This window comes from Lactuca virosa, chromosome 9 (genome assembly GCF_052849685.1).
Source record: "Lactuca virosa cultivar CGN04683 chromosome 9, Lactuca_virosa_CGN04683_v6, whole genome shotgun sequence".
NCBI classification, from domain to species: Eukaryota; Viridiplantae; Streptophyta; class Magnoliopsida; order Asterales; family Asteraceae; genus Lactuca; species Lactuca virosa.
Genome location: NC_136434.1, coordinates 180,920,988 through 180,993,076, shown reverse-complemented (window position 1 = coordinate 180,993,076; position 72,089 = coordinate 180,920,988). Strand labels below are relative to the sequence as shown.

Here is a 72,089-nt window from a genome sequence, read left to right as displayed (position 1 = left end):
ATCCCATCAAAGAACCGGAATAACAAACAACAATTTGAAACTCGCTCAACAAGATACAACTCACTAATGATTCATTAAAGACTCTCGACATATTGAATGGCATATACTAATCCTTGATAATATAGCCCAGACAATCGCATAGAACCAACCTGAGATGTTGCTTGCCCAAACCCCAGCAAAATTTCAAAACAATATAAATTTCCGATAATAACCCAGAAGAAAGCAGAATATAACATACCCGCGATAGCACCTGAAATGATTCTAACCTCCTCCGGCTAACACTGCCATCATCGGCCCTTCCCAGTTAGGGATCTTGCCCCATCCTTACGACCATCAGAGATCCTCAAAGAAACAGGAGCATATGCACTCACTACTCCACCCCTCAACATCTTACAGTCGGCCTTCTTGTGGCCCACTTGATTTCAGCAAAAACATAACGGACTTGCCCCGCTACAAGCTCAGCCCGAAGGCCCCGGGATGACCATCCAAGAAGTCTAAAATCCATTCCTGGGTGCTCAACACCATGCCGAAACAACATGCAAAAGATCAGAACATACCCAAGAGTCACCATCTCACAGACTTCCTAGATTCTCCAAGACTCTCCCCAATTCGAGTATGGATCATGTGCTTTCAGTAGTACGGGACCAATACTACCTTCCACACCTATCCATACTTTCCTCAAGAGTCATACCGAATCCTCCAAGTCACCTTCTCAAACTAATACTCCCAACACTCGCCAACCAGCACAACAAAACCCATTGAAGCATTTCTTAGGCTTTCCTAGGTTCCTGATCTCACCCTGCCATCAGCTGCTGAAGAACTCTTCATAAATCCAGTTACCTACCTTATGAATACAATCACATGCAACAAAGCTTAGTTAATCCTTCGAGTAGCAGACTCATCCCTACAACAGTTGGACTCATACAAGAGTTGCGCAATAGGGTCAAATCCATCACTCTGAGATTATTCTACACTTGTCACATATGACTTAACATATCCACCTAGTGGCTAACTCCCCTCACTTAAGAGTTCCACAAAGTAAAAAGCAAGCATCATTCGTGCAATGACACTCTAATCCATAGAATAACCATGAACATCCAATCCCACATACCCCATACGAGGAACCCCACTCCAACTGTTGACTGCCTTACACATACAACTCATAACTAATCTAGCATCCCATGCTTCCTAGGCTACAAGGCATCACATATCAGTCCAATCTATCACTGACTAATCAGAACTAGCATGTATGTCTACAAGCTCATACAATAGGCATACAAGGCATCTCTCCTAGCATCCTATCATGCAAGAACTAAGCAGATCCTTAGCCCTAACTAGCATGCGATCCACAGATTCACAGATCAAATCATATCAGATAACATGTATGGTTATTTTGTAAAAAACTTACTTGAGCTCGGTCAATTGCATGCACCACACCCTTTTTTATTTTAGAAAACTCTTTTCAAAGGAAATACTTTTCTTTTTGAAATCCTTACCAAATCCTCAGTTTGAGTTTAGACACACCCAAGGGTATGTCTGAATCCTTCCAACCAAGGCTCTGATACCAACTTGTAACGTCCCAAAAACTTTTCATTTTTAAATTACTAAAATAGTACATCATCTTATTTTCATAAACCAAGGTAATCAAAGCTTTATTAGTACATCATTGTTATCAGAGTAAATCACAAAATGCGGAAACATGTGGTGTGTGCTCTACAATCATCCCGAGCTCTTCCATTTAAAAACTGAAGTACCTAAAACATAAATTGAAAATCGTAAGCACAAAGCTTAGCGAGTTCCCCAAGATACCATTTACCATACATAATAAATCACATACTGGGCCCCCGCCCTACATCGGGCCCCGCCCGGTATCGAGTCCCACCCGACATCGACCCCTGCTTGGTATACAAATATGCTATTTCCAGGCCCTGTCTGACATCGGCCCAGCCCACTATACTCATAAACATATGTCACATAACCATACTAACACATACAAAGATCATAAACAATAACATACGATGCAGCCATCGGGCCTTGCCCGATGTCGGGCCCAACCCGGTAATCACAAAACACATATGACTAACTAAGCATACAATATACTCTTTAGGCCCCGCCTAGTATCGGGTCCCGCCCGGCATCGAGCTCTGCTCGGTAAACATAGAACACATAACAAATGCAAGTGTCACGCAGACAACAAGCATACCATACATAATAACCATGGGTCGGCATAGGTGCCTTCTACCCGCTAAACATAGTGAGGAACCTCACCTCGCACTGCCGAATCTCACAGAAAAAATCTACGACTGCTGGCCCGCAAGAACCCCCGCGCTATCAATCACAAGTTAATCATCCATCAATAATCAGATCCGACCCACACTAGGTTTCCAAACTAGGGAAAAAGACCTTTTTACCCTTTTCATAATTTGGCCCAAAGCCAAGGCCCAATTCAATAATCCAAAAGCCCAAATTCAAATTAAACAACTAAGGCCAAAATATGGAAAATTGGGCCCAAATCCCATAGTGGGACTTTCAAAATAATTATCAATCCAAAACCTGATGGCCCAACAGGACCCAAAACATCAAAGCCCAAAGGATATCGCAAAACGAAGCCCAAGCATCGAAATCCATTCCCGCTGAGTACACGGGGCGTACTCAACTTGTACGCTAAGTGTACTTGTTTAAGGGCTTGTATGTTGCGTGGATAGGCTTGTACGCCCAGCGTAATCCTTGTGACATCCCCAAAAATTCACGATAATTTTAAAAATTTTCTTTATGCTTATTTTAAAATCAGAGTATCCTTTTTGAAGAATAATATTGCATAATTTGTTCCCAGAAAACATGATAATGATATTACCAAGGCATTTCCGAAGAAATGTATTTTATTTAAATTAAAACATTGGGATGTCATTGTCAATACAGAAACATAAGCATAAACAGACCTTACATTAATTTAAACTAATGATCTACATCTCCTTGAATCCCTCAGCATAATGTATCTTTAATATCGCTACTTGTGATACAATAAACTGAGTGGGTCAGGTTGGGAAACCTGGTGAGTACATAGGGTTTTCAACCCACAATAATCTAGTTAATTTTTTTCTTCACATATTTCATGGCAAAGAATTATCCTAATTACCCAACCCCATTTTATTTATTTATTCTTCCCTAAAGATTTATCTAAAGAGTCATATCCTACATCATATTTACCTCTCATCGCCTTACATCATATTTCCTTATATGTTTGTTCCTAAGGGCTTTTCCTAAGGAACATCGCCTACATCGCATAGACGGTATTGATTCGGGGATTACTCCCCCAATATGTGTCCAGTAAGGGTTAGAGTATCATCGCATGAATACGTAGTTACTACATCGCTTGAACTCGTAATTCATCGTCTACAGGTTATGAGCCTGTCAGTGTTTCCACATAACTTGTTTAGATTAGTCAGTGGTCGCCATCTATACTTTGGTAGACGACTATATCACAACATCGCAGGTCAAGGTAATGACATCTCTTAATCATCTCTCATCTCGCATCACCTATTTATCATCGCATATCTATCATCACCTAGTTATCATCACCTTTCTATCATCTCCTATCTCTCATCACCCGTCGCTACCCAATAAATATTTATAAGTATATAATACTTATATGATTAAATCAGTTAAACACCATCTCATAATATCGTATCTAACACATAATATTCTTAGAACAAATAATAAGCACATAAGCATGTATTAATATTAAATACTTCATATCTATGTGTAAGATTAAAGTAAATATGCACTCACTTGTTAAAGTAACGACTCGTAATTCGGTCATCGCTTCGCTTCTAGCAACTGTCTTTTCCTTTGACGAAACCTAATATTATTATCGCTAAGTTTTAGTCTAATATTTATTGCGACTAATTATTAGTCTAGATTCACCATTAACTCAAAGACAACTTCAAGATCTATCCAGTAAGGAACAACCAGGTAGGATCATATCGAAGGTAGGTTCCGTTTGGTATGCGAAGTATACTGTTTGGAAATCCCACTTTAAACACCTCACTAAATCACAACCTAGACATCATCCCTGCAAGTAGATCAATCAGTATAACGACTTGGAATCACTAATAAATCTTTTTTATAGGTTCATAATAACAATAATGAATTTAAACATAAGTTATACGAAAATCGTAATAGGTGTAGCTCAACTTACAGGGTTTCTAGTGAAAAATTACAACTTCGTGGTCAGAATTTCATCGTTGGATCTTTTTTCTAAAAATATTCTTTTAGCGGTTCAACGCTCACCTTACTATACTAAAACTACAGAAAGAGAAGTCGAATCACGAGGGACCGAAATTCTCGAGGATAAAAAGAGAAAGACTCTTGAATCAAGAGAATGGTGCAAGAAAACTCAAGAGAATGGTGCAAGAAATATGAGAGCCTAAAGCCTCTTATTTATAGTAATTGAATTTTCAAAAACCACCATCTATAATTACTTAAATGACCTTATAGTTATTTAAACGACTAAACACCCCTTTATACTACTATTTTAAATAGATTTAATGATATTTGTTCTAAACTAATGTCGAAAATACCCAACATTAGTCTTATAACGACCGCATCGTCGATACCTTTTTAATGATATATACATGTGTGTGTGTGTGTATATATATATATACATGTATGTATACGTATATATCATTTATACTTTATTTTAATACGTAAATATGCTATTATAAATTATAATTCGTTTATACGAACTCCGTTTTTGACGTTCTTTATATCCACACATAGCTATCGACGAGATCTACAACTTTCGTTTGGACTCGGTCGGCTAATTTTTGACTTTTTTCCGTCCATATTTTTATAAAATTAAATGATTTTGCTAAAATCATAACTCTCTTGTATGGACTCCGTTTTTGACATTCTTTTTCTCAAAATTATTATTTTAAAGAGTACTACGATTTTCTTTTTGGTGGCTTTAGCTAAAAGTCAACCATTCTCTTCTTAGCTTTTTACGTCATGCATTCCTTGTGCGCAACTGACTTTTATATCTTATGAAAAATCATTTCTAATTCATACGGAGTCGGATTTCTACGAAATTTATATTTTCGAAATCGAGAAGACGTGTAATATATATATATATATATATATATATATATATATATATATATATATATATATATATATATATATATATATATATATATATGTTTTGGCGCACTTATTTTTATGATTTACAGACGATTCGGCTAATTTTTCCTATTTTATTATATTATAATAATCATGAAACACATAATATTCATATAATTCTTCTTTATTACGTCAAATAGGATACAATTGTTGACCCTGACTATTACTTTGGTTAAGATTATTTATTCTAGATAATCTTCTGTCAAAAAAATCATTTTTAACGCTTATTATATCTTAATTGACTAGCCCGAATATGCGGGTGTTAAAATTATCTCCCCCTTAGGATGATTACGTCCCCGAATCATCAACAAAACAGGGCTTGTATAATGACTCCGTACGTTTGCTTTCCATCCTATGTGGTAATTGTAACTCTTATGTCCTTTCAAATGAGTATCTAACTCTAGGACTCCTTGACTGCTGGTGGTGCGCAATCTTGCACCCGCTCTTTATCCTATGTTGGACTTTCAATTGTAGACTTCGAGTTACAAACTCGGTCCTTATTGGAGACTCCTGCTCCTTCTTAAACAGACTTAACTTAAGATAAGTTGTTTACTTTTATTATCATATTAGACTGATGGGTCTTGTCCTAATGACCTCTCATCGTATGATGCAATGCTTAGACTCGGATATTTTAGAGCCAAATTCCAGAATGGAAGATACCTTCCTTCATGTTCTAATGTGATATAATCACCTTCTAGCATGTATCACTTCTAGCTACAAGCTTCTTACTTTAACGGCGATTGTGATACTTCTATTGATCGCTTCGATTATCTTTTACCCCAATCTTCTGGCTTAAGTCGGATGCTACATCGAACTTGGTTCTTTGAACCACGTAGAATACATATCTTATCCGAACTTGATTTCATATGACCACTAGGGTCAGAATAACAATCATCTTCTTAGTCATTACCGAAACTGAACAAAACGGAATCAATTACTAGTGCCTTGTTAACCTCATGACTTTCCATGATCCAAGTGTGAGTCATGTGCTTCAGGTAGTATAGGCCTCTATTACCTTTCACACCTACTCATACTCGTCTCAAGTATTGCCTCTCAGTTCTCCAAGTCACCATACAAGAATTTCACATAGTAATATCGGATAACATAACTAAGGTTTATATTATTTCTTGAAAAGATTACATAGATATTCAAGTTCACCATTGTTAGGGTCAGGATCCTCACAATGTTCAGGATCCTCAAATATCTAGGATTCTCAGTTACTTCAGGATCCCGACTAATACCGTTATTATTTTTACTAACTTTTATAACGGTCATATTTTGTTCATAACTAATGCATGTGCAGAAATAGTCAAGGGAAGACCAATTCTCAACGAAGAATCAATCCAACCAGGCTTAAGACCCGGAAATACCAAGTCAAAGCACGTTTTAAATACCAGTTCAGCAGATCCCAGAAATATCGGACATTTAGTTATTTAATCTAGACTATAAATACACCTGTAAAACACACACAACGGGGACAATTCTCTGACACCTTACTCATCTAGACTATCTTTATCATTTGTAATCGTATTATCAAGCTCATCTCTGTAATTTATGTTCAAATCAATAAGATCATACAAGGCAGGTGATCATTATCACCTCCCAAGATTTTATGTCGGATATCCTAGCAAGGATCAAGGGCTTTCCTTGTAAATCACTCGTGCAATATTGTTCTAATTTTGTTAATCACTTCACCTACAACACCACAGCCTCTCATGCAATTTGGTTAACATCCACTTTGTCGATTTTTGACCAAAACAATTCGGCGCCCACCGTGGGGCCGTGGTGTTCATAATTCTCGAAAAATCATATCTATGCAATCAACCTCATCTTCTTCCTTTATTCTTCCCATTTATTCTAAAAATATTCCACCACCTCCAAGTGGACCTCCTGGTCAGAAGAAAACTCTAGATACCTCTAAAAAGTATGCCTCTCCGATCATCATCCATGTGAATCCGAGATCCCTGAGATTCCAGGATCCTCATGTTCCGTAACAGCAAACTCTTCTTTGTGGCGAAGATGGTAAAGCAACAATTAAACCAACAACGGGAGGAAAACAAGACTATACTCAAGGAGATAGAAAGAATGAGAGCAGAGATTCATAAACCCCAAGGACCAGCACCCTCGATCTCGTAACCCAAGATCATGAACTTTGACAATGCAGGATCCTCAGGAAACCGATGGGAGATAGGATCCTCAGGAAACCGACGGGAGATAGGATACTCAGGAAACCACTAGGAGATATGATCCTCAACACAAACACCTACTCCCACTTGGGGTGTAACTCCAAACGAGCATCCCATATGATCCAGGATCCCGAAGAAATCTTCATCACTCCCAATAAAAAGGATGTTGGTAACTTTGCGAATAATAATGCTTTTAATACTAACTCTATGGACCTTGATGCAGGAAAGAGCCCTATCATGGCCAAGGAAATTCATCAGTTAAGGCAGATGATCTTAAGTGTGTCTGGAATGGTCCAACCTATACAAGAGCATGAAACCTCACGATAGAGTTATGGATCCTGAGGAACATGTGGCACAGTACATGGAAAGAATGGAGATCATCCCCATTCCCTCACACCTGAAGGAAGCTTGTCTGTCCAAGGGTTTTGGTTCGACCCTCACAGAATCAGACTTAAAATAGCTTCTTAATGTTCCTCCTTACTCTATTGCTTACTTTACTCACTTAGCTAATTTGTTTAACAATCATTTTTCTTGTAGCAGAACATTTGAAAAGATCACTAGTGATCTTTATCGAGTGCTCTAGGATCCTAAGAAATCCCTTAGGGATTTTGTATGCAGATTTGAAGCGCCAAATATTCCTAATATCGACATGGACACTACCTCGGAAGCCTTCAAGATGGGTTTAATGAAGGATCCTCCCTTTTATAAGGATCTCGTAATGATCCATGTAGGAAAGAAGACGAAGTCAGAAGTAGAACATCGAGGTTCACCAGACTGGAAGAATATAAGAAGATCCAGAGGAGGACCAGCTCCCTGAGTTCATATGACAATCCTAATAGGAAGGCCGATTCTTCGGCGCAAAGATCCTATAAGTCGGAACCATAATCCAAACATGGTCATCATAGGATTAATACCCATGAGGATGATGGGGAGGAAGATAAATTCTCGAGATCACTGACTATTGTTTTACTGTGGATGTTTTTGGTCTAATCTTTACCATGAAGGATCTTGGTGAAAAAGCAAGGTGGCCAAGGAAAGAAGAAAAATCAAGTGGCTGGAAAGACAAGTCTAAATGGTGTGCTTACCATGAAGATTTCGGCCACATCACTGAGGATTGCATAGCCCTCAGAAATGAGATTAGCTATCTCCTAAGAAAATGAAACCTTAAAGAGATCCTAGGAAGACAAAAAGAGAGATTGAAGGAAAGGAGCAGGATCCTGCAAGGATCCCGGAAAAACCAGGCTCCCCTCCTCATGACGTCGAGGTAATCAATTTTATTTCTGGAGGATCTGATATCTGTGGAACTTCTTATTATGCATCTATAACGCACGCCAAAGCGTTGAAGGTAGAAAGGGAAGAAAGACCCCGAAAGAACATGTCGATAACAAACAACAAGGATATTGTCTTTGACGAACTGGATAGAAAAAACACTCAGGATCCGCATAATCATGGATTGGACGAACAAGAGATCCTCTGTACTAATAGGATTCAGCGATGAAACAAAGCATACTATTGGAGAGATCAAGCTACATGTATACATTGAAGGGGTAAATTCTATGCAACGCTTTTTTATTATTAATGATTTGTCTTCCTACAATGTTATATTAGGTAGGCCCTGGATCCATGACAAGAAAGTGTTTCCATCGATGTACCACCAATGTGTCAAGATGCCTATCCCTTGGGGTACAATGAAGATCATTGGTGATCAACAATAATCCAAAGAATGAAACAAGATTTCAATGAAGCTTTCCTCAGTACCAAGGCAAGCATAATAATTAAAGAAGGGGGCACGAGACATACCAAAAGTTCCCCAAAACCTTGAGGATCCTCACACCAAAGTACTCATAGGATCCTCAATACCAGAAGACATCGAAAAGGACCTAATTACATTCCAGAAAGAAATAAGGAAAACATTCGCATGGAAACACGAAGACATGACAGGTATATATATATAAGAATATTATAACTCATAAACTTAACATTGATCTTTCTTTCAGATCCATACATCAAAATAGAAGGAAGTTGGCACCTGAAAGGTACCTGGTCATTCAAGAGCAAGTGGAAAAACTTCTCAAATAGAGATGATCAAGGAAGTCAAGATGGCTAGCCAACATGGTCATAGCACAAAAGAAGAATGACTCCATGATAGACGCGACAACGACTCATGAATTATTAATATTCATGGATGCATCAGCGGGATTCCAACAGATCCAGATGGAACCATCCGACCAAGAGGATATGGCATTCATAACTCTAACATGTATCTATTGTTATATTACCATGCCATTTGGTCTTAAAAATGCAAGTGCAACATACCAAAGGCTAGTTAACAAGATGTTAAAAGAGAAAGTGGGGGACACCATGGAAGTATACATCGATGACATGGTGGTTAAAAAAGCTGGAAATCACCTCAGGGATCTTGAAGAAGCCTTCGATATATTAGATAAATACAATATGAAGTTGAGCTCGTCTAAATGTCACTTCGGAATAAAGGCGGGCAAGTTCCTTGGTTACATGATGAAGCGAGTCCTGACCAAGGATCTTCGAATGGGGAACCACTCCTCTTATACCTTTCGGTATCTTCAGATGTTGTAAGTGTAATTCTGGAATAGGATATTTACGGCAAACAACATCCTATTTACTATGTAAGTAAAAGTCTATTCGATCATGAAACCAGGTACTCTCACTTTGAAAAACTAATACTCGAACTAGTTACAACTTCTACCTAATTAAGACATTATCTTGAAATTCATACTATACATGTAAAAACTAATTATCCTATTAAGAATGTCATGAGAAAACCAGAAATTTCAGGAAGGATGGCAAAATGGTCGGTGAAGTTAAGTACGTTCGACATCAAATATGAACCAAGATCCACCATAAAGTCACAAGCATTAGCAGAATTTGTGGCTGACTTTAGTGATAATCTACAAAACGAAGTAAACATGGAAGCCAAGCAACTCCTAGAAGATGAACACCTGGGAAAATGGACATTGTTCACAGATGGAGCTTCAAATCAAAAAGGAACAGGGCTAGGGATCATACTAAAGTCGCCACAGGGGGACATCCTACCCCAGGCAGTCAGTTGTGAATTCAACACTACCAACAACGAAGCAGAATACGAAGTACTCATCATGGGACTACAATTGGATAAGGATCTTCAAATCAGGGATCTTCATGTATTTGTTGATTATTTATTACTAACCAATCACTTCAATGGATCTTATGCAGTGAAAGGTGAAAGATTATCACTATATCTAGAGATCCTCAAAAAATTAGCTGAAGAATTTAAAAACTTTAGACTAACCCAAATTCCCAGAGAAGAAAACACAGAAGCAGACACATTAGCCAACTTAGGATCCTCCCTTAGGATCCCACTAGAGACAAAGATTCATATAACCCATATAATAACCCTAGCCATAGAAACCCTTTCCAACAAATCTGATGATCCTGGGCAACCAACAAGCATAGCAACGATTCAAGATCTTGACTCTTAGATCCCTCCTCAAAGGGAACTCGACGAACAAGATCTTCAGAGAGATCCATGATCATGGACCCAACCCATTATGGAGTATCTCCAAAATGGAACAATTCTAAAAGAAGAGAAAAGAGACAAAGCATTCAAGATGAGGGTATCACACTTTATGATGATCCAAGGGATATTATACAGGAAAACGATGGCAGGTCCATATCTTAGATGTTTGGAAGATCACGAAGCTACAGAAGATCTAAAAGACATACATAAAGTACATTGTGGCAACCACACTGGGAGCAGATCCTTATGTCCTAAAGTGTTAATAACATGATACTATTGACCAACCATAAGAAAGATGCCTTCCTACATGATCAGAAGCATGATGCATATCTCACTAATTCGATAGCGGGAAAGGGGGCATATTGGCTAGCATCTTGCCAAGATCCTGGAATTCTATACAACTCAAAGTGCACTTTATGTAAGTCTATTTAGTTACATTTCATCACAACCAAGGTGAGAAACTCAAGGATCCTAGCCACTATGAATAGATACTGATCGTCTCTCCTCCGATTAAGGGTACTTAATCCCCTCTAAGGTTTAAAGAGTTAATAACCTCTTTCATCCGTATTTGGGTTTCTACACCACACTTGGACGCACGATATATTACTATGGGATGTGAGTAAGGAGATCATTTCACGCTTTAATGACTTGACAACCCTCGTATTTCTAAACATATGTTAAGATCCTAAGGTTTAAAGAGTTAATGACCTCTTTCTAACGAGTTTAGGTTTCTACACCTCGCCTGGGCATGCGATATCTAATTATGGGATACGAATAAGGGGATCATTTCACGATTTAGTGGCTTGGCAACCCTCTTATCTTTGAACATAAGTTGAGATCCTTAAGGTTTATAACATTCTCATGTTATCCAAAAACTGGGATCCTACCCCAGTGATTACTTAAGGTTTATAACATTCTCATGTTATCCCAAAATCGGGATCCTACCCCAGTGATTACTTAAGGTTTATGACATTCTCATGTTATCCAAAAATCGGGATCCTACACCAGTGATTACTTAAGGTTTATAACATTCTCGTGTTATCCAAAAATCAGGATCCTACCCCAGTGATTACTTAAGGTTTATAACATCTTCATGTTATCACATGTTGGGAATTTACCCCAGAAACCACATAAGGTCTATAACATCTTCATGTTATCACATGTTGGGACTTTTCCCCAGAAAATACACATGAATCATAACGTTTTCATGTTAACATAAGTAGGGATCTTTCCCATGAAATATGTCGCAAGTTGGGATCCTCCCCAGTATATAACATTAACATGTTATCAATTGAACTTATGGTGTTACCCAAGAATTTATCAAGGTTTATAACCTAAACAGGTTATCCTAAGAAGGGAATTCCCCCGTATGATCTTATGATTAAGGATCCTCATCCTTAAGGATCCTTATCATTAAGGATCCTCATCGGTAAGGATCCTCATCAGTAAGAATCTTATCATCAGAAGTCAACAACGATCCTAAGTTCTTTCCTAAGTTGATATTTATCCTCAGCAGGGCCGGTCCATTGTTTTTACTACCCTGGACAAGATAAAAAATTTATGCTCTTAAATATGTATCTTACAATAAAAAATATGTATATATATACATATATATATATATATATATATATATATACATATATATATATATATATATATATATATATATATATATATATATATATATATATATATATATAAATTTGTAAAATAAAAAATGCAATAAATTTTATACTCAAACTAATAATACAAACAAAAACCTTCAAAAATCATCTAAAACAATGTCTTCATGCATTTTTAAACAAAAACATCTATTTCTAAAAATATCACATTCAATACTTAAAATTGCTAAGTCATTCAATTTTTCTTGAATCATGGTACTTCGGAAATACGATTTCAAAAGCTTCAATTTTAAAAAACTTATTTCCACAGAAACAACTATAACCAACACCATCAACAATATCCTACACGCAACCATCACTTTAGGGAACATATTCATTCTTCTTGCATTTTCCATTAATTGAATAGATTTACAAGGAGTTTCATCTTTATGTACTTCATCTGGAAACATTTTCTGCAAAATTTAAAACTCAATAAACAAGTCAAATGCAACTATTCTTCAAATAGAACTCAGGAACCATTAAACAAAAAACCAAATATAGATTCAAAATATTACATTTGTTCAAATCTACTTTTCAACCGAACAAAATCCATATCTACAAACATAATGGAATAATCTTTTATAAAAGTTAAGCAAAGAAGGGTAGGTTAAAAAGGATTCAACCTGAACAAAATTTATATTTTTGTTTCTACTATGAGATGTCAAAAAAACTAGAAAAATAAATGAAAAAAATCAGAATTAGGAATTCGTTTTAAAAAAAACTATTGTCTAATAGCAACAATGAAATAAATGTATACCTTTTAGGACAGAAATAGAATTCAAAAATCAAACTCGCCAACCCAAAATTAGAAATCGAAAATCTCAAATTTCTTTTGGTTTTCAGTCACCTGTGAATCAGATGTCGGATCAAAAAAACGAACTCAATAATCAGAATACAGAAAGCTTATCAGTCAGAACTCAATTATCGGAACGACAAGAGGAAAAAAAACATAACACAGAACAGGTAATATCAGAAATTAGAAATCAATCTCACCAAACCCTGATTTAGAAATCGAAAACCTGAAACTTCTTCTGTTTTTCAGTACCTGTGATTCAGAAATCGAATAAAAAACGACTGATAAATCATAACACATGAACCAGAACTCAGAAAATAGAACGGGAAGTACATAATACGAGAAAAAGACATCAAAAATTAGGAATCAGAAATTAGGAAGCTTGGAAATCGAACTCACCCAAAATCTTCAGATAATCGGTAACTAATGTTTCAGAATTCACAATACCATATTAGAAAGATTATAATCAAAGTAGAGAAATCTTAGATTATAAGGAGAAGTAAAGAAATTCGCCAATATGCAAGTAGAGAAATCTCAGATTAGCAAGATTAGAATCGAAAATACTCTCTGTCATAGATCAGTTGATTAAAGGCTCTGTTGCTTCTCGATCTCAACAATGCGATTTTGTAAAGGTCGATTGGTTTCTCATACTTCGCACCCACGCTCTCAAGATGACGATCTATTTCTATTTCTCCTTAGAAGCCTCACGCATGTAATCGCTATTGGACCATATTGGACTAAACTTTGGGCCAAAGTTAGATATATAGTATTAATTATTGGACTAAATTTATGCCTTTATTTTTTTGCTGCCCTGGGCCACAGCCCAACTGGCCCGTGTATTGGGTCGGGCCTGATCCTCAGTAAATTCTAAGATTGAAGAACTTATGAAGCTTAAGGAAAAACTCGAAGACAATCAAGTTCCATCTTTCCTTTATCTTAACTTTGAAATTTTTTCAGTAAAATTAAGGATCTTAAACTTCTCAGGATCATAAACCAATTGCTGATTTATAAACTTTCATCACTTCAGAGTTATTTACTATTTTAAATTGATATCTTTAAAAAGGTTTTAAAGCACTTAGATTTACCAAAATTAGTTCTTAAAAAATTCTTTATACTTGTTTTATTATAAAAAACATATGTTCAGAGCCTAAAGTAAATTTCTAAAGTTTATAGCATTATCATGTTATCTTACGAAATGGGTTTATCCCCAGTTATTATCTGAAGTTAGGTTTATCCCCAGTTATTATCTAAAGTTGGGTTTATCCCCAGTTACTATCTGAAGTTGGGTTTATCCATAATTATTATCTGAAGTTGGGTTTATCCCCAGTTATTATCTGAAGTTGGGTTTATCCCCAGTATTAACTGAAGTTGGGTTTATCCCAAGTTATTATCCGAAGTTGGGATTTCCCCAGTTATTACCTATGTGGGATATTTCCCGATATTACCTAAGTTAGGATCTTCCCCATTATTTCTTAAGTTGGGATTTTCCCCAGCAAAAGCTATGTATGGATTTTACCCAGTAATTTTCTAAAGTTTATGAAACTAATGTGTTATCTTATGTTGGGATTTTCGCCTAAAAATACTTAAGGTTCATAACATTTTCGTGTTATCATACGGTTTGGGATTTTTCCCAAGAATTTACTAAGATTGGGACACTCCCCCGAAAATGTGAAAGACTTGTAGCATTACCATGTTACAAACAAAAGTTTTCTCAGTTATTTACCAAGCTGGAGTTATCTCCAATTGATTTCTAAGACGGATTCCTCCCCAATTCACTAAGTAAAAGCCGAACAAGGATCTTCCATGATGAAATCCTAAAGCAAGAATCCTCCTGATACAAGCTTCAAAATCATAGGGAGCTAAAAGACTTACAATGCAAAACTTATCCTAAGTCGGAAGTCTTTAGAAGATCAAAACTAAACCTAAATCTCTCTCCAGGTTTTATCTATCTTTATCTTCTATGATTACTACAACCGAAGTTATTCCTAAGACAATATATATATATATATATATATATATATATATATATATATATATATATATACTTTTCTTCTAATGGTTTTCCTACTTTTCGAACCAAAACATACCTCTTCTAAAACCTCAGGATCCTAACTATTACAAGATCATGATCAAGTAACTTTTTATATCAGATCTTTAGGATCCTAAAAAGTTTTTGTAAATTCTAAACTCATTAGGATCCTGATCATTTGAGAACCCTTAGAAAAATCTATTTTAACCCTATTTTTACAACCAAATCAACCACGCAAGAAAAGAGATAAACCAAAGCATCAGTATTAAAAGGGATTACCCTCCTATCCTACAAAAAAGAAAATATTGCTTTACAAAACAAAAAATTAAAATTGATTTTAAAATTTATCAAACTTAATTCAATGTTTGATCACCCCCCCCCCCCGTTGGGATATACTCTGTCTCTTTCTTCTTTTATTCTCTGCAGGATCATGACTAGCATTTACAAGCTTTTCAGTCAACGTAGCCAAGGTTTCATGCCAAAAGGCCAAATTCCAGGATCCTGCATTCTCTATAATCACCTCCTTGATCTCTGGCTCATGTTCCTCCTCTTTCGCAACTCCCTCCTTACTCAGAAGCTCCTAGTTGATCCCTTTTTACTCCTTCAAGGCATGCTCCATCTGGTCAAGCTTAACCTTTAGATCTTCGGTGGATCAGGAAACATGATCATCGACCTATAAAGGACCACGGTAAGAGAATTGAAATCAAATAGAAAAAGCACAAAGATCCTTATCGCTTGTGAGAAAGAGATCAGCTTCCTCAACGCCTCGTCCACCCCAAGGCTCTCTAAATCCAAGGTCTCAACCGACTTCCTTTTTCGGGATCTTGGAGTCTTGATGGTCAGATCTATCGAGTTTCTCTTTGAAGGAAGAGAAGATGAGGTATTCTCCTTCTTGACCACAAGTTGGCCACCAGGAATTGTGGAGTTGATATCAATAAGGGTGAACCAGGCACTAGAGTGTGTAGCCTTAGATCCTAAATATAACAATAGAACTCAATAAGTTTAGGATCCTCCATAAAAAAAGTCCAACAAAGAATCTTTACCTGTCGACATTGGGGCAGTAACAGATGTACTCTCTTGAAAGCTAAGTTCTTCAAACCTAAAGGATCTTCCAGTCCCAGGAAAACCAAGGAAACTCCCAATCTTCTCCTTGGTATCTTCAGCAGCAGGGACGGGATCCTCGAACTTGAAAGCTGCATCAAAACAAATAAAACAAGAAAGTGTGAATTTCATATCCTCAACAAAATAAAATAAAATCCTACCATTTTCTAACCCGGTTTCTTGGCAGGAGATCACCGACAGGATGGATTCACGTTTCATAAAGAAATATTTCTCTTTCCAAGAACCTTCGTTTCGTTCTTATTTCAAAATAAGATGTGATTTACTTATTTTGGCTCTGAGCTAGAAACGACAAGACCCAAAAGTTTCAATATCACAAACATGGGCCAACTTAGCTAAATCCCATGTCTAGATCCTTAGATTGATTCAATCGATCAACCTAAAGCAGGATCCTCCAGATCACGAGCCTAGAATGAATGGGTATTTAGGAAAATAAACCCACGTCGGAGAGACAAATTCAGGTTGAGTCTTAGTATAAAAAGGCTTGAAAATAACATCGGAAGGAAAAGCCCCGATTGACTTCAAAGACTCAATATCGTAATCACAAAAAGAACAGGTATCTTCATAAGATAGGATCCTCTGATCGGTGAAGTCCTCGTCGGAAAATCCAGTATGCTCGAGAGAGAATGGAGTGCCTCTTTACCTATAATCAACAAACAGGAAAAATAAGAAGAAAGGAGAAAGAAATTTACCTTCAAACCAAGGAGAGAAAAGTGATTTGACAACATAATCATATCTTTTGAACGGATACAACTCTATCCGTTAGAGTTTGAATTTTGAATCCTTTATTTCCAATTAACTAAATTATACACTTTAAATACTTGAAATCAATTCAAATATTTTGCAAGTATAATTTGGGGGCAATTGTTAGGGTCAGGATCCTCAGATATCCAGGATTCTCAGCTACTTTAGGATCCCGGCTAATACCGTTATTATTTTTACTAACTTTTATAACGATCATATTTTGTTCATAACTAATGCATGTGCAGAAATAGTCAAGGGAAGATCAATTCTCAACGAAGAATTGGTCCAACCAGGCTTAAGACCCGGAAATACCAAGTCAAAGCACGTTTTAAATACCAGTTCAGCAGGATACCGGAAATATTAGACATTTAGTCATTTAATCTAGACTATAAATACACCTGTAAAAAACACACACAACGGGGACAATTCTCTGACACCTTACTCATATAGACTCTCTTTATCATTTGTAATCGTATTATCAAGCTCATCTCTGTAATTTATGTTCAAAAAAATAAGATCATACAAGGCAGGTGATCATTATCACTTCCCAAGGTTTTATGTTGGAGATCCTAGCAAGGATCAAGGGCTTTCCATATAAATCACTCATGCAATCTTGTTCTAATTCTGTTAATCACTTCACCTACAACACCACAACCTCTCGTGCAATTTGGTTAATATCCACTTTGTCGATTTTTGACCAAAACAACCATATGCCTCTTATATTAGGCTACACCACATAATACTATCTACATGGCTACTTTATAGATCCTTACTCCTAATCCCTTGCATCATCACCTGCTTCATCAAGGATCATCTGGAATGCTCTTGCCTTTGGCTTCGGCGACGTATTTTGCCTTGCAGGTTTGTTTTTCTTTGGGCAGTCTTCGAAATATGCCCACTATCTTCACATTTGTAACACTTCTTGTTGTCGAATTTACAATCTCTGGAATAGTGAGGGATCCTACCACACTTATAGCAAGTCACTTCTCGATCGCATCTTCCGAAGTGCTTCTTCTTGCACTTCTCACACCACTTGGTTCCATCACTACCTCCAACCTTTTGGTCGTCCAGGTTGGACTTCGAGAATCTTCCTTTCTTATCGTATCTTGAGAATCCTTCAGGCTTCCACTTTTCTCCCACCTTATCTTTTTCTAGACCCTTTTCTCTTATATGGATCTCTACATTCTTGGTTGCTCTAATGGTTGTCTTCAAAGTAGTTTCAATTTTTACCGTTACACCAAAGTCTGCTGGCAATCCATTAGAAAACCTATAGATCTTGGAGAGTTCAATAGGCACCAAGGAGGGGAATAACTTCCTCTTCTCGATGAATGTGGTGGCCTAGTCATCAACACTCATCTTCCCTTTCTTCAGGTTCTAAAACTCGTTGTTAAGGTCTATCAGATCTACCTCCGAGCAATATTGCATTTTCAACTGCTCCAGGAATGCTTCCCAAGAAATCCACATGGCTTCTCCTCGTGGCATTGTATCTGCCAACAACTTCCACCAACTTAAAACTCTGGTCTTTAGTTGTCTGACTGCAAACACAGTTTTTTGCTTGTTGCTGCAATTGCAACTTTCAAATACTATCTCCATCTCGAAGATCCAGTCCATGATCTCTACTGGATTTAGGCTTCCAGAAAGGCTTGGTGGCTTGGCACCCAAAAAGTTCTTATACATACGCCTATCCTTGTCAATCCATATATCCGGGTCGTTCCTCCTGACCACTCGGGGTTCAACATAACTCACAGTACGACTGTAATTTCCCTCCTCTGACATCTCTTCATTCACTCCAGGCTTCACAATAGGCATAGTAGGTTCATCCCTATTTTTTAAAGTAGAAGCCTCGTTTCTTCCATCTGCCGATCCAACATCATTTATATCATTGCTTGTACTCCTGCCATTATGATTGGCTTGGGTGCAGCTGCTACTTCTGATTGTAACAACCTGATATTTATGAATATAGTGGTAATGGTCGTGACAAGGATTTCGGAGATATAAAGAACGCCGAAATCCGAGTTATAACGAAGAAGTTATGACATATCGAAGTTTCGCGACAGAACCGACACAACGCTGTGTGACGTAAAAAGTGAGTTTACAATAAAATGCTTTTTAGCCTTAGGTGTCTAAATGAAAGTTGTAACATACGTTAAACCGAGAGCGTTCATAAAAAGATCGTCCAAATCTGACTTCGTATGAGGAAGTTATGATTTTTCTAAGATTCGGCACAACAGTGTACAACCCGCAATTCGGATTATAGATTGAGCGATTTTTAGCCGACACAACCTAAACGAGAGTCGAAGATCTCATCAATAGTAGCTCAACGGTAAAAAGACAGATGAGAACGGATGTCGGATGAAGAAGTTATGAATTTTTAACGGACTTTTCCTGTCCCGGTCTGTTAAAAATATAACATTAAAAATAAAGTCAAAATTAGCCGACGGAGTCTAAACGAAATTCGTAGAGTACGGTCTCACATACGCGTGGATATAAAGAATATCAAAAACGGAGCTCGTATGCGAAAGATATGATTTTTTGAAGTTTGAGGCACAAAATACGAGGCATGTCCAAAGGAGTACGCCCCGCGTATGCAGTGGCTAAGTCCGGAGTCAGCCACGTTGCCCTTCCTTCGCATAGTTAGACACGTATCTTGCATGGTTGACACGTCCGAAGCCCGAAGTCCGATGATACGCCACGTAGCTCCATACGTTGCACGTACGAGGGTACGCCCTGCGTACCGTAACGCCCAACGTCCCTCGCATGTACGCCCAACGTACCGAAGATCAGCAGCCTACTACAAATAGCAAGCGAGACTTTCCGGTTTTGGTTGCCAACTTACTCGCTTTTACACTCTAAACTCTCTCTCAAGCCATCTTAAAACCCCTGAAGCCTCGGGAATCTCCCTAACACCCGAAGAAAGCCTGGAGCACCCGAAGTCCCCGAGAAAATATTCTTTTCGGTTTGAAACTCGGCCCGCACAAAGCCCGATTTTCAATAAAAACTCACGGTTTCGTCAAGGAAAATCATTTGTAGAAGCGAAGTGTTGTCCGAATCACCACCTTTATCAAGTGAGTTCATACCCCTACCTTTTTCATAATTTTTCACTATTTTAAGGGGGGAATACAAGTAATATACTTTATCTTAGATAGTCTCAAGGGATATTAACTATGTGATTACCCAATATATACAATAGGGTTATATAAAGTTGAAGTCAGGTAGATAGTGGAATATGTGATTTTTCCTTACTTCTTGTTCCTTGTTTGGTTTTGGTCTTAGGGCAGATTCACCCATTCAACTGTCTGTTCGATCTCGGTTATATACAACTCGTATGTACTAAGTGATCATAGGAGGGTAGTATCATCGCATCGAGTTTACAGGGCAAACACATCTTCAGCTAGTTTCACTTATAAATAAAACTAGGTATCATTAAACTAAGTATGGAAATTATACTTGTGCTTTTCGGTCTTGGAACGATTAAGACTACAAATCGGTTTTATAGAAAATATAGGATTTTCTATGATAAACATCATTATTTTAAAGGCAAACAGTTTTCGACTTAACTTCCTGAAAACAAATACAATTATTACTGAAAACCATGTTTTACAATAGAGTAAGTGGAACTAGGAACATATTTACAAAAGGTTCAACACTTATTCACAAAACTAGTATAACATAAAGGACCTTTAATGGTTAATTCTATAATTCCTTAGTTTATACATCAGAGTTATATATAAATAATATCCGATAGACAATGGAATGTGTGATTTCCGCCTTACTTCATGTTCCTTGTTTGGTTGTGGGCTTAGGGAAGATTCACACATTCAACTGTCCGTTCGATATTAGATTATATATAGCTAGTATAAACTAAGTGATTGTAGAAGGAACTATTGTGGTCACCATTTTACTAAGAAAATATAGGATTTTCTGAAGGAAACACATCCATCATATCTAAAAGGATCATTAATGTTAATTATGTGATTACTTGGTGAATACGTTGGAATTATATATAATGAAGATCCGATGGGCAGTGGAATGTGTGACTTCCGCCTTACTTCCTGTTCCTTGTTTGGTTGTGGGCTTAGGGAAGATCCACACATTCAACTGTCTATTCGATCTATATTATATATAATTTGTATTCACTAAATGATCACAGAAGGAACGGGTACGGTCATATTACTCATTAAGAAAATATAGGATTTTCTGGAGGAACATGCGAACTTTTCCAAAGAACAAAGAGTATACTTTTTATAACAAAAATACTTACGAGCTCACCAACTTTAATGTTGACACTTTTTCAAACCACTTGTATTCTCAGGAACGTTAGTAGACAGGTACATTCTCAGGTGTTGCGAAGACGGAGCTTTAAGTCTTAACTTTTGTTATAGTTTTAATGTAAATAAAGTAATGTTTTGAACACAATGTAAATACTATGTTATTAATACAATGGTTGTTGTTGCTTTGATTACTATTATTCAATTGTTGTGATATTATACATGATGTCCTCCACTCCTGAACGTTTTCGTCGTTCCGGTTTGGGGGTGTGACACTGCTGCACGCTCAATCTTTCGTGGCTCAGGCTGCAAGTTTCCATAACCGTTTCCTAATCTATTGTGAGTTCTCACCATGTCGATCTATACACCAAATCAGACGTTCGGTGTGAAGTGAAGAGAATTAAGATAGGAAAGCTTTATTTACGATAGACGTATAAATCTCCTTATCACTCTGAAAAGTTATATCCTAGTTCTAATACCGTAATTAAACGTTTAGAATTCTGTACACATAAAATTTCCAAATCCGGTCGGAAATAGACCATAGATCTGATAGCATCATAAAGCATATAAGACATATTATAGCGTAAATCATTTAGCACATAAAAGCAATTTAGGCATCTCCCCTAAATAAGCTAGTGCTCGTGTCTATTCAGGCATACATCCTAAATATAGCAGACACTCATCTCACAATCATCACTTAACATTCTAAGTTTAAGTCTAGAAATTTCCTAAAATATCTAGTTCGCTTAAACTAATGCTCTGATACCAACTGTGACATCCCCAAATTCACGGTCATTTTAAAAATTTTCTTTATGCTTATTTTAAAATCAGAGCATTTATGAAGAAATGTATTTTATCTAAATTAAAACATTGGGATGTCATTGTCAATACAGAAACATAAGCATAAACAGACCTTACATTAATTTACACTAATGATCTACATCTCATTGAATCCCTCAGCAGAATTTATGTCTGTGATACAATAAACTAAGTCGGTCAGGTTGGGAAACCTGGTGAGTACATAGGGTTTTCAACCCACAATAATATAGTTAATTTGTTTCTTCACATATTTCATGGCAAAGAATTATCCTGATTGCCCATCCCCATTTTATTTATTTATTCTTCCCTAAAGATTTATCTAAAGAGTCATATCCTACATCATATTTACCTCTCATCGCCTTACATCACATTTCCTTATATGTTTGTTCCTAAGGGCTTTTCCTAAGGATCATCGCCTACATCGCATAGATGGTATTGATTCGGGGATTACTCCCTCAATACGTGTCCAGTAAAGGTTAGAGTATCATCGCATGAATACGTAGTTACTACATTGCCTGAACTCGTAACTCATCGCCTACAGGTTACGAGCATGCCGGTGTTTCCACATAACTTGTTTAGAATAGCCTGTGGTCGCCATCTATACTCTGGTAGATGACTACATCGTAACATCGTTGGTCAAGGTTATAACATCTCCTAGTCATCTCTCATCTCACATCACCTATTTATCATTGCATATCTATCATCACGTAGTTATCATCACCTTTCTATCACCACCTATCTCTCATCACCCGTCGCTACCCAATACATATTTATAAGTATATAATACTTATATGATTAAATCAGTTAAACACCATCTCATAATATCTTATCTAACACATAATAGTCTTAGCACAAATAATAAGCACATAAGTATGTATTAATATTAAATACTTCATATCTATGTGTAAGATGAAAATAACTATGCACTCACTTGTTAAAGTACGACTCGTAATTCAGGCAACGCTTCACTTCTAGCAATTGTTTTTTCCTTTGACGAAACCTAATATTATTATCGCTAAATTTTACTCTAATATTTATTGCGACTAATTATTAGTCTAGATTCATCATTAACTCAAAGTCTACTTCAAGATCAATCAAGTAAGGAACAACCAGGTAGGATGATATCGGAGGTAGGGTCCATTTGGTATACGAAGTATACTGTTTGGAAATCCCACTTTAAACACCTCACTAAATCACAACCTAGGCATCATCCCCGTAAGTAGTTCAATCAGTATAACGACTTAGAATCACTAATAAATCTTGTTTATAGGTTCATATTTACGATAATGAATTTAAACATAAGTTATACTTAAGCGTAATAAGTGTAGCTCAACTTACAGGGTTTCAAGCGAAAACTTGGAACTCCATGGTCAGAAATTCGTCGCTGAATCTTTTTTCTAAAAAGATTCTTGTATCGCTTCAGCGCTCACCTCACTATACTACAACTACAGAAAGAGAAGTCGAATCACAAGGGACCGAAATTCTCGGGGATAAGAAGAGAAAGACTCTTGAATCAAGAGAATGGTGCAAGAAATATTGTAACGCCCGTAGATCCGGGCTAGTCAATTTAGAGATAATAAGGGTCGAAAACGACTTTTCAACAAAAGATTATTTAGAATAAATAATCTTACCCAAGTTGTAGAATATGTCTCAAGGGTTCCGTACATATAAAGAACGCCGAAATCCGAGTTATAACGAAGAAGTTATGACCCGTCGAAGTTTTACGGCAAAACCGGCACGCCACCGGGAAGCGTAAATAGTGAATTTACGATACAGCGAGTTTTAGCCTTAGCGATCTAAATAAAAGTCGTAGAATACGTTAAACCGAGAGCGTCCATAAAAAGAACACCCAAATCTGACTTCGTATGAGGAAGTTATGATTTTTCGAAGTTTCGGCTTAGCAGTGTACAGCCCGAAGTTCGAATATTAGATCGAGCGGTTTTTAGCCAACACAACCTAAACGAGAATCGAAGATCTCGTTAATAGTAGCATAACGATAAAAAGACAGACGAAAACAGACGTCGGATGAAGAAGTTATGAATTTTTAACGGACCAATCCTGTCCCGGCCTGTTAAAAATATAACTTTTAAAATAAAGTCAAAATTAGCCGACGGAGTCTAAACGAAAGTTGTAGAGTACGTTCCCGCCTACGCGTGGATATAAAGAACGTCGAAAACGGAGATCGTATGCGAAAGTTATGATTTTTAGAAGTTGGGAAAGAAAAATGTGAAACTGCGAGGGGGGTGATGACGTGGCTCAATCAGGGCCGTCGCTTGCTGATCACGGTCTGGTCTTCAGATTCGGACACGTCGCCTCACCATTAAGCCCCGCGTCCGAAGTTGGGTACGCCCCGCGTACTCCGGCTCTTAACCGTTCCGAGTGCAAGACAGCTGGAGGCTCGCTGGCAGCCTCATCCGAAGATACGCGCCGCGTAGCCAAGGATTACGCCCAGCGTAGTCCGAGGCCTCGCAGGCTATAAAAAGGGGCGAGGGTTTCCGGATTTTTCACACCAATTCTCATTCTCTCTCTAGTTTCTTTCTCTCTCTAGCTCCCCAAACCACCCTTAAGCCCTAGGAAAAAATCCCTAGCCCCTAAAGGAAGCCCCGAGGCTCCCGGAGTCCCGAGAAAAAGGGTCTTTCGGTTCGGAAACGCTGCTCCGAGCAAAGCCCGGTTTTATTTAAAATTCGTTGTAAGTGAGCTACGCCTACGCAATTTTTAATATAACTTTCAAATAATTATAGTAATGTTATTGGGTCCTTAAAATAATTATTTGGGCTATTATTATGAGTTATATTGACTGTTATTTAACGCTTATATAATAATAATAATAGCTAGACTATTAATTAGTCGCGGTTAACGTTAAAACTAAACCCTAGTGGTATTTATACTAGGTTTTGGTCGAGGAAAAATTGTTTTGAGATAACGAAGTGCTGTTCAAGTGCTAAGTCACCACCTAATCAGGTGAGTGCATAGTTACTTTCATCTTACACATAGATATGAAGTATTTTATATAAACTACGTGCTATGTGTGCATATTATCTGTATACTTGCTATCTATGCTGGATGAACGATTTTATACAAGTTTTATATGATTTAAACTGTATATGTATTTTATATCTACAAATATGTTGGGTGAAACATGGGTAGATGAATGATGAGGGATGAAAGATGATGTGAGTGAACATTGGAAGCTATAGACTTAGTGCCTAAATAATATCGGCAGTTATGAACTTAGTACCTGATGGATAAACGTTGGTAGCTATGGACTTAGTACCTGATAAACGTTGGTAGCTATGGACTTAGTACCTATTAGATGAACACTGGTAGCTATGGATTTAGTGCCCGATGAATGAACTTTAGCAGCTATGGATTTAGTGCTTTACGAACGAGCATTGGCAGCTATGGACCTAGTGCCTGTCTTATAACCCTGGAGGCAAGGGACTTCGGAATGAACGAATAAATGACTCTTAGGGTAGACCCTTGAGAGTAAGGAAGATAATGGGGATGGGTAATTGGGTTGATTGTTTGATGTTTAAACATAATAATTATATTATTGTGGGTTGAAAACCCTATGTACTCACCAGGTTTCCCAACCTGACCCACTCAAGCTTATTTGTATCACAGGTGTCAATACGAAGCTACTTTACACTGAGAGATTTAAAAGAGATGTAGTGCACTAGTGTAAATAATGTAAGCTCTGTTTATGCTTATGTTTCTGTATTGACAATGACATCCCAATGTTTTGAAAATGAAGAATAATACATTTCCTCGGAAATGCTTTGATAACCTATTTATCATGTTTTCTGGGAACAAATTCCGCAACATTTTTGTTAAAAGAAGTACTCTGATTTTTATAAAGCACAAACAAAATCGGTCTTTTCTGGCCGTGAAAATGGGGATGTCACAAATATGAGAGCCTAAAGCCTCTTATTTATAGTAATTATATTTTCAAAAACCACCATCTAGTTACTTAAATGACCTCATAGTTATTTAAACGACTAAACACCCCTTTATACTACTATTTTAAATAGATTTAATGATATTTGTTCTAAACTAATGTCGAAACTACTCAGCACTACTCTTATAACGATCGCATCGTCGATACCTTTCTAATGATATATATATATATATATATATATATATATATATATATATATATATATATATATATATATATATATATATATATATATATATATATATATATATATATATGCGTATATATGATTTATACTTTGTTTTAATACGTAAATATGATATTATACATTATAACTCGTTTATACAAACTCCGTTTTTGACGTTCTTTTTATCCACACGTAGCTATCGATGAGATCTACAACTTTCGTTTAGACTGCTTCGGCAAATTTTGACTTTATTTTTTCGTCCATATTTTTATAAAATTAAATGATTTTGCTAAAATCATAACTCTCTCGTACGGACTCCGTTTTTGACATTCTTTTTTTCAAAATTCTTATTTTAAAGAGTACTACGATTTTCTTTTTGGTGGCTTTAGCTAAAAGTCAACCATTCTCTTCGTAGCTTTTTACGTCACACATTCCTTGTGCGCGACTGACTTTTATATCTTTTAAAAATCTTATCTAATTCATACGGAGTCGGATTTCTATGAAATTTATATTTCCGGGATGGGGAAGACATGTACTTTCTAAAACAAGCTCATATTTAAAATAATAAGTCCTTTGAACGATCCCACTCCTCAAACCAATCCAAAAAGGGACCAAAAGCATATAAACAAGGAAATGAAGAGATCTAATCATGGATAAGACAAGGTTTGAACTTGATACCTCAATAAGCTTGCAACAAGGGTGATGATTCTGGATCTACAACCTTCGCACCAAGCAAAGCACCTTCCAACTTCTATACTTCCTTCGCAAGGAGCAATACAACCACCAAAATCTTCTTAGGAACTCAAATGCACAACAATGGAGGCTAAGAGACGATTTCTAGGGTTTTGGGGGCATGGAGGCTGGCGAAGAGGCCATCCCTACAGACTTAAGATTCTTATATAGGGTACAACACCCTAAAATAGGGTTTCCACTAACTCCACGTATGCCCCGTGTAATCCTCGTACGCCCAGCGTATGAGGCCTCACACTCCCGATCCACCCTTCACAATATGCTAAGTGTACACCAAATTACGCCTCGCGTACTACCCTTCGCACCAGTACGCCCCACGTATTTCCTATGTATGCCCAGCGTACACAAGTTTCCTCTTAAACCCCAAAATACTCTAAAGGCCATAACTACTTAGTTATAAATCCGATTCTAACGGTCCTTATATCCATGAAAAGGTAACGATAAGCTCTATGCTTTCATCAAATCATAACTGCCATAAAATTTCCCGAATAAGAATCCAATTTGCATAAAAGCCCGCACTGATACTTTACTAAAATACCCCTTGGCTCCAAAAACAAATTCAAACACCCGAATCATCTAAATTACGTCACCCACACCCAAATGGGTAACGATTCGGGGCAGGGCGTTACAGAAGCAGCTGTAACATTTAGCTTTGAGGTACATGATTTCAAGGGTTTCTTTAGCATTTGGATGTATTCATGACGTGAGCAATCCCTCTCACGTCGTGAGCCAGTGTTGACTTGTTGACTCACATTCCTTAAGTCTCACGACGTGAGCCCTTGTTGCTCACGAATTGAGAGCAGTCTAGTGATTAGAACCCTAATTTTTCGGTATTTAATGGAATGAGAGGGCTAGGGTCATTCACCCTCAGCCTCCCTCACACTCCAAGCCTCCATAAACCTTTATCTCAATCAATCTTGAAGCCCTTAGTCCTTTTTGGTGCATTTTCTAGCTTGAAGAATGAGAGAAGAAGAGGAAAGAAGTGCTCTAGTGGTGGAGTAGGCAAAGCATCATCATCATCATCATCTTTTCTTTTTGTTGGACCATTGTAAGTGTCAAAGGTTTAAACTTTATTTCATATTATGGATTGATCTAGGATTTTATCCATATTTCTTCATGTTAAGCATACTTGAGTGAAGTAAATTCATAAAGTTAGCAACTTTATGGATTCTAAGGGTTCCTTGATCATCATATTGTCTACATCTAGAAGTTGGTGGAGTATAAGAGCCATGCATGAGACTTGATGCATATTTTTCCACTTTTTGACCTAGAATGGGTTGGGTCATGCATGGTGCAAGCATGAGCATAAAGCAAACATTTTTATGCACCTTAAGGGTCCCCTTTAGCTTCTGGATGATTTGGACTCAATGGCTTAACAAAATAAGAACTTAAAATCTTGACTTTTGGCTTTAGACCGTAGTCACGACGCGACCAAATATTAACCTCGTATATCGTTGAGTTCATGGAACTCACGACGTGACTCTGTGTTTCCCACATCGTGAGGTCAATGTAGTAAGAATTTATGTTCGAGTTATTTGAGTTGGGAGCGAGTTTCTGGGATCGAACCTAGTCGACTCTCACGACGTGACCAAGGACTGGTCACAACGTGAGACCCTATGTTAGAGTTTTGTCTAATGGATTTGACTCGGTTGACTTTTGACCTTGAGTAGGATTTTGACCAAGTTTGACTTAGGGCTATTTTGAGCTGTAGCCAGAGTTTTGGTCACTGTTATTTGTAAATGTGACCGGTAGAGTTGGTTTCGGAGCAGCATGTGGTTTCAACTTATTATTCGTCTGTAAGGTGAGTTTTCTCATTGTATCTATGGGTCGAAGGCACCAATATCGGACCATTACTGTGTTATATAGGATGATAGTTGTTATGTGACATATATGTGTTTGCATGTTCGGGTTGAAATAACTAGGGGTGAGCAAACCCAAACCAAGAAACCGAGAAACCGACAAAAACCGACGAAACCGAAACCGAAAAAACCGAAACTGAATCAAAACCGACGGTGTGGGTTTTAAATTTGTAAAAACCGACTTTTCGGGTTCGGTTTCGGTTTTGCCCCCAGAAACCGACCCAACAACCCGAGAAACCGACCCCTCTTTAAAACCGAGAAACCGACGCAGTAAACTCGCAAACCTGATGCTTTTTACTGATTATTTTATGTTTATATATATATATATATATATATATATATATATATATATATATATATATATATATATATATATATATATATGTATATTAAAAAAATAAAAATAAATAAAAGAAGCCTAGGTCATTGACTCCCGTTTTCGTTTTGCCCTACTCGCCCTCGGTACTCACAGTCTCGCATTCCCCATCGGCGCATCCCACTGAACTGAAGACGAGTAGACGACTGAAGAGTGAAGCGAGGGTCCTCCATCCTCCGACGCTTAGCCGCTCGCACACATCCGAGGCTCCGACGGAACCCCAAACTTCCGGCGCCACCAAATACGGTTCGTTCCTCAGATTTCGTTTTTTTTTTCTTATTTCCCTTGATGTGCTTATGTTCTGAAATCTGAATGTTGTGTTCATGTAGAATCACTAGAATGTGTCAACGTGTCTCTGATTTCGTTTTTTTTTCTGATTTCTGTTCTTTTTTGTCGATTTGGCAATTTGCGGAAGTGAGGTTGATGATGGTGAGGTGACTACGAGAAAAAGAAGAAGAAATGAGAAAGTTGTGGGGACTCCCGATGCCGACGATTGGGAGGTTGCTAGGTATATTTTATCTATCTATCTATCTATATATGTACATATATGTGACATCAAATATATTTTTTAAGGAACTTGTGACAATGCAAGCAAGCATAACTAGAATGTGTGCAAGCACAGACGAGAAAAAGAAAAGGATGGCAAAGTCGATGAAAGAAAAGTACGACAAATATTGGGACAACATTGAGAACATGAACTTCATGCTTCATGTTGCTGTCGTTTTAGATCCCCGCAACAAGATGTGTTATTTGGAGTATTGCTTGGAGTTGATTTATGGTAAGAATTCTACCAAAACAAAAACAATTCTAGAGCATGTCAACAAAACACTAGAAGACTTGTTTCAAAACTTCAAGAACAAGACGGAGAGAGAAAGATGTGAAAAGACAAGGAGTGCATCGTCTTCTACACCTAGTTATTTTGATTTTGGGCATGGTGTTGATATGGAAGACGATTTTGAAAGGTTTATGGAACAACATGGCCATGGGGTTAATAAAACAGAGCTTGAGATTTATTTATCAGATGGGATGGAAAAGCGAGCGGAGGATTTCCAGATTTTGGGGTGGTGGAAATCTAATTCAACAAAGTTTCCTGTACTTTCTGAGGTGGCGAAACTTGTTTTAGGAATGCCAATCTCTACAGTTGCATCAGAGTCCGCATTCAGTACTGGCGGGAGGGTGATTGATGAAAGTAGAAGCTCCCTTACACATGTGACTGCCGAAGCTTTAATTTGCGCACAAGATTGGATACGGGACACCCCAATTGATATCCAGTTTAAAAATATGACGACTTTATATATGGAAGAGACGCGAGAGAAGTTGGTGCCAATAGAAACCGGTAAATATTTTACTATTTTTTACATAATTATAAGTTTGTAATTATATATGTTTATAATTAACTAATTACATACTATTGTTTTGTACGTTTGTGTTTGTAGAGGAATTGGGGTGTGGTCAAGGGAGTTGCATGGATGAGGATTTTACTTAAATTTTAAAGGTTTATAACTCAATTATTATAATTTTATACTTTTACACAAGTTTATTACTCAATAATCATTGATCAATACTAATGTTTTTTGGTTTGTAGATGAATGGGGAATTGGTGAAGAGATTTACATGGATGTGGATTGAAGATTTTTGTTTGCGTGTTTTGGACTTTTGGTTGTAATCGACTATTTGACTATTCCAGACTTTATGTTTTAGTTTGATTGTGTGTTTGGTTGTAATCGTCTAATCGACAATTTCGGACTTTGTGTTTTAGTTTGATTGTGTGTTTGGTTGTAATAGACAATTTGGTTGTAAAACTCATGTTTTTTGAAGTATTTAACTTCAATTAGGTGTTTTTTGAATTATTTAACTAATTGTTACATTTCTGGAAAATGGGTTTAAACCCAGAAACCGTAAGTGTATGGGTTGAACCCAAGAAACCGAGAAACCGCCCAAACCGATATCAGAAACCGAGAAACCGAACCGACCAGAAACCGACCCTATTGGGTTCTGAAAACCAGAAACCGATCATTTACGGGTTGGGTTGGGTTGGGGTCCAAAACCGACCCAAACCGACCCATGCACAGCCCTAGAAATAACCCCAGGGTGGGGCGTACTATAGCATGTTCGGGTTGAAATAGACCCCAGGATGGGGCCCACTATTGTATGATTGGGTTGAAATATACCCCAGGGCGGGGCCCATATTTGTTGATCGGGTTGAAATATAGCCTAGGGCGAGGCCCCAGGGCCGGGACCATATATGTGTATTGGGTTGGAACACACCCTAGGGTTAAGCCCAATTGTATGATTTGTATGTGGTACTTTGGGGAACTCACTAAGCTTTGTGCTTACAGTTTATGTTTATGGTTTCAGGTACTTCTGGTTCGAAAGGGAAGGACCCGACGTGATGACACAACATCCTCCCATTATGTTTTCCGCATTTTTAATAATTGTACTCATATTTTGGATATTATATTCGGTGATGGTTTTGAAACAATTTAATGAATGAAATTGATAGTCTTTCAATGAGAAATTTTATCACGATTTTTTGGTTGTTACGGTAGCGTTGTGGTGGCTGATGAGAAATGATATGAAGACAATGTTGTGGTACTACGAGGTTGAAATGAAGCAACATTGGTGGTCAACTTGAGTGATGGTGGTGGTTCATACGACATTGTCTTTAGGTAATGTTTGGAATGACATAGATGGTGATAAATTCGATAGTTTTGGCAACTTTGTCTTTTGGCAGCGTTGGGTTGTGGAAGTGATAGATAAATAGATGTGGCGTTTGGGTGATTTTGGGTGATTGCGACAGTGTTGGGTGGTGACAATAGGTGGTTGCGGTGACAATGTGTGGTAGTTGTAAGTGGTTGTGGTGACAATGTGTGGTAGCACATGTGGAAAGATGAGAGACATAATGAAAGGAATGTATGAGAAATCTAACCAATAGACTAAGAAACAAAAATTAATAAAAAATAAAACTATAGGTAAAATAGTAATTTTAGATCAATTATGAAACATAATATAACTACATTAACTAACAACATAAGAAATTGAAACCATAAAAATCATCTACATAACAAAAAACATAATAAAAAAATAAAAGACTTATCATATTATCTTTTGTAAATTATAAATAAAGAAATTATGTATTTTCTATAATTTAATGAATACTAAATAAATGTTTAAAAATATAAAAAACAAGCTACATAAACAAAAAGAAAAAAATCATTATTATTTAGACAGAAATAACAAACAAAATATTCTTCAAAAAAGAAATTAAGGGTGAGAAAAACCGAACCCAGAAACCGAAAAACCGAAAAAGCCAAAACCGAAGTAAAAACCGATGGTTTGAGTTTGAATTTTTAAAAACCGAAATAATGGGTCCGATTTCGGTTTTAGAATATGCAAAAACCGATAAAAAACGACCGAACCGAATTTATTAAAAATATATATTTTCTAAAGAGATTCCATAGATATATAGATACTTTGTATAGCTAAATCGCAAAGACATGGTAGCTGAATTGGTTCAATGCGTTGCCAGACAACCTTGAGCTACTTATAAGCAATGATTTTGTTCCACGCATTAAGGGAGTGTTTCACTTAGTTTTTTAGGGTGCAAAAGTCCTTTTTTTGAAAAGTTACAAAAAGTCAGGTTTTCCTGACTTTTCCAAAAAGTTCATTTTTACTTGTATCCAAATCCAAAAGTAGCTTTTAAGATGCATTTGCCAAACATCTTTTACCTTCTATTTTTTCCTAAAATGACTTTTGGCCTCTAAAAAGCTAAGTCAAACACCCCCTAAAGTTTACTAGTTTGTTCAATTCATCCCACATCGGTGGTGGGATGAAACCTTCTCCCATCTCAAATCCTATATTAACATTGTATCTTCTTCCTTCCTTTTCATTATATAGTTGGAGTTGTCCAACGTCGGTGGTGGTATAAATCTATGTCGACTCAAGCCTTCTATATAAGACTACTACTACTCTTGAGAATTAGTTAGTCCCAACCTAACTCTTTATTAATTGGTGGCTGAGTTGCTAAGTTTAAGATTTATGGGTTTAAAACCGACCAATCCGAAACCGAACCGGAGAAAACCCGAAAACTAAGAAACCGAACACAACTGTTTTGGGTTGTGTTGGGTTTTAGTTTTCTGAATACTGATAAATTGGTTTTGGTTCGATTTTAGATCAAAACTGCCTCATGACTCAAACTGACCAATGCTCACCACTAAAAGAAATATATTTATAAAATTAAAATGTGTTGGATCTATCATCCTATCCAAGAAATAGTAAACCAAATTACCTAACTACAATTTTGTCAAAATTTAACATTAAATTTTTATCAAATGAAAAAGGTATCCCGCCCCCAATTTTTATTTTTGAGCGCCCCCTCCCCTCTTTTAAAGTCCCGCCCATCGTATCTCTGAAACAAAACTGAGGAGTCCTGCCGCTTCTTTTGCAGTCTCACGGTTTCGATTTCGATCTTGGTGAGTGGTCTCTCTTTATCAGTTTTTTTTCTCGAGTCTCGCCTCCTGATCTCTCTTGAAAATATTTTTAAGTAATACTCGTTTTAGATGATGATGATGATTATTTATCAGTAGGAAAGTTATATTGTTAATTGAGATTCTATTTGCTACTTATTGATTGTCAACCATTTTTTGATTTGTAATGTTTTTTTTTTAAAGTAATTTGTTTTACGGACAGTTTTTGGTTAGTAGCATTCTGCTACCAGTATCATTTTTGTTAGGGTTTCTTAATTTGTGAATTAGGAATTCTAATTAGGGTTTGTTAACAGGTCATATCAATGGAAGACTTACCAGTACCTGTCATGTCCGACATTCTGTCAAGACTTCCTGTGAAGACAATCATCCAATGCAAGTGTGTATGCAAGAAGTGGCTGGATCTCGTTTCCGACTCTTACTTTGCCAATCTTCACCTCTCAAGATCACCTGCAAGCCTTATGATTCATCATAGTTCTGAAATTAACGAGAGAGCAGGTATTTTGAAGTGGGTGGAGCTTGAAAACAAAGTCAATCACCACAATTTACAGCATGACCCTGCCATGAGTCTTGACCTTAATCTTGCACCCATTTTCCAAGACGCTCAAATACTTGTTGTGGGCTCGGTCAATGGTTTGCTCTGCCTGTGGAATGGACTTAACTCTGATAACTATTTCATATGCAATCCAGTGATGGAGGGAATATATGATCCTCCCCACACAACATTACCATAAACAAGGTTATGGGGGAATCGAGCATGGTTTTGGAGTCTGTTCAAGGACACGAGAATACAAAGTGATACGGATCTTCCAAGGGACTACATCCACATCTCGGATCAGAGAAGCTGAAGTTTACACCCTTGGCATGGGTAAATGGAGAAGTCTTGGTCATGTCCCTTACACGATTGGAGGTTTCTTTGGGCTATTTTTCAATGGCCATGTTCATTGGTCTGTGTTTGGCAAAGATTCCCCTGAAAAACTTTTTGCTTTTGATTTGGATAACGAGACATTTAAGTTGTTCCCATCTCCTCCTGTTGAAACTATACAAGGAAGTCACCATTTCCTAAGTTTGGCAGTTCTTAAAGGTTGTTTATGTCAATCTGATACCTTTGAGTCTCAATTCACGCTGTGGGTGATGAGGGAATATGGGATCAAGGAATCTTGGCATAGAGAGGTGATGATCAAGGAAGGTGTTAGCCCTGCTTTAGATTGGTTGATGTGGGAACCTGTGTGTCTGATTGAACGTTTAAATGATGGAACAATTTTGATGGTTTATTATGAAGACAAATTGTTGGCGTGTTCTTTTGAGAAGGGAACAATTGCAAACTCGGATTTTTTTGACCCATGTTTCACTGGAATCGCTTATCGTCCAAGCTTCCTTAAGCTCCGGAACTTCAAATCAGAGAGAGTTCATGTGTTTTAAAGGTCAATAAGATCATACCAAAAACACCCACTATCGTTTTGTTAAGAAACAATTATTTTAAGTTTAAAATGTTACTATTGCATTTAAATTTACTCTGGTGACCTTCTACATGTTTTTAAGTGGACATTAAATTAAAGCATTAACCCTTTTTTTTTTTTTTTTTTTTTTTTTTTTTTTTTTGAGTAAAGTGCAAAGGTCTTTGCAAAGAACTGTGAATCATATCCAAAATATTTTCAATTTGCATGAAAGGTTTATAATATGAATTTTTTTTATGGTGAAAATATTGATTTATCCTTTTTCTTTTTACATTTTTTAACATTATCTTATTATTTGAATAAATAAAAAATAAAGTATGGCCTCTCTCTCTCTCTCTCTCTCTCTCTCATGGTCATCATTCATTCTTTTTCTTCTTAAACCAACAAGTAACCCACAAAGAACACAATCCTAATCTATATAGTTGTCCACTGTCATAAACCTACTCTCCACCGCATCTCTCATCGTGAACCCATAAAGATGAAGAACAACCGAGATCCAACACATGAGCGCCATCGGAGATCCATCGCACACCCCGTCTATCTATGACGTATGCTTAAAAATGTTGAATTATATGAGATGTATTTGAAAAATATCAAGTTATATAAAATGTGTTTTAAAAAATCACTCTATACGAGGGGATTTTATATAACTTACGATAGATAAGGTTAGAGTAGTGTAACAACGTAAATTTCCAAAATAATTTTTCGTTTTTAAAACATAATTTCATACATCAAAACCCAGTGTAACATATGTCATCCAAATAAAACAATCCCAAGATCTCAATACATAAAACTCCATCAGTGTGTACAAATCATGTCGGCGCCTTCCTGCGATCCTCGCTGGTACCTGAAACACATATCACATAAACGGTAAGCATAAATGTTTAGTGAGTTCTCCAAAATACCATGCACATACAACTAGCCACTCGAGGCTATAACTCTACTAGACCTTCCGGTAAATGTGTCTCAGGGGCCTTCCGGTCCCATTCTTGGAGTAGACCTTCCGGTCCTACTCCATCGACCTTCCGATCCTACTCTGTCGACCTTCCGGTCCATACCATGTTGACCTTCCGGTCCATACCATGTTGACCTTCCGGTCCATATCACACTGACCTTCCGGTCCATACCATGCTACTCATAACATACATAACATATACATATCACATAGGAACATATATCATGTACTCGTCCTAGCACATAAGACCTTCCGGTCACACATTTCATAACTCATAAACATAAGACCTTCCGGTCACTCATAGTTACCATTCCAGGTAAAGTATAGTGAGAAGACTCACCTCGTACGATGTCAGATAATCTCTCTTGCTCGATAACCCGATCTAGCTTCCTCCTATCAACATAATAACATCTCTAATCAATACTTACTCTTGTCCTTATTCCTAAAGAATGGGTAGAAGACCATTCTACCCCTCCCTGTCCTTTCTTGAACCAGTTTGACCAAAACCCTAAAAGTCAACCCCAGTCAACGGTTAAACTTTGACCAGACTCGTCGAGTGCACTCAGGTGACTCGGCGAGTCCATGCGTGTCCTCTGAATCCTTCAAGGCCTCACTCGACTCGTCGAGTCAACCTTTCTCCGACGGGTTACCCATGAACACGAACCGTGGTGCAACACGATCCGACTCATCGAGTCCGCTCATGGACTCGGCGAGTTTCTTCCATGAGAATGCTCAAACGACCTTCTGAGGTCAGATCTGTTTCTCTAACCTATAGATCTGACCTTCCCATACACAATAATCACGGAAAGGTTCAACCTTTATACTCATGCAACCAACATACGGCTTCTTTTGGTGAAATAGCTTGTAAAATGGCAACCTAGGTTCATATCTCTAATGGAGTAGCATAAAGCAGGGAGGTTAGGGCTCTCTGGACCTCTCAAGGTCCAGATCCAGAGTTTAACACTCAAAGGGACATCATAAGCATCATATCCAAGCCAAAAAAGGATAGAGAAAACCCTAGATTCAAGGGTTCTACACCAAAACATAAGAAGGGTTCGATTTAATACCTCAGAGATGGAGTTTCCTTACTTGAAACCACAGAATAGCAACCCCCTTGACCTTCTTTTGCTGGAATCTCCTTCTTCTTTGCAAAAACCACACCAACAAGGATTAAAATAACCCTTCTCCTCACACGACACGCTCAAGCTCACTAGGGTTTCTCTCTCTGGACTGGTAGCCGCAAATGAGGGCCATACGGTTCCTTAAATAGGGCACAGGCCCGAGGATTTAGGGTTTTCACCCACAACGCCTACTCGGCGAGTCTACTCTTGGACTCGTCGAGTAGTTCATTAAACTTACGTGGCCACCCCGCTTCTACTCGACGAGTTATAGCACCGACTCGTCGAGTAGATCAATGATTCTCAAAAATAAATAATTAAAATAATATACCTGGAAATCCGGGTGTTACAAGTAGTTAATCTTCTTTATGTGTAACGTTATATGAGGGGACTTTATATAACTTACGATAAATAAGATTAGAGTAGTTAAATTTCTTTTGAAAATGTTAAGTGATTGTAACAATAACTTTGGCTAAATAAAAATTAATGAAACATGATATATAAAATGCTCTAAGAAGAACGCTACTTTAGAAAATGAGGGAGGGATACGTAAGATTAACATCGTGTTCTCAAGATTATTTTTTAACGAGGGCGAAGGGAAGGGAGAGGAGGGGAAAGAAAGGGAATGAGATGGAAGGAGAATGAGGAAAGGATAAATGTGTTCTCGAGTTTAAGGGGAGGGGAGAAGAGGAAGGGTGGTAATGATGTTTTTACCCCTGCTTAGGGTTCTTCAACTTCATCAGAGGGAGAAGATGAAGAAGAGAGAAGACCACAGAGGTAAGGAGAGAGAGAGAGAGAGAGAGAGAGAGAGAGAGAGAGAGAAGATATCGTGATGAGAATAAAGAACAAATGGTGTGAAGTTGAAGAAGAGGGGGGGTGGGGGGGGATGTATAACTATTGATTCATATGGTGTAACAAAAGTCGTTGTGAATCTCCATTTTTATGTGAATGGTCTTTATGGTTTCAATTTTATAAACATGTAAAATTACTATTAAAAATGATAAAATGACTATTTTATCATTTTTAATTTAATTTAATTTTTTTAAAACTTATTTAAAAATTTAAAAATCATTAAATTTAATTATAAAGGTTTTACCACACACAATCCCACCCACCCTATCTCCCGTCTCCCTCCATTACTGTCCACCATCACTTCCGACATTATATTTTCGAGTCTCCCTCCATTACTGTCCACCATCACTTCCGACATTATATTTTCAAGTCTCCGCTATTACCTCATATATCAACTTTTTTGGTCACTTCCCTAAGATAATTTATTGAAAATAAAAAATAAATCAACACCTATCCACCCCAATTAAATTATTTTTCCCAATTTTTTTTACCAAACTCAATTAAAACACAAATAAAAACCACCACTCTTAAACATTCAAACTCTATATAAACATATACCGGAACTACGACTAAAAACACACGAAAATAGCGATTGAGAAGAAGATAAAAGCGAAGAAACCAATGAAGACTGACAGTGTGGTGGTTATGTTAGGTTAAAGAGAAGCATTGATCTAGGCCTCGACCGATGAAGATTGACTGTGAGGTGGTCCGTTAAAGGGAAGTTGTAACGTCCCAAAAACAAGACCCATAAACTTTTCATTTTTAAATTACTAAATAGTACATCATCTCATTTTCATAAACCAAGGTAATCAAAGCTATATTAATACATCGTCGTTATCAGAGTAAATCACAGAATGCGGAAACATGTGGTGTGTGCTCTGCAATCATCCCGAGCTCTTCCATTTGAAAACCGAAGTACCTGAAACATAAACTGAAAACTGTAAGCACAAAACTTAGTGAGTTCCCCAAGATACCACATACCATACATAATAAATCACATACTAGGCCCCGACCGGTATCAAGTTCCCACTCGGCTTCGGGCCCCGCCCGGCATCGAGCTCCGCTCGGTATACATATATGTTATTTCTAGGCCCCGCCCAATATACTCATAAACATATGTCACATAACCATACTAACACATACAAAAATCATAAACAATAACATACAATGCAGCTACTGGGCTTTGCCCGGCATCGAGCCCCGCCCGGTAATCACAAAACACATACGGCTAACTAGCATACAATATACTCTTCATGCCCCGCCTAGCATCGAGCTCTGCTCGGTAAACATATTGTAACATCCGGATTTTCAGGAACATTACTGTGTATGTTAATCTTGAGATTGAAGGAGGGACTCGACGAGTTGAGGGACCAACTCGCCGAGTCAAATCGAGTTGCTCGCGTGGATTTAATGAGTGGACTCGACGAGTCAGATGAGGGAATCGCCGAGTAGGTGCTGGGCAGAGAAACCCTAATTGCCCAGGTTTGTGACCTATTTAAAGGCCCTTATGGCCTTCATTTGCGGCCACACACACACTTGAGAGACCCTAACGAACCAGAGAGCATAGAGAGTGAGAGAAGGAGTTAATTACATCACCATTAATGCATTCTTGCAAGAAGGAAGGAGGGGATTCAAGCTAGGCTGATTGAGGAGCTGAGATCTACTATCACTTCTTCAAAGGTTGTTGTTTGAGGTATGAATCCATGCCTATTTTCGTGTATAAAGTAGATCTCATGAATCTAGGGTTTCTTTACCCATTTTTCGTAGAGATTATGGAGCATGTAGAGTCCTTTGACGCATAGACATTATATCTGGACCTTGAGAGATCCAGAGAGTCCCAATCTTCCAGCTTTATGCAGTCCCATAAGAGTTTTGGGTCTAGGTTACCATTTTGAGGGTTATTTCATCAAATAGAGCTTGTTGTGTGGTGTATGGACATAAAGGTTGAACCTTTACGTGACTTTTGGGTGCTAGAAGGCCAGATCTATAAGTTAGAGAAACAGATCTGACCTCAGAAGGTCAAATGAGTGTTGCCATGGACAAAACTCGCCGAGTCCATGAGAGGACTCGACGAGTCGGATCGGGTTGTCCCGCGATTCGTGATCGGTGGTAACCCGTCGAGTGAAAGGTTAACTCGACGAGTCGAGTGAGGCCTTAGGAGGACTTAGAGGACACGCATGGACTCGCCGAGTCACCCGAGTGCACTCGATGAGTCTGGTCAAAGTTGGACCGTTGACTGGAGTTGACTTCAGTTGACCTCAGGGTTTGGTCAAACTGATTCAAGAGAGGCCATGGAGGGGTAGAATGGTCTTCTACCCATTCTTTAGAGATGAGAACATAAAGAGAGTATTGATTAGAGATATTATCATTTTAATAGGAGGAGGCTAGATCGGGGATATCGAGAACGAGAGTATACTAGACATCATACGAGGTGAGTCTTCTCACTACACATTACCTAGAGTGGTATCTATGTGCAGACCGGAGGGTCTTATGCGTTATGTGTATGTTGAGATTATGTGCATTATGATATATGTATGCTATGTGTTATATAGACCGGACCAGATGGTCCAACGACTTATGAGGCCAGAGGGTCCTCCATCAGACCGGACCGGAGGGTCCAACGATTTAGACCGGACCGGAGGGTCCAACGAGCTAGACCGGACCGGAGGGTCCAACGAGCTACGGGACTGGAGGGTCCCGCTGAGACACATTGACCAGAGGGTCATACCGAGTTGTAGCCTTGAGTGGCTTATGTGCTGTATGTGGTATTTTGGGGAACTCACTAAGCTTCGTGCTTACCGTGTTAGGTGATATGTGTTTCAGGTACCTCAGAGGATCGTGGGAAGGCACCGACATGATTTGTACACACTGACAGAGGATTTTGTATTTGAGATTCTGGGATATGTTTTACCGTGATAACATTTGATACACTTGAGTTCTGAGATGATTTATATGAGATATTTTATGTGTTTTAAAAATGAAAAAGTTGTTTGAAAATTTATGTTGTTACACATATAACACATAACACATGCAAGAGTCATGTAGATAACAACAATACCAAACATAATAACCATGGGCCGACATTGGTGCCTTCGACCCACTAAACATAGTGAGGGCACTCACATCGCACTGCCGAATCTCACAGAAAGAATCTACGACTGCTGGCCCGCAAGAATCCCCACTATATCAATCACAAGTTAATCATCCATCAATAATCAGATCCGACCCATACTAGGTGTCCAAACTTGTAACATCCCAAAATTCAAGACCAAAATTTTCATTTTTAATTTAATAATTCATAAAAGAGATTACTGTAAACATCATCAATGTTATCTCATATCAAAAAAACCCATAAGTCATATATCTCAAAAACATGTCATAGGATAATAATGTCAGAGTACAAATCCCAAGAATCTCATGTGCGGAAAATCATGTGTAATGCGCTGCCATCATGCCGACTCCTTTCCCTTCGAAGACGAAGTACCTGAAACCAAAATTGAAAATCGTAAGCACAAAGCTTAGTGAGTTCCCCCATCATACCACATACCATACAATATGTTGGATTAGATGTCTAAGCCCATAACTATAATTGGTATGTACTTGACCCGATAGTAGCATGGTCCATTTTGGGTTGCATTCATCAGAACAATTTGATAGGATGGATATTTGAGAAAGATGTTATTTGTGTTTTATTAATATATTATAAGTATAATATATTAATTGAGAAATCATATGTGTTTTATTAATATATTATAAGTATAATATACTATAATTGGGGAACTCACTAAGCTTCGTGCTTACCGTGTTAGGTGATATGTGTTTCAGGTACCTCAGAGGATCGCGGGAAGGCACCGATATGATTTGTACACACTGACAGAGGATTTTGTATTTGAGATTCTGGGATATGTTTTACCATGATAACATTTGATACACTTGAGTTCTGAGATGATTTATATGAGATATTTTATGTGTTTTAAAAATGAAAAAGTTGTTTGAAAATTTATGTTGTTACAAGTTGGTATCAGAGCCTTGGTTTGAGGGATTCGGATGCACCTTCGGGTACGTTCAGACTCAAACTGAGGATTTGAGAAGAATTTTCGAAAAAGATAATTTTTATAAAATGTGAAAGAGTTTAAGAGACAACGAGTTGGAGCAGTATGTACAATCAGCCAGGGCCCGAATGGTGATTTCCCAAAATACCCTTACTTTTGTATTATGAGATATTATGCATGCTAGAGATAGGCTAGGTATTTCATACTTTAGGACTAGAGTGGCCTGATTTGTGATGCCTTAGCCTAGGAGTGCAGTTATATGTGATGTGCTTTCGAGTATGTGTTGAGTAAGAGTATCCAGCAGGAATCCTTTTAGAGAGGGATTTGAGTAGAGGAGTAATCTAGGAGAGATACCTAGATGAGCATTTGAGGAGTCTACTGAGAGAGTAGTCAGATGCCCGCGTGGGGTAAAGTTGCTTGAGTTCGGTGATATCCTTTGAGTATGAGGAGAGCAAGTGGGTAATAACCTAGAGTGGTTTTACATGTTGGTAGAGATTATTCGATGCCTCGAATGCTGCCTGCTTCATGCTTTGTGGAACTCTTGGTGATGAGAGTCAGCTACTAAGTGAATATGACGATATTCAGGAGGTAGATGGCTGGCATCATAAGGAGTTCTTCAGCAGCTGATGGCGGAGAAGTGTGAGAGCCTAGGAAGAGCCTAGGAAAGGGTGACCCTAGTCAGATGAGTACGCTGACAGAGTAGAGCATTTCACAGAGGAGCGAACACGCGTGACGGGATTGGTGATCGAGAAGGTTGAGCAGCTACTTAGGAGCTCGGGGATGGTCCGTGTAGAAAGTATGGGTAGATGTGGCAGGTAGTATGGGCCCGTACTACTGAAAGCAGAGGACCCATACTCGATATAGGGAACATTCCGGAGGTTTTAAGTAGCAGATCGAGAGGTGATTTCATGGGTCGAGTACCATGATTTGTAGCAGATCGAGAGGTGATTTCATGGTTCGAGTACCATGATTTGTAGCAGATCGAGAGGTGATTTCATGGTTCGAGTACCATGATGTGTAGCAGATCGAGAGGTGATGTCATGGTTCGAGTACCATGATTTGTAGCAAATCGAGAGGTGATTTCATGGTTCGAGTACCATGATTTGTAGCAGATCGAGAGGTGATTTCATGGTTCGAGTACCGTGATTTGTAGCAGATCAAAAGGTGATGTCATGGTTCGAGTATCATGATTCATAGTGGATTGAGAAGAGAGAACATGGTTCGAGTACCATGATTCGTAGCGGGTTGGGAAGAGAGAACATGGTTCGAGTACCATGATTCGTAGCAGATTGAGAAGAGAGAACATGGTTCGAGTACCATGATTCGTAGCGGGTTGGGAAGAGAGAACATGGTTCGAGTACCATGATTTGTAGCAGATTGGTAAAAGAGAGAACACGGTTTGGGTACCATAATTCATAGCAGATCGAGAGGTGGCCACATGGTTTGAGTACCATGACTCGTGGCGGTTAGTGCTTCTGGTTTACCAGTTATTCTGTTGTGATTGGTTAGTCTGAGATCAGATGTGAAGGAGTATGGGGCCAGAGGTCCATGTTGAACGAGTTTCAACGAAGCATCCCTTGTGAGGGAAGTCGAGATGATTCCAATGTATTTTTGGTAAGATGTCAGATGAAGTCGCAAGACTCAGGGATGAGTAGAGATGACGTTTATGGAGGGTTGCGGTATGAGTTGAGCAATCAGCCGATAATAGAGATGTCACCTTCTGTGACCTGGGTGGTATAATTTCCGTTACCTGTGGGAAACATAAGAGGTGTTGAGATTTCGGTTTCTGAGCTTGGGGGTAAAACCCTGCGGGTTAGCATTGATGGCGACCTTCCATCAGAGTATTTGGGTAGTATGTCTGCCGAGAGGTAATGTTAGAGCATGAGCAGGTTGTCCGTGGGGACTGAGATGGTTAAGGACAAGGATACACCCTATTTGAGCATAGTGGGGCATGTATTAGCTGCTGAGGCAGACGATCAAGAAGAGGATATTGGGACAGTGGCTCTTATTGTCTATGATGGGTATCGAGTGTGGTAATGAGGTCTCCGCTCTTATTACAACCCACGTGATGGAACGTTGGTTGAGGAGTCGAGAATGAGGAGTATGATAGTTCATTATTTCAGATTAAGAGTCAGAGTTACTACTGGACAGTTGAGATGTCCGGTAATGGGATGGTATGAGATTTTGTATGATTAGAGGCAATCATGATGAGAAGTTTCTGAGGATTTCATCTGAGATTCGGGGTATTTGGAGTTGCGGGGTCTCTATCGGGGAGACCACTAAGCATTGCGTAGTACCTTCCAAGAGTAAGTGTGATGTCCCTGGTGGAAACAGTCTGTGGAATAGATTTTTGGTGCGCCAATTGGTGATGGTTCGAACCCTGAGTGGGGGAGAACCGGGTATTCTATCGAGAGGATCAGAGATTTGTTCAAGAGCGGTTAGGGAACTGGATAGAGACATGCACTATGGGATTCTGGGCAATAGAGGAGGGAATTTCGGATGTTCGTCAACATGTTCTGAGTCGTTGGCAATTCTTCCGTGTTTCAATCAAGAGTTGGAATATTCTGAATATACGTGATGTTTGGCATGAAGATTAGTTGTGGATCCTGAAGGAACGCATTGTTGTATCTGTGTATGATGTTGTAAGTAGGAGATCAGTGGTTGAGACAGGATATCATGAGGTTCTGTGATGGTGTACCGAGGTATCCGAGTATAATGTTCTAAAATTCGGATTATTTTGAGACTTGAGTTATGGGATGACGAGTGGTGTATCAGGTTTCTACGATTCCAGTGGGAGCCCTTTCAGCTAATTGACATCAAGCGGGATTATTCGAGAATGTGGATTGCAGCAGGGAAAGGTGTTTTGTCATGGCGGATGTCATCATAAATAGCAATGCATAATTTAGGTAAGTGTGTACACCTATGGTTGGTCTGCAGGGCATGAGTTAATGATCGCAGTGTGGCGTCGACCTGAGGATGAGATTGTGAAGTGTTAAGAGCAAGGGCGGTAAGACTACGGGGAGCCGTAGTACCCACTATTCAGTGAGAGGTTGCGGTGATGCTACGGGGAGCCGTAGTACTCACTATTCAGTGAGAAGTTGCGGTGATGCTACAGGGAGCCAGAGTACTCACTATTCAGTGAGAGGTTGTAGTGATGCTACGGGGAGCCGTAGTACTCTCTATTCAGTGAGAGGTTGTGGTGATGCTACGGGTAGCCGTAGTACTCACTATTCAGTGAGAGGTTGTGGTGATGCTACGGGGAGCCGTAGTACTCACTATTCAGTGAGAGGTTGTAGTGATGCTACGGGGAGTCGTAGTACTCACTAATCAGTGAGAGGTTGTTGTGATGTTGCGGGGAGCCGTAGTACTCACTATTCAGTGAGAGGTCGTTGTGATACTGCGGGGAGCCGTAGTACTCACTAGTCAGCGAGAGAATGTTGTGATGAAGTACTCTCTGATCAGAGCGTGACACAAAGGAGTTTTAGGCTTGGGTAGCCCTAATATTTGAGTTTGTGGGAGCTCGGTGGTCGAACCAGGGGCGAGACTGGGGTCTCCATATTTGTTGGGAGTCGTTATATTCTGAATTGAGTAGTGGTTGTCGCAACCAAAGGGAAGTGGATAAGTGAGGAGCGCATGGGTTGCGGGTCATGAGTCATGAGTTGAGTGGTTTGTTGGGACGAGTGGTTCCAATTCTGTGTCGGACCAGACTCTCGAGTTGAGTTCGATTCTAGTGGTGTATTGAGTAGGCAGAATGAGATTCCGGATTTAGAGATGAATTTCATTTGGAAGGGGGTATTGTTTCCATCTGGTGTCTTAGACCGGAGTGGGTCAATTCGTTGGTATGAGAAAACCGCAAAACGCATGGAACTAATGAGTAGTAGACGGCAGAGGTCGAGAGTGAGTCGAATTCCGTATTCGCTTGAGGTAAAGCGAACTTCTCGACTTGTATGTCACACTGGGCCGAGATAGTTGTATTGATAAGGAAGTCAGTGAGACGTTTTGGTACACGCAATGGGTAACCTTTGGAGGTTCAATTGCTGGGTCGGGAGATGACCTGGTGCTCAGTCTTGAAAGGGATATTGAGAAGGGAGTTGAGGTTTATGTTTGTCAGATGTCGGAGGACGCTTCTGAACAAGCATGATCATTTTTCGTGCCTGAAGTCAAGGTGTTGAGGGTTCGTTGTTCAGAAGGGTTGTGATTGCAGTACAGTGGATGAGTCCCTGGTGTGATGTGACCCTTTCATTCCTTGGTATATAATCTGGATTGTTTATCATGTCTGGGACGAGTGATCGGTAGCTAGTTTTGGGCATGGACTTGTTTTTATCGGTCCCCACCAGAGAATCAGAGGGGCAGTGAGCTATTGAGGTTTGTTATTCGAGGAGCGAATAACGTGGTGACATCTGGAGAGAGAGGTGTGGCTGTGTGTCAGGCTACTAGAGTTTCTAGATTCTTGAGAGTCAGAAGGGGTAGTGTAGTGGCAGATAGGTCTGTCCTTTTCCATGGAGGAGTTCCTGTTTGGATTCAGGTGCCCAGAGAGGAAGATAGCTATATGGTATGAGATCCTTTCGATGGTGCTGTTCGGTTATTGGATTAGATCTATATATTGTTGAGGAGCGATTTCGAGGGCGAAATCTAATTCAAGTTGGGGAGAATTGTAACATCCGGATTTTCAGGAACATTACTGTGTATGTTAATCTTGAGATTGAAGGAGGGACTCGACAAGTTGAGGGACTAACTCGCCGAGTCAAGTCGAGTTGCTCACGTGGATTTAATGAGTGGACTCGATGAGTCAGAGGAGGGAATCGCCGAGCAGGTGCTGGGCAGAGAAACCCTAATTGCCCGGGTTTGTGACCTATTTAAAGGCCCTTATGGCATTCATTTGCGGCCACACACACACTTGAGAGACCCTAATGAACCAGAGAGCATAGAGAGTGAGAGAAGGAGCTAATTACATCACCATTAGTGCATTCTTGCAAGAAGTAAGGAGGGGATTCAAACTAGGCTGATTGAGGAGCTCAGATCTACTATCACTTCTTCAAAGGTTGCTGTTTGAGGTATGAATCCATGCCTATTTTCGTGTATAAAGTAGATCTCATGAATCTAGGGTTTCTTTACCCCTTTTTAGTAGAGCTTATGGAGCATGTGGAGTCCTTTGAGGCATAGACATTAGATCTGGACCTTGAGAGGTCCAGAGAGTCCCAATCTTCCAGCTTTATGCAGTCCCATAAGAGTTTTGGGTCTAGGTTACCATTTTGAGAGTTATTTCATCAAATAGAGCTTGTTGTGTGGTGTATGGACATAAAGGTTGAACCTTTACGTGACTTTTGGGTGCTAGAAGGCCAGATCTATAAGTTAGAGAAACAGATCTGACCTCAGAAGGTCAAATGAGTGTTGCCATGGAGGAAACTCGCCGAGTCAATGAGAGGACTCGACGAGTCGAATCGGGTTGTCCCGCGATTCGTGATCGGTGGTAACCCATCGAGTGAAAGGTTAACTCGACGAGTCGAGTGAGGCATTAGGAGGACTTATAGGACACGCATGGACTCGCCGAGTCACCCGAGTGCACTCGACGAGTCTGGTTAAAGTTGGACCGTTGACTGGAGTTGACTTCAGTTGACCTCAGGGTTTGGTCAAACTGATTCAAGAGAGGCCATGGAGGGGTAGAATGGTATTCTACCCATTCTTTAGAGATGAGTACATAAAGAGAGTATTGATTAGAGATATTATCGTTTTTATAGGAGGAGGCTAGATCGGGGATATCGAGAACGAGAGTATACTAGACATCATACGAGGTGAGTCTTCTCACTATACATTACCTAGAGTGGTATCTATGTGCACACCGGAGGGTCTTATGTGTTATGTGTATGTTTGAGATTATGTGCATTATGATATATGTATGTTATGTGTTATATAGACCGGACCAGAGGGTCCAACGACTTATGAGGCCAGAGGGTCCTCGATTAGACCGGACCGGAGGGTCTAACGATTTAGACCGGACCGGAGGGTCCAACGAGCTAGACCGGACCGGAGGGGACTGAGATGGTTAAGGATAAGGATACACCCTATTTGAGCATAGTGGGGCATGTATTAGCTGTAGAGGCAGACGATCAAGAAGAGGATATTGGGACAGTGGCTCTTATTGTCTATGATGGGCATCAAGTGTGGTAATGAGGTCTCCGCTCTTATTACAACCCACTTGGTGGAACGTTGGTTGAGGAGTAGAGAATGAGGAGTATGATAGTTCATTATTTCAGATTAAGAGTCAGAGTTACTACTGGACAGTTGAGATGTCCGGTAATGGGATGGTATGAGATTTTGTATGATTAGAGGCAATCATGATGAGAAGTTTCTGAGGATTTCATCTGAGATTCGGGGTATTTGGAGTTGCGGGGTCTCTATCGGGGAGACCACTGAGCATTGCGTAGTACCTTCCAAGAGTGAGTGTGATGTCCCTGGTGGAAACAGTCTGTGGAATAGATTTTTGGTGCGCCAATTGGTGATGGTTCGAACCCTGAGTGGGGGAGAACCGGGTATTCTATCAAGAGGATCAGAGATTTGTTCAAGAGCGGTTAGGGAACTGGATAGAGACATGCACTATGGGATTCTGGGCAATAGAGGAGGGAATTTCGGATGTTCGTCAACATGTTCTGAGTCGTTGACAATTCTTCCGTGTTTCAATCAAGAGTTGGAATATTCTGAATATACGTGATGTGTGGCATGAAGATTAGTTGTGGATCCCGAAGGAACGCATTGTTGTATCTGTGTATGATGCTGTAAGTAGGAGATCAGTGGTTGAGACAGGATATCATGAGGTTCTGTGATGGTGTACCGAGGTATCCGAGTATGATGTTCTAAAATTTGGATTATTTTGAGACTTGAGTTATGGGATGACGAGTGGTGTATCAGGTGTCTACGATTCCAGTGGGAGCCCTTTCAGCTAATTGACATCAAGCAGGATTATTCGAGAATGTGGATTGCAGCAGGGAAAGGTGTTTTGTCATGGCGGATGTCGTCAGAAATAGCAATGCATTATTTAGGTAAGTGTGTACACCTATGGTTGGTCTGCAGGGCATGAGTTAATGATCGCAGTGTGGCGTCGACCTGAGGATGAGATTGTGAAGTGTTAAGAGCAAGACCGGTAAGACTACGGGGAGCCGTAGTACCCACTATTCAGTGAGAGGTTGCGGTGATGCTACGGGGAGCCGTAGTACTTACTATTCAGTGAGAAGTTACGGTGATGCTACGGGGAGCCGTAGTACTCACTATTCAGTGAGAGGTTGTGGTGATGCTACGGGGAGCCGTAATACTCTCTATTCAGTGAGAAGTTGTGGTGATGCTACGGGTAGCCGTAGTACTCACTATTCAGTGAGAGGTTGTGGTGATGCTACGGGGAGCCGTAGTACTCACTATTCAGTGAGAGGTTGTAGTGATGCTACGGGGAGCCGTAGTACTCACTAATCAGTGAGAGGTTGTTGTGATGCTGCGGGGAGCCGTAGTACTCACTATTCAGTGAGAGGTCGTTGTGATACTGCGGGGAGCCGTAGTACTCACTAGTCAGCGAGAGAATGTTGTGATGAAGTACTCTCTGATCAGAGCGTGACACAGAGGAGTTTTAGGCTTGGGTAGCCCTAATATTTGAGTTTGTGGGAGCCCGGTGGTCGAACCAGGGGCGAGACTGGGGTCTCCATATTTGTTGGGAGTCGTTATATTCTGAATTGAGTAGTGGTTGTCGCAACCAAAGGGACGTGGATAAGTGAGGAACGCATGGGTTGCGGGTCATGAGTCATGAGTTGAGTGGTTTGTTGGGACGAGTGGTTCCAATTCTGTGCCGGACCAGACTCTCGAGTTGAGTTCAATTCTAGTGATGTATTGAGTAGGCAGAATGAGATTCCGGATTCAGAGATGAATTTCATTTGGAAGGGGGTATTGTTTCCATCTGGTGTCTTAGACCGGAGTGGGTCAATTCGTTGGTATGAGAAAACCGCGAAACGCATGGAACTAATGAGTAGTAGACGGCAGAGGTCGAGAGTGAGTCGAATTCCGTATTCACTTGAGGTAAAGCGAACTTCTCGACTTGTGTGTCACACTGGGCCAAGATAGTTGTATTGATAAGGAAGTCTGTGAGACGTTTTGGTACATGCAATGGGTAACCTTTGGAGGTTCAATTGCTGGGTCGGGAGATGACCTGGCGCTCAGTCTTGAAAGGGATATTGAGAAGGGAGTTGAGGTTTATGTTTGTCAGATGTCGGAGGACGCTTCTGAACAAGCATGATCATTTTTCGTGCCTGAAGTCAAGGTGTTGAGGGTTCGTTGTTCAAAAGGGTTGTGATTGCAGTACAGTGGATGAGTCCCTGGTGTGATGTGACCCTTTCATTCCTTGGTATATGATCTGGATTGTTTATCATGTCTGGGACGAGTGATCGGTAGCCAGTTTTGGGCATGGACTTGTTTTTATCGGTCCCCACCAGAGAATCAGAGGGGCAGTGAGCTATTGAGGTTTGTTATTCGAGGAGCGAATAACGTGGTGACATCTGGAGAGAGAGGTGTGGCTGTGTGTCAGGCTACTAGAGTTTCCAGATTCTTGAGAGTCAGAAGGGGTAGTGTAGTGGCAGATAGGTCTGTCCTTTTCCATGGAGGAGTTCCTGTTTGGATTCAGGTGCCCAGAGAGGAAGATAGCTATATGGTATGAGATCCTTTCGATGGTGCTGTTCGGTTATTGGATTAGATCTATATATTGTTGAGGAGCGATTTCGAGGGCGAAATCTAATTCAAGTTGGGGAGAATTGTAACATCCGGATTTTCAGGAACATTACTGTGTATGTTAATCTTGAGATTGAAGGAGGGACTCGACAAGTTGAGGGACTAACTCGCCGAGTCAAGTCGAGTTGCTCACGTGGATTTAATGAGTGGACTCGATGAGTCAGAGGAGGGAATCGCCGAGCAGGTGCTGGGCAGAGAAACCCTAATTGCCCGGGTTTGTGACCTATTTAAAGGCCCTTATGGCATTCATTTGCGGCCACACACACACTTGAGAGACCCTAATGAACCAGAGAGCATAGAGAGTGAGAGAAGGAGCTAATTACATCACCATTAGTGCATTCTTGCAAGAAGTAAGGAGGGGATTCAAACTAGGCTGATTGAGGAGCTCAGATCTACTATCACTTCTTCAAAGGTTGCTGTTTGAGGTATGAATCCATGCCTATTTTCGTGTATAAAGTAGATCTCATGAATCTAGGGTTTCTTTACCCCTTTTTAGTAGAGCTTATGGAGCATGTGGAGTCCTTTGAGGCATAGACATTAGATCTGGACCTTGAGAGGTCCAGAGAGTCCCAATCTTCCAGCTTTATGCAGTCCCATAAGAGTTTTGGGTCTAGGTTACCATTTTGAGAGTTATTTCATCAAATAGAGCTTGTTGTGTGGTGTATGGACATAAAGGTTGAACCTTTACGTGACTTTTGGGTGCTAGAAGGCCAGATCTATAAGTTAGAGAAACAGATCTGACCTCAGAAGGTCAAATGAGTGTTGCCATGGAGGAAACTCGCCGAGTCAATGAGAGGACTCGACGAGTCGAATCGGGTTGTCCCGCGATTCGTGATCGGTGGTAACCCATCGAGTGAAAGGTTAACTCGACGAGTCGAGTGAGGCATTAGGAGGACTTATAGGACACGCATGGACTCGCCGAGTCACCCGAGTGCACTCGACGAGTCTGGTTAAAGTTGGACCGTTGACTGGAGTTGACTTCAGTTGACCTCAGGGTTTGGTCAAACTGATTCAAGAGAGGCCATGGAGGGGTAGAATGGTATTCTACCCATTCTTTAGAGATGAGTACATAAAGAGAGTATTGATTAGAGATATTATCGTTTTTATAGGAGGAGGCTAGATCGGGGATATCGAGAACGAGAGTATACTAGACATCATACGAGGTGAGTCTTCTCACTATACATTACCTAGAGTGGTATCTATGTGCACACCGGAGGGTCTTATGTGTTATGTGTATGTTTGAGATTATGTGCATTATGATATATGTATGTTATGTGTTATATAGACCGGACCAGAGGGTCCAACGACTTATGAGGCCAGAGGGTCCTCGATTAGACCGGACCGGAGGGTCTAACGATTTAGACCGGACCGGAGGGTCCAACGAGCTAGACCGGACCGGAGGGGACTGAGATGGTTAAGGATAAGGATACACCCTATTTGAGCATAGTGGGGCATGTATTAGCTGTAGAGGCAGACGATCAAGAAGAGGATATTGGGACAGTGGCTCTTATTGTCTATGATGGGCATCAAGTGTGGTAATGAGGTCTCCGCTCTTATTACAACCCACTTGGTGGAACGTTGGTTGAGGAGTAGAGAATGAGGAGTATGATAGTTCATTATTTCAGATTAAGAGTCAGAGTTACTACTGGACAGTTGAGATGTCCGGTAATGGGATGGTATGAGATTTTGTATGATTAGAGGCAATCATGATGAGAAGTTTCTGAGGATTTCATCTGAGATTCGGGGTATTTGGAGTTGCGGGGTCTCTATCGGGGAGACCACTGAGCATTGCGTAGTACCTTCCAAGAGTGAGTGTGATGTCCCTGGTGGAAACAGTCTGTGGAATAGATTTTTGGTGCGCCAATTGGTGATGGTTCGAACCCTGAGTGGGGGAGAACCGGGTATTCTATCAAGAGGATCAGAGATTTGTTCAAGAGCGGTTAGGGAACTGGATAGAGACATGCACTATGGGATTCTGGGCAATAGAGGAGGGAATTTCGGATGTTCGTCAACATGTTCTGAGTCGTTGACAATTCTTCCGTGTTTCAATCAAGAGTTGGAATATTCTGAATATACGTGATGTGTGGCATGAAGATTAGTTGTGGATCCCGAAGGAACGCATTGTTGTATCTGTGTATGATGCTGTAAGTAGGAGATCAGTGGTTGAGACAGGATATCATGAGGTTCTGTGATGGTGTACCGAGGTATCCGAGTATGATGTTCTAAAATTTGGATTATTTTGAGACTTGAGTTATGGGATGACGAGTGGTGTATCAGGTGTCTACGATTCCAGTGGGAGCCCTTTCAGCTAATTGACATCAAGCAGGATTATTCGAGAATGTGGATTGCAGCAGGGAAAGGTGTTTTGTCATGGCGGATGTCGTCAGAAATAGCAATGCATTATTTAGGTAAGTGTGTACACCTATGGTTGGTCTGCAGGGCATGAGTTAATGATCGCAGTGTGGCGTCGACCTGAGGATGAGATTGTGAAGTGTTAAGAGCAAGACCGGTAAGACTACGGGGAGCCGTAGTACCCACTATTCAGTGAGAGGTTGCGGTGATGCTACGGGGAGCCGTAGTACTTACTATTCAGTGAGAAGTTACGGTGATGCTACGGGGAGCCGTAGTACTCACTATTCAGTGAGAGGTTGTGGTGATGCTACGGGGAGCCGTAATACTCTCTATTCAGTGAGAAGTTGTGGTGATGCTACGGGTAGCCGTAGTACTCACTATTCAGTGAGAGGTTGTGGTGATGCTACGGGGAGCCGTAGTACTCACTATTCAGTGAGAGGTTGTAGTGATGCTACGGGGAGCCGTAGTACTCACTAATCAGTGAGAGGTTGTTGTGATGCTGCGGGGAGCCGTAGTACTCACTATTCAGTGAGAGGTCGTTGTGATACTGCGGGGAGCCGTAGTACTCACTAGTCAGCGAGAGAATGTTGTGATGAAGTACTCTCTGATCAGAGCGTGACACAGAGGAGTTTTAGGCTTGGGTAGCCCTAATATTTGAGTTTGTGGGAGCCCGGTGGTCGAACCAGGGGCGAGACTGGGGTCTCCATATTTGTTGGGAGTCGTTATATTCTGAATTGAGTAGTGGTTGTCGCAACCAAAGGGACGTGGATAAGTGAGGAACGCATGGGTTGCGGGTCATGAGTCATGAGTTGAGTGGTTTGTTGGGACGAGTGGTTCCAATTCTGTGCCGGACCAGACTCTCGAGTTGAGTTCAATTCTAGTGATGTATTGAGTAGGCAGAATGAGATTCCGGATTCAGAGATGAATTTCATTTGGAAGGGGGTATTGTTTCCATCTGGTGTCTTAGACCGGAGTGGGTCAATTCGTTGGTATGAGAAAACCGCGAAACGCATGGAACTAATGAGTAGTAGACGGCAGAGGTCGAGAGTGAGTCGAATTCCGTATTCACTTGAGGTAAAGCGAACTTCTCGACTTGTGTGTCACACTGGGCCAAGATAGTTGTATTGATAAGGAAGTCTGTGAGACGTTTTGGTACATGCAATGGGTAACCTTTGGAGGTTCAATTGCTGGGTCGGGAGATGACCTGGCGCTCAGTCTTGAAAGGGATATTGAGAAGGGAGTTGAGGTTTATGTTTGTCAGATGTCGGAGGACGCTTCTGAACAAGCATGATCATTTTTCGTGCCTGAAGTCAAGGTGTTGAGGGTTCGTTGTTCAAAAGGGTTGTGATTGCAGTACAGTGGATGAGTCCCTGGTGTGATGTGACCCTTTCATTCCTTGGTATATGATCTGGATTGTTTATCATGTCTGGGACGAGTGATCGGTAGCCAGTTTTGGGCATGGACTTGTTTTTATCGGTCCCCACCAGAGAATCAGAGGGGCAGTGAGCTATTGAGGTTTGTTATTCGAGGAGCGAATATCATGGTGACATCTGGAGAGAGCGGTCTGGCTGTGTGTCAGGCTACTAGAGTTTCCAGATTCTTGAGAGTCAGAAGGGGTAGTGTAGTGGCAGATAGGTCTGTCCTTTTCCATGGAGGAGTTCCTGTTTGGATTCAGGTGCCCAGAGAGGAAGATAGCTGTATGGTATGAGATCCTTTCGATGGTGCTGTTCGGTTATTGGATTAGATCTATATGTTGTTGAGGAGCGATTTCGAGGGCGAAATCTAATTCAAGTGGGGGAGAATTGTAACATCCGGATTTTCAGGAACATTACTGTGTATGTTAATCTTGAGATTGAAGGAGGGACTCGACAAGTTGAGGGACTAACTCGCCGAGTCAAGTCGAGTTGCTCACGTGGATTTAATGAGTGGACTCGATGAGTCAGAGGAGGGACTCGCCGAGCAGGTGCTGGGCAGAGAAACCCTAATTGCCCGGGTTTGTGACCTATTTAAAGGCCCTTATGGCATTCATTTGCGGCCACACACACACTTGAGAGACCCTAATGAACCAGAGAGCATAGAGAGTGAGAGAAGGAGCTAATTAGATCACCATTAGTGCATTCTTGCAAGAAGGAAGGAGGGGATTCAAACTAGGCTGATTGAGGAGCTCAGATCTACTATCACTTCTTCAAAGGTTGCTGTTTGAGGTATGAATCCATGCCTATTTTCGTGTATAAAGTAGATCTCATGAATCTAGGGTTTCTTTACCCCTTTTTAGTAGAGCTTATGGAGCATGTGGAGTCCTTTGAGGCATAGACATTAGATCTGGACCTTGAGAGGTCCAGAGAGTCCCAATCTTCCAGCTTTATGCAGTCCCATAAGAGTTTTGGGTCTAGGTTACCATTTTGAGGGTTATTTCATCAAATAGAGCTTGTTGTGTGGTGTATGGACATAAAGGTTGAACCTTTACGTGACTTTTGGGTGCTAGAAGGCCAGATCTATAAGTTAGAGAAACAGATCTGACCTCAGAAGGTCAAATGAGTGTTGCCATGGAGGAAACTCGCTGAGTCAATGAGAGGACTCGACGAGTCGAATCGGGTTGTCCCGCGATTCGTGATCGGTGGTAACCCATCGAGTGAAAGGTTAACCGACGAGTCGAGTGAGGCATTAGGAGGACTTATAGGACACGCATGGACTCGCCGAGTCACCCGAGTGCACTCGACGAGTCTGGTCAAAGTTGGACCGTTGACTGGAGTTGACTTCAGTTGACCTCAGGGTTTGGTCAAACTGATTCAAGAGAGGCCATGGAGGGGTAGAATGGTATTCTACCCATTCTTTAGAGATGAGAACATAAAGAGAGTATTGATTAGAGATATTATCGTTTTGATAGGAGGAGGCTAGATCGGGGATATCGAGAATGAGAGTGTACTAGACATCATACGAGGTGAGTCTTCTCACTATACATTACCTAGAGTGGTATCTATGTGCAGACCGGAGGGTCTTATGTGTTATGTGTATGTTGAGATTATGTGCATTATGATATATGTATGCTATGTGTTATATAGACCAGACTAGAGGGTCCAACGACTTATGAGGCCAGAGGGTCCTCGATCAGACTGGACCGGAGGGTCCAACGATTTAGACCGGACCGGAGGGTCCAACGAGCTACGGGACTGGAGGGTCCCGCTGAGACACATTGACCAGAGGGTCATACCGAGTTGTAGCCTTGAGTGGCTTATGTGCTGTATGTGGTATTTTGGGGAACTCACTAAGCTTCGTGCTTACCGTGTTAGGTGATATGTGTTTCAGGTACCTCAGAGGATCGCGGGAAGGCACCGGCATGATTTGTACACACTGACAGAGGATTTTGTATTTGAGATTCTGGGATATGTTTTACCGTGATAACATTTGATACACTTGAGTTCTGAGATGATTTATATGAGATATTTTATGTGTTTTAAAAATGAAAAAGTTGTTTGAAAATTTATGTTGTTACACATATAACATATAACACATAACACATGCAAGAGTCATGCAGATAACAATCATACCAAACATAATAACCATGGGCCGACATTGGTGCCTTCGACCCACTAAACATTGTGAGGGGACTCACATCGCACTGCCGAATCTCACAGAAAGAATATGCGACTGCTGGCCCGCAAGAATCCCCACTATATCAGTCACAAGTTAATCATCCATCAATAATCGGATCCGACCCATACTAGGTGTCCAAACTTGTAACATCCCAAAATTCAAGACCAAAATTTTCATTTTTAATTTAATAATTCATAAAAGAGATTACTGTAAACATCATCAATGTTATCTCATATCATAAAAACCCATAAGTCATATATCTCAAAAACATGTCATAGGATAATAATGTCAGAGTACAAATCCCAAGAATCTCATGTGCGGAAAATCATGTGTACCTGAAACCAAAATTGAAAACCGTAAGCACAAAGCTTAGTGAGTTCCCCCATCATACCACATACCATACAATATGTTGGATTAGATGTCTAAGCCCATAACTATAATTGGTATGTACTTGACCCGATAGTAGCATGGTCCATTTTGGGTTGCATTCATCAGAACAATTTGATAGGATGGATATTTGAGAAAGATGTTATTTGTGTTTTATTAATATATTATAAGTATAATATATTAATTGAGAAACCATATTATTTAATTAGTATTGATCAAGAATTAATTTAGTGATCAAAAGAGACTGATTAAATTAATGGGGACTGATTATGTAAATCAGTGATACATATGGTTTGGGCTAATGATCCATGATTGATTTGTGACGGACTAAGCTTATGAGATAGTTCATGAAGTGTTAGTCCAAATCAATTGTTGGATCATAAGCCTAAGTGTAAGAATTAGGGTTTACAAGTGACCGTTGGAATTCTACACTATATATGTAACCCCTTGGCCCTAAAATCGGATATACAATAATATTCTAAGAGGATATAGCCGATTTTTGGGTGCTTCAAGCTCTCTCTCATTGTCTTCCAGTTGTTGGACGTGTTTTGCTAAACATTTGAGGCATCACACTTGAGGTGCTAAGCTCTTGAAAGGTCAACTTCTACAAGGTACAAAAAGAGGTAATCATCTAACTAGTTTTTATGATTCAATTATCAAAGTTGTATGATAGTTAGGCTTCATGCTTTGGAAAAAGAATATTGCATGTATAACTAGAGAAAACTTAGATCCAAAGCATTAGGGTTGTATGTGCACAATAGTGATGGTATAGTGCTCAAAACCCATCAGTGGTATCATAGCATAGGGTGTTTTATGTTATATTGATGCATTGTTAATAGTTCAAAGCAAGGAAATCGTTTTTTTTGGAATTTGTTTGATGACCACGACGTGGTCAAAGTTACCACGACGTGGTGACTATTCAGTGGGTAGATTTTCAGTTTTTTGCTCAAGTTTTGGATTAGAATCATTACCACAAACTGTTTTCACTAATAAAAAAATTGTTTTTTATGATAAGGTAATGATTATCTTCATCCAAAATAAAAGATAATTGTCAAAATTTTAAGATAATTGCTAGTTGATATGATAAGCTAATTATTTGTATTATTTGATTTAAATTATCTTGCTTTATGAGTTAAATTAGGTCAATTTGGTAAATAATAAATTATATGCTAATTTTATTAGTTAAATTTGATGTAAATGTTTCTTGAAGAGTTTCATAACTTGTCCTCAAGTTATGGAATATGAAAAGTCTCATTCATGAAACATTAACTCCTTAAGTTATGGAATTCAAAAGGTTTTGAAGAGTTTCAAAACATGCCCTCAAGTTTTGGAATTTGAGAAGTCTTATTTATGAAACATTAAAATTCCAAACCCTAGAATTTTAAAAGTTTAAAATTCAACCCTTATACTATTATAATATTAAAAGATTAATACTTATATATATGTATAAGACAAGTCAGTCTTACCGTCAGTAGGCCTCATTCACTAAGCTGGTCTATAAGGGGGGTATAAGGAAATTGCCTATAAAATGGCGATTGAATGGGTGTCCACTCTCACCCACCACTCCCTTGACTAGTGGAGGGTCGTTAGCCGAACAGGTAAGATAGGACATTAATTCTCGTTAAAAAGTATAATGATAATTATAAAAGTAACTAAATGTTTTAATAAATTCCCAATCTTAGTTACTTTAGGAAAAATGTGAAAATGGTGCTATTCCATGAAATTGCACTTTGCACCTTGCCAAGTCGTTAGTGGAGCGTGTGTGGTTAACCGGCACACTAATTTGGGACTAACAAGGGTGGAAAAGGGTAGCTTGATGTTTATCATAGATCAGTGGAGCGTGTGTGGTTTACCAGCACATTGATTAGGTGATAAATGACATCGAGAGTGCCAAGCACATTTGCATGGTTATTCACACCTTGTTTATGATCCTCGGTATCCCAGTCACAAACTTGAAGGGCATAATCGAGATTTAAACATGCCATTGAAAAGTTCAATGAATCTCAAAAGAATCTAGGAATTTAAAGTCATTTAAAACTTAATCCTCAATTTCGTTTTTCATGATGGAAATTGGTAAATCGTCATTTACCTACCTTCAAATATTTTGCAATTGGATTACGGCATCCCTCTTCCGAATTGTGAAATATTGTGTTGGGTCCTAGCCTTAATATTTCATTTGGGTGTTATATTAAGGATTCTTATCTAATCTAAACTTTGTCTTTCTTTTCAGATGTCTTCCAAAACCACTTCTGGCTCCAACCCTTCCGGCTCTTTCTCCTTCATGAACTTATGTGGGAGGGTGATTTTTGATGGATCCAACTTTAATGAATGGGTTCGTAACATACACACGGTCACTCATTACGAGGACAAAGAATATGTCCTCGATAAAGAGCTAAATGAGATTGATGAACAAACTGCTACTCCTGAACAACTCGCTGAGTATAGGGCTCATGAGAAGGATGCGACAAAGGTGTCGTGCGTCATGTTTGCCACTATGACAGCTAAACTCCAAAAGTCCTATGAGGATTACTATCCTTTCGATATGCACCAAGACTTGATGGAAAGGTATCATCAAAGTGCTCGACAGGAAAGGTATGAAATCATTTCCTCCATGATAACAACAAAAATAAATGATGGAGAGTCCATCACAGCCCACTTGCAAAAGATGCAGGATATGTGGACCGCTTGCTTAAGTTGAATGTCAATTTAGACGAAGAGTTGGATATTGACATTATCCTACACTCTTTACCTTCTTGTTATGATCAGTTCTGTATGACTTATCATATGAACAAGGAGTAAGTCACACTTAGCAAGCTTCAAGGCCTACTGAGAACTGCTGAAAGTAGTTTGAAAGGCAAATCTGTTGTTCCTACTCCTACTGCTGTTGCCCTAGTCCTGACAATTGGACATGAGAAAGGGAAGAAGAGGAATGCTCCTTCTAAGAGCCACATGGGAAAGTCCCATGATGGATCCTCTTTTAGTGGGACCAAAGGTGGTTCTGTTACTCCCTCTTCCAACCCAAAAGAAGTCGAGTGCTTCTACTGTAACATCCCCAAATTCACGGTCATTTTAACAAATTTATTTATGCTTATTTGAAAATCAGAGTATTCATTTTAATGAATAATATTGCGGAATTTGTTCCCAGAAAAACATGATAAATATGTTATCAAAGCATTTCCGAAGAAATGTGTTTTTTTCATATTAAAACTTAGGGATGTCATCGTCAATACGGAAACATAAGCATAAACAGACCTTATTTACACTAATGATCTACATCTCCGTTAATCTCTCAGTGTAATGTAGCTTCGTATCAACACCTGTGATACAAATAAACTGAGTGGGTCAGGTTGGGAAACCTGGTGAGCACATAGAGTTTTCAACCCCACAATAATATAATTATTAGGTTTAATCATCAAACAATCAACCTATTTACCCATCCCCATTATCTTCTTTATTTCTTAAGGATCTACCCTAAAAATTATCTACCACACATTCCTAAGGAATTTTCCTAAGGAATAGGCATGAAGTACATCGTCGCCAGGGTTTATACAACAGGCACTAAATCCATAGTTGCTAGGGTTCATCCAACGGGTGCTAAGTCCATAGCTCATTTATCGACAATATTATTTTCGGGAATCCACCCGAAATACATGTCAATGGGTTTTTAGAGTACACCGGGTGAACATATAGTTCACAACACCTACAGGTTACGAGCCTGCTAGTGTTCCACTGGACTGTCTAGAATAGTCCGTGGTTGTCATCTATACTCTGCTAGATGACGGGGCCATCGCTTGGGTCATCGCTTCTCACCATATTTTACCACTCATATATCATCACTCTTCTTTCATCGCTCATAATTTATCTCATCTTTAATCTACCCATCTTTTACCCACCATAATTATAGTTATAAAATACATATACAATTTAAGACAAATAAAACATGTATACTTTTGTTCATCCAACATAGATATCAAGAACACAGATAATATGCACACATAGCACCTAATTTATATTAAAATAATTCATATCTATGTGTAAGATGAAAATAATATGCACTAACTTGTAGCATGCTTTAATAGAATCTATCTAGAAATGGTCAGCGGTTCGTGATTGTCGGGCTCGGGAAGCGGAAACAGCCTCAACAAACGAGAGAGAGAGAGAGAGAGAGATAGAGAGAGAAAAGATATATAAGGAAGCTTAGGGTTGAAATGGCTATTAGGGTTGAAATGGCTATTTATAGCTATAATATAAATCATTTAGCACATAAAAGCATTTTAGGCATCTTTCCTAAAATAAACTAGTGCCTGTGTCTAAAATATGGTAGACACTCATCTCACAATCATCGGTTAGCATTCTAAGTTTAAGTCTAGAAATCCTACAAATTCCTTGTTCGCTTAAACTAATGCTCTGATACCAACTGTGACATCCCCAAATTCACGGTCATTTTAAAAATCTTATTTGTGCTTATTTGAAAATCAGAGTATTCATTTTAACAAATAATATTGCGGAATTTGTTCCCAGAAAAACATGATAAATATATTATCAAAGCATTTCCGAAGAAATGTATTTTGTTCATATTAAAACTTTGGGATGTCATCGTCAATACAGAAATATAAGCATAAACATACCTTATTTACACTAATGATCTACATCTTCGTTAATCTCTCAGGGTAATGTAGCTTCGTATCGACACCTGTGATACAAATAAACTGAGTGGGTCAAGTTGGGAAACCTGGTGAGCACATAGGGTTTTCAACCCACAATAATATAATTATTAGGTTTAATCATCAAACAATCAACCCATTTACCCATCCCGATTATCTTCTTTATTTCTTAAGGATCTACCCTAAGAATTATCTACCACTCATTCCTAAGGAATAGGCATGAAGTACATCGTCGACAGGGTTTATACAACAAGCACTAAATCCATAATTGCCAGGGTTCATCCAACGGGTGCTAAGTCCATAGCTCATTTATCGACAGTATTATTTTTCGGAAATCCACCTGAAATACATGTCAATGGGTTTTTAGAGTACACCAGGTGAACATATCGTTCACAACACCTACAGGTTGTGAGCCTGCTAGTGTTCCACTGAACTGTCTAGAATAGTCCGTGGTTGTTATCTATACTTTGCTAGATGACGGGGCCATCACTTGGGTCATCGCTTTCCACATCGCTTCTTACCATATTTTACCACTCATATATCATCGCTTGTCATTCATCTCATCTTTCATCGCTCATCATTGTCACACCCCCAAACCAAGGATGGCGGAAACGTCCGGGGGTGGAGGACTTCATGTATAGTATCACAACAACGAGTATAATAGTGCTTAAAGTAAATACAACCATCATAAATATAATTGAAAAGGTTACACCATAGAATAAGTTTACATGTTTCAAAATCAATTACATTATGATGACAAAATGAACTGTTTGACGATTTATCGTCCCATCCTCAAAATGCTGTTGGTTTTCCTGTTTCACTGATTTCCTGAGAATACAAGTAGTTTTGAAAAAGTGTCAACAATTAAGTTGGTGAGTTCGTAAGAGTTTTGTTTGAGAAAGAAACCGTTTTCCTTGTAAAAGCGACAGGGTATGTTTCCAGAAAATCCAATATTTTCTTTATTTAGTGTGAAATGAATGCTTCTATGTTATGCGATAATGTACCCTAGAAGGACCCGTAGATTCCCTCTATAATCGCCCAGCGTATATAAGTTATATAAAATTTAAGTTAAATAAACCGTTGAATATAATGGGTCTGCCCTAGGTCCACAACCAAACAAGGAACAGGAGATAAGGCGGGCCCACCAATTCTAAGTTGATTGTGACTAGATTCTTATATAACTCTAACATATACACTTAGAAATTATAGCTAAAGTCTAACAATTCTAGACGAAATGTAGTTTTAATAGAAATATGTTTCCAAAGAAAATCCAATATTTTCCTTATAAAGTGATGTGTTGTCTTTAATCCCAAGACCGAAAGTGTACAATACTATCCATACTTATTGATATAAAAAGTGATTTTAAATCGACATAAAACCCTTTTTGATTTGAGAAAAATCCCGTAAACTTTATGTGTTGTTAACTCCCTATGCGAGTCGCTATAACCATACTATGACTATGAACCTGCCACGACGTTTCTCAGGCGTCGAAAAAAAGATAATGACACTTGTCACCTCAGACCTGCCGGTCTAGCTGTAGCTAGCAGCTCAGGTGTGGTTTGTCAAACCAATATAGATCTATACACAACTATCACGTTCTCCCTACAAGAGACTCTGGTTATAACTACCAGGAATTTTAACCTGTACTCTAGGAGTACTAAGAGGAATGTATCACAATTTACGTTAACAAGTTTACGTGTGGTGTGCGTAATTGTAAAACCTTTTTCTGTGGGAATAAAACCTTCCGAACTATGTTTGTTGTGTTAATGGAATCATAAACTATACCTATTATAGTTTATCATGTAATATATGAAAAATCCATTCGTTTTGAGAGTGAAATCTTTTTCATGTGGTAAAAATCCATAAACTATGCTTATTGAAGTTTATTATATGTGTTCGAAATGAATGTAGAAACCTTATCATGAATGACTAAATTTCAGTTTGTGGTGATAAACTAACAACAAGATACATTCAATATTTAGAACTTATTGTTATACACTTTGCTCAACATAATACAAAGTGTTATGAAAGTTATAAGCTGTTAACTAGTTTTTAACCGTTCTTCACTGTTTTAGAAAAATCATAGAAAAATCATACGAAGTCGAAAACTGAATCCGTAAATTCTGAGAGTTCATAAAATGTGTCTAGTTTATTCATAATTTTTATTATGATTTTTAGAAGTCTTTAACTTGTGTTAAAATGTTTATATTCACATACTGATCCGAATTCGTTTATGAAATGATAGGCAGTTTTGTAAAAATCACCATAAATCGTAGAAACATCGTATGGAGATGGCAAGTTGTAATTTTAAAGGTATGAAGCTGAACTATTTGCATATTGAACAGTTTTGAAAGATATTAAGTTTAAGATAGTCAAAACAGTCCGTGAATAAGACTCAACTTTTCTGATGAAGGCTGTTGTTTGAGTTTAGTTAAGTTTTTGGTGTTTTAACTTGTATTCCCCCCCTTAAAACTTGAAGAAAACATGAAAATGTAGGGGTATGAACTCACCTTGAGTGATTTTAGTAGATGGATGATGGAGAAAAGAAGTGTTCAACTCAAGAACACTTGGGAGATGCTTGAAGATTTGAAGATCTAACACAAATATGACGATATTTGTGTAAGCAATCTATGATTTGGATGAAGGATAGTAGAATATCTAAGTGTAGGAGGAAGATACTTACCAAATGTGGGGGAAAAAACCCAAGACCAGCCTTTGAATCTCGAATTTTAGAGAGAAGAAGTAAGAGAGAAATGGGTTTGATCCTTCTTGAGAAAGAGTGAATATTAAGGGAAGTGAAGTGAAGATTTTTCCAGCCCTTTGATCAGCAATCTATGATTTGGATGAAGGATAGTAGAATATCTAAGTGTAGGAGGAAGATACTTACCAAATGTGGGGGAAAAAACCCAAGACCAGCCTTTGAATCTCGAATTTTAGAGAGAAGAAGTGAGAGAGAAATGGGTTTGATCCTTCTTGAGAAAGAGTGAATATTGAAGGAAGTGAAGTGAAGATTTTTCCAGCCCTTTGATCAGCAATCTATGATTTGGATGAAGGATAGTAGAATATATAAGTGTAGGAGGAAGATACTTACCAAATATGGGGGAAAAAACCCAAGACCAGCCTTTGAATCTCGAATTTTAGAGAGAAGAAGTGAGAGAGAAATGGGTTTGATCCTTCTTGAGAAAGAGTGAATATTGAGGGAAGTGAAGTGAAGATTTTTCCAGCCCTTTGATCTGATTATGGGCTGGTGAAATAGTGTGAAATGACAATTAATTGACTAAGCATGGAGGAATAGTGACTGAGGGTTGTACAATGAAAGTATGGGGAGGTTGCTTGTGTCCTTGTCCAAAGGATAAGTCAACACTCCACCTAAATATTTAATCAAGTAGATTTTATTCTTAGGCAAGGATTTTCCCAAAAATATAGTAAAAATATGAATATTTGGGGTTTATTATGTTAAAATACGAGTTTGGGTGAAAATCCCGCGTTAAAATCTCGAAAAACGGGCTTAAAACGAAGTTTGGGTAAAAAACCGGTAATCTGGACCGAACCTGCGAGGTTCGACTCTAAGGGAGTGAGAACCGAGAATAGTGAAGGAAGGAACCGAGAGTAGAGGAGAGGACCGAAGGTGCGAGGGGGAGGGCCGAAGGTCAGGCCTCGGTCCGAAGTTGCTAAGGAACCAAAATAGACCGAACCCTCGGTCCATTTCGGCTGAGAGGGTTTCGGTTCTGATGCATGTTCGGTCCGAGAATAGGAGGTTCGCTTATGACAGGTTCGGCTCATAAGAGGTTCGATTCCTAAGAGGTTTCGGCTCCTTAAGAGGTTCGGTTCCTAAGAGGTTTCGGTTCCTAAGAGGTTTCGACTCCTTAAGACTGTTTTTCGCGTAGACTTCCGTTTTCGAGCGGTTTTCGACTAATTTGAGGGTCGGGATGCCCCGAGTGATTATAAGAAGTTGAGAGAGATTTGGGAGAGATTTGACATACTTGGAGAGATTTGACATACAGAGAGAGATTTGGGAGAGATTTCACATACTTGGAGAGATTTCTCATACAAAGAGAGATTTGGGAGAGATTTCACATTCTTGGAGAGATTGATGGGTTTTGAGCATTCTAACACTTCCTAAGTGTACATGCAACCCTAATAACCTTGGATCTATGTTTGTCTAATAATCATGCAAAGTTGAATTCCAAGGTTATATTCCTATCTAGCATACATGGGGAACATTTTTAACTTGAATGAAAGATAGAATAACTTACCTTGTTGTTGATTATGATCCTTGAAACCTTGTGAGCCTAGCACCCTAAGTGTGATGCCTCAAATGCTTCACACAACACCAAATGCAAAGGAGTAAACTTTGAGAGAATCTTACACTTGCAAAATCGGCTCTAGCCCTCTTGTTTCTTATGTGTCGCCGATTTTGGTGGAGAATGGGTTTCTTATATAGTGTCGACACATCTAGGGGTACACCATGTAAACCCTAATGTGTCATGACTCTTCATTTCCATGACCCATGGGTTTGTAACTCCCATGGAGCATCCATGGAGCATCCTATGGGTGGAACCCAACTTGATAATCCATGGAGCCTCTTAGCCCACTATATAAGATATGGAAGATTTACATAATCTACACATATATTTAATTAGTTATCTTTTGATCACTTAATTAATTCTAAATTAATTCTTGATCAAACTAATTAAATAATATTATTAATATATTAGAACTTATAATATATTAATAAACCATAAGTGTTATTTCTCTCATTTTAGTTTATCCAATTGCATGGTGCCATGCAACCCAAATGGACCATGCCGGGTCGGGTCAAGTACATACCAGAAATAGTTATGGACTTAGACACCTTATCCAACAGTCTCCCACTTGGATAAGTCTAATAACTATAACTGCAATACTTCATGAACCGATCGACAATCGTAGCTCTTTCAAGGTCTCTCGGAACTGAGAAGATGATGATACGCCATTTAAGATAAGTGATCATATAATCCTCTGTTCTAGATATCAGCCGGACAAATACATGGAACTATGTCTTACTTATTGTCCAACAGTTTGTTTCCCGATTTCCGATTTGTTTGACAAAGAACTTAATTGAACACATCAACTTAGTTCTGACCGGGCCCGGTACATAGGTCAAAACAAAATCATCGAGGGGCCCAGATATAAACTTCTAATCCAAGAAGGAACAGATAAACTTCGACTCATATGTTTGTTCTACCACTCATTGAATTATACACAAAAGCATGTTTTATAACATCGAGTTACCAATGCGTTAACGTACAATCAATGCATAACCAACTCATAAGTAACAAATCATATCTCTAGGTTTGAAGACTTATATGATATTACTGTCTCATGATCACTCGAGATAAATTCCATGAAGTGATTCCAGTGAGCGTGGGTTGAGTCCAATGCTCAGAACTTATGAGCACTCATGAGTGTTGTAGCCATGTCCAACAACTTAGACCTCTGCAACCAATCATGACAGTCTTGATTCATACCTACTTCCGACATATGACCGACTGTGGAGGTTCAAATAATATGATATACCAAACATAATTATTCTGGAAGTCAAAACATGCAAAAGAAATATAGTAAACGATCGACAAGAGATAGCAACACTTTACTCATAAATAAAACACCTTTTATTCATCATCTAATGTCAATTACACTTTACAAATTTCAAGGTTATCTAACTACTAAATCTAATATCATCCTTCAGCCCTATGCTCCGAGCATGCTGGAGATGCTTAACCCGAGTCAGTCCCTTCGTGAGGGGATCTGCTGGATTCTCATCCGATGATACCCTCTTTGCCACTAGGAGTCCTTCTTCTATTCGATGTCTGATGAAATGGTATTTTCTGTCGATGTGTCTGGATCTCCCGTGATCCCTTGGTTCCTTGGCTAAGGCAACTGCACTTTCACTATCACAGAAAATTTCCATTGGCTCTTTAATAGCTGGTACAACTCCAAGGTCTCCAATGAAGTTCTTCAGCCATATCGCCTCCTTTGCTGCCTCGCTAACTGCTATATACTCTGATTCGCAAGTTGAATCAGCCACTGTCTCTTGCTTGGAACTCTTCCAAGAAATTGCTCCTCCATTTAAGGTAAAGACCCAGCATGACTGAGAGCGGAAATTATCCCTATCAGTCTGAAAGTTAGCATCACTATACCCTACAACTCTCAAGTCTTCATTCCCACCGAGGGTAAGGACCCAGTCCTTAGTCCTCCGTAGGTACTTGAGGATATTCTTTACCGCAGTCCAGTGTGTCTTGCTAGGGTTCCCCTGATACCTTCTAACCATGCTCAAAGCAAAGGATACATCAGGTCGAGTACACGTCATAGCATACATGATCGATCCTACAGCCGAAGCATAAAGTATTCGACTCATTTCTGCTATCTCAGCCTCAGTACTAGGGCTTTGTGTCTTACTCAATCTGGCGTTACTCTGGATGGGTAACTCTCCTTTCTTGGAGTCCTGCATGCCGAATCTCTTCAGCACCTTATCCAAGTAGGTACTCTGACTAAGTCCAATTAGTCTTTTACTCCGGTCTCTCAAGATCCTTATCCCTAGAATATAGGTAGCTTCTCGTAGGTCCCTCATAGAGAAACACTTCCCAAGCCAGGACTTAACTTCCTGCAGAGTTGGGATGTCATTTCCTATGAGTAGTATGTCATCCACATACAATACCAAAAAGCTAACTATACTCCCACTAGCCTTGACATATACACAAGATTCATCTTCACTCCTAGAAAAGCCAAATTCTTTGACTTTCTCATCAAAGAAAAGATTCCATCTGCGAGGTGCTTGTTTTAACCCATAAATGGATTTCTCAAGCTTACACACTTTATTAGGGTACTCTGTATTGACAAAACCCTCTGGCTGACTCATGTAAACATCCTCAGCCAACTTTCCATTAAGGAAAGCGGTTTTGACATCCATTTGCCATATTTCATAGTCATGAAATGCAGCTATGGCTAACAGAACCCTAATAGACTTAATCTTGGCCACTGGAGAAAAGGTCTCATCATAATCAACTCCCGAAGTTTGTGAGAAACCCTTTGCAACCAGTCGTGCCTTATAAGTGTGTACATTACCATCCATGTCAGTCTTCTTCTTGAAGATCCATTTGCACCCTATAGTCTTACGACCTGGTACATTCTCAACCAAGTTCCAAACTTGATTGTCATACATGGACTGTATCTCGCTGTCCATTGCCTCTTTCCACTTGGCTGACTCAGGGCCTGCCATGGCTTCTGCGTAACTATTAGGTTCATCCAGACCTATCAGTGTGTCATCACTGATAAGTGTATCACCTTCCGCAGTAATATGGAATCCATAGTAATGCTCAAGTGCATTCCTAACCCTTGTGGAACGCCTCAGAGGTACAGACTTGTCAATTGGCTCAACAAGAGTTTCCTCCTCAAGTTGAGTGCTAGGGTTTGAAGTTCCTTCACCACTTGACTCTTGAATTTCTTCAAGGTCAACTTGCCTCCCACTGTCTCCTTGGCTTATGAACTCTCTCTCTCGAAAGAAAGCCCTCCTAGCTACAAAGACCACATTCTCACTAGGTCTGTAGAAGAGGTAACCAAAGGATTTCTGTGGGTAGCCGATGAAAATACACCTCTCACTTCGAGGTTCGAGCTTATCATGAGTCTCGCGTCTCACGAAAGCCTCGCAACCCCAAATCTTAATGTGGTCTAGTTTGGGTACTTTACCAGTCCACATCTCATGAGGAGTTTTGGCAACTTTCTTTGTGGGAACTAGATTAAGGATATGGGCGCCAGTCTCTAAGGCATACCCCCAAAATGAGATTGGTAGCGAAGCTCGACTCATCATGGTACGAACCATATCCAACAAGGTTCGATAACGCCTTTCAGCTACACCATTCAACTGCGGTGTCCTGGGAGGTGTCAATTGTGAGACAATCCCACATTCCCTAAGATAGTCGAGGAACTCTGAACTAAGATACTCACCACCTCGATCGGATCGAAGCATCTTAATGTTCCTGCCCAATTGATTCTCGACTTCCTGTTTAAACTCTTTAAACCTCTCAAAAGTCTCTGACTTATGCTTGATTAAGTAGACATATCCATATCTACTGTAATCATCAGTAAAAGTCAAATAATAACGATTAGCATCCCTTGTGGCATGTTTGAAGGGCCCACACACATCCGTGTGTATAAGATCCAACAAACCTTCACCCCTCTCACAAGAACCTGTGAAGGGTGACTTTGTCATTTTTCCAAGTAAGCATGATTCGCAACTATCATCTGACTTTAGGTCAAATGACTCCAATTCTCCATCCTTTTGGAGTTGGCCTATGCGTTTCTTGCTTATATGTCCAAGACGACAATGCCATAATGATGCTTTATCCAAGTTATTATCATTAACAGAATCAATACACAATACATTATTTCCTAAGTTATCAACCACAGATACAGTTTCATACACACCATCACAAGGTAATGCTTTAAAATAAAGAACATTATTAAAGAAAGCATTAATCGAACCAACTTCATTATCAAATGAAAAGGTGAAACCTTGTTTATACAATGCATGAAAGGAAATAATATTTCTTGCCATTTCTGGCGCATAACAACATTTATTCAAATCAAAACTAAACCCACTACTTAGCGATAAAGTATAAACTCCAATCTTGGTGACAGGTAAACCTTTCCTATTCCCCATGATTAAGTTTATTCTTCCATGCTCCACATTCTCACTTCTTCTTAGTCCCTGCAAATCAGAACAGATATGAATACCACAACCGGTATCAAGGACCCAAGAGTTAGAATGGGGTGAGTTATTAGATAAGATAGTGTAAATACCTGCATGGTTGGGTTTAACTTTCCCATCCTTCACATCTTGCTGGTACTTTGGGCAGTTCCGCTTCCAATGTGACTTTTCATGGCAATAGAAGCATTCAGCCTCTTTAGGGTCAGAAGAAGGAGTGACAAAACCTTTCTTGGTTCCACTTGAAGAAGAGCCATCAAGGGTCCTAGCCTTGGTACCCTTCGAAGAGCTCTTCCTCTTCTTCCCTCTACCTTTCCCGATTGCCAAAACCGGGGCAGAGTTTGGAGTAGGAGTGTTAACAACCGACTTACCCTTAAGACCTGTTTCTGCGGTCTTGAGGAGTCCCTGAAGTTTGCTGAGTGTGACCTCTTCCTTATTCATGTGATATGTCATGCGGAATTGATCATAGCACGATGGTAAGGAGTGCAAAATGATATCTATTGCAAGCTCCTCAGGGAAGTTCACATTAAGCTTCAGCAACTGATCCACATACCTTTGCATTTTCTGCATGTGGCTCGTGACGGATTCCCCGTCCTTCGTCATGGTTGTTATGATAGAGCATATGATTTCATACCTCTCTTGTCGTGCACTTTGATGGTATCTTTCCATCAGATCTTGGTGCATTTCAAAAGGGTAGAAGTCCTCATAGGACTTTTGGAGTTCCGCTGTCATGGTGGCCAACATGATGCATGCCACTTTCGTAGCATCCCTTTCATGTGCCCGGAAGTCAGCGATCTCCTAGGGAGTTGCAGTGGTCCCATCAATCTCCTTAAGCTCCTTGTCAACGACATATTCTTTGTCCTCGTAGTGGGTAATCATCCTGATGTTTCTGATCCATTCATTGAAGTTGGATCCATCAAAAGTGACTTTCCCACACAAGTTCATAAGGGTAAAGGAGCCATTAGGATTAGAGCCAGAAGCAGCATTGTTTGAAGACATCTGAAAGAAGAGAACAAGATTAGTTTAGATATTAAGAGAGTCCTTAATAAAACACCCAAATGTAATATTAAGGCTAGGATCCAATCACAATATATTATAACTTAGAAGAGGTATGCCGTAATCCAAGCTATAACATATTTGAAAGGTAGGTGAATGACGATTCACCAATTTCCACCATGAAAAACGAAATATAAATATTAGGTTTTTAATTGGTTCTTAGAAATTCCT

General features: G+C 39.3%; 1 protein-coding gene across 1 annotated transcript; it reads left to right on the top strand.

The window, feature by feature from the left end:
• The first annotated feature begins 34,230 nt into the window (after positions 1-34,230).
• Positions 34,231-35,562, top strand: LOC145140067 (F-box protein At3g07870-like). Its single transcript, XM_079073679.1, has 3 exons — positions 34,231-34,558; positions 34,665-35,332; positions 35,536-35,562. Exons 1-3 carry the CDS (start codon positions 34,231-34,233, stop codon positions 35,560-35,562), a joined length of 1,023 nt encoding a protein of 340 aa, XP_078929805.1.
• The last annotated feature ends 36,527 nt before the right edge of the window (positions 35,563-72,089 follow it).

Excerpts from the sequence above, each read along its gene's own strand:
- LOC145140067 (XM_079073679.1), top strand. The coding sequence starts at position 34,231 with ATGGAAGACTTACCAGTACCTGTCATGTCCGACATTCTGTCAAGACTT. Across the intron at positions 34,559-34,664 it reads TGTTGTGGGCTCGGTCAATG|GTTATGGGGGAATCGAGCAT; the intron begins GTTTGCTCTGCC and ends ACCATAAACAAG. Across the intron at positions 35,333-35,535 it reads GGAACTTCAAATCAGAGAGA|TGCAAAGGTCTTTGCAAAGA; the intron begins GTTCATGTGTTT and ends TTTTGAGTAAAG.